Here is a 62,486-nt window from a genome sequence, read left to right as displayed (position 1 = left end):
TTCTAAGCATGTTAGTAGACCTCTCTTCTGGAATCATTGACCTTCAATGAATAGGTCATAGGCCCAACTGTAAATCAAACCCTGCCAAAAGAAATAGATCTAGTTTTGAAAAGTTGTTCTTAAATAATCAATTCTTATCTCTGGCCATGTGAGGACTCAATTCCTATAAGCCCCTTCACCAGAAACTAACTATTCTGGCACCCTGATCTTGGAATCCCAGTATCTAAAATTTTAGAAAACGTTACTTAAGTCACCCGATTTAAAAAAAAAAAAAATTGTGTTACTGGGAAATGAAACACCCCCAGCTCTTTTGACGAGTGAGGCAGGTCTCACTTAGTTTCCCTAGCTGGCCTTAAACTTGGGATCCTTGTCTCAGTGTCCTCCCCACAATCTATGATATTTTGTTATGTCAGAATGAAAAGACTAATATCCAAAACACAATAAAAACCATAATCTCCAGCCTTCGGATTATTAACTCAAATGACTTTAGCGACTGTCTCCTGAAGGCAGAGAAAAAGTTTTACATGTGTAAGTTGCAAAGTTATGCTACATAGGTTTAAAAAATGTCAGCCTTTAATGAGTGATGCACTGTAGATTAATTTATAATAGTCTACACCTCCAAATTCATGAATTCAATCCCCACAGGAGACTGGTATCATTTTATGACTGCAAAAACTGAAATTCAGACAATGACTTATTTGGAGCTGTGGTGAAAAATGATGCTATATATAGAATATTCTTACCTATCTCACTGTAGATAATATACAAATAACCCATATTAATAATACTGTTGGAATCTACAGTATTAAAAGCCATGCAATAGATACATGGCCAAAAGGAACTTAAATTTTACAAATCGAATAGCTTTACTAGAATTACTCAATTAAAAAAAAAAAATTGGGCTGGGGTTGTGGCTCAATGGTAGAGTGCTCACCTCACATGTCCGAGATCCTGGGTTCGATCCTCAGCACCACATAAAAATAAATAAGCAAATAAAGGTATTGTGTCCAACTACAACTAAAAAAAAAATAAATTTAAAAAAATTGGGGAAGGGGCATTGGGAATTGCACCCAGAGGTCCCCTGATTCTGAGCCACACCCCTAGCACAGGGTCTGGCTAAATTACTAAGGCTGGCCTCAAACTTGTGACTGTGTTGCTTTAGCCTCCTGAGTTTCTGAGATTACAGGTGTGAACCATCATGTCCTCCCGAGTCATTCAATATTTAAGGGAATCCTACATGAATTAAGAAAAAAAAATGTGTGTGTGTGTATGTGTGTGTGTATACATATATATATATAAAATAATTTCCCCATCTTTACAATTTTTTTTCCTCAGGTGACAGCAATTCTAGAATACTTCGCATTTGCTTTCTCTTAAGTAATTTTTGAGGTCCCTGATAATCCACTAAAATGCAATTAGAAAAAAGGTAATCTTTAGAGATTCTATTAGGTAGTTCAGGGATTCAAATCTGGAGGCTTGGGCTTGGGGCTTCTTGAGGAAAATAGTTAGATGGTCATGATAAGATTAATTTGGATGAAAAATTATCCCTTTGATCTAATGAAAAAATGGTTCTCACTTTAAAGAAAATTAAATGTCCTCACTACGTACAGGGATAATACAATGTTGGAAGACAGAAGGCACACACTTAAGGACAGATGTAAGCAGAACACTTTAATGAGTCTAAATTAGTTAAAATTCAGCATTACCTAAGAGAAATGAGCAGAGGCAGAACAGGAGTTACAATGTCTGTTAACCTAGAATTTCTTTATAGTCTTTTTTTAAAAAAAGTTATAAAACAAAATATTTTAATAAGACTTCTATTTGAAATGTTACAAAGTTTAGGAATTCTGAAAGATCTTAACTAAGAATTAAAAATGAGATGATATTTGAGGCTTAAAACAACAGTTTGGAAAATGTTAAGAATTTGTCATTACTGGAAAAATGGGAAGGGACTGGGGTTATGGCTCAGCGGTAGAGCGCTTGCCTCTCGGTTCAATCCTCAGCACCACATAAAAATAAATAAATAAAGATAGGTGTCCATCTACAACTAAAAAGTGAATTTTTTTTTTTTAATGGGAAGACTATTGGATTGTTTCTACATTATGGGAAAGGACTGTTGTTTCCTTATCGTTTTACTTCTGTGTATGTGGATTTAACTCCAACTAGTAACAAAGTCACAGAAATGCATTTTTTTTTTGTTGTTACTGTGGATTGAACCCAGGAGTTACCACTGTGTTACATTCCCTGCCCTTTCTAAAATTTATATTGGGTCAGGGTCTTGACAAGTTGCCAAGGTTGGCTTTGACCTTGTGATCCTCTTGCTTCAACCTCTTGAGTTGCTGAGATTATAGGTGTGTGCCTCAGTGCCTGGCTGAAACTACCCCCCCCTCAACCCCAAATTATACAGACTTACCTAAAAGTTTCTGATTTGAGGGGGAAAAACTCATAGTAAATGCCAAAGTTAAGCATGATTTAAAAAAAATATTTTAAAAATATTCTTTATTTTTAGTTGTAGATGGACACAATATCTTTATTTTTATGTAGTGCTGAGGAGCGAACCCAGAGCCTGGCACGTGCTAGGCGACCGCTCTACCACTAAGCCACAACCCCAGCCCTTAAGCATGACTTTTTACTGTAGAATATAGGTTAAATATCAGGGATTGAACCTAGGGAAGCTTAATCACTGAGCCATACCCCCAGGCCTCTTTATTTTGAGACAGGATCTCAGTAAGTTGCTGAGGCTGGCTTTGAATTTCAATCCTGCCTCAGTCTCCCGAGCTGCTGGGGTTGCAGGAGTATGTCACCTTGCCCAGCTAAAAAAATTTAAACTTTTGAAATACTAAATTTTGTGCACAAAGTGTATATATAGTCTTATTATTACAGCATATTAATTTAAGAGAACAAGAAATAGCTGTATTTTTAGCAACTCTGTAGAATTAGATTTGCTTCCCATTTCTAGAAAGGAAAAAAAAAAAGAGACCACCAACCCATTTGTCTTTTGAGATTTTAGAACAAAGTATTATATATCAATTCTTGACTTTCCTTAAATGATTTTATTTACTTTCTAGAGTCCCCTTGAAAACCTAGAGTCTTTTCCTTTCACTACTTTGGCAAGTCCTAGGCTCCCAGAGACAGAGCCAGGGAATAATTAGATCAAGGTATGATGTTGGGTAAGTTTGTTTCCCAGTGTGTATATATATATATATATATATATATATATATATATATATATATATATATATATGCCAAAAATAATTTTTGAACTGTTTTACACCATCCATTTAAAAATTCTTTACCCCACCATTAGTGAAAACAAGGCTTGGTGAGTATTAGAACTTTAACTGTTGTACATATGTATGTATATATTTTTTTAAATTTTTGTGGTACTCAGTATTGAACACAGGGGCACTCGACCTTGATCACATCCCCAGCCCTTCTTATTTTGAGACAGGGTCTCACTAAGTTGCTGAGGCTACACCCAAACTTGGGATCCTCCTGCTGTAGCATAATGAGTAGCCAGGAAGCTATTTGCCACGCCTTACTCTCTATATTATATATTCCAAATTCTGTTATTTTGAAGTTATTCTATGTAGCTTATAAAAATACGAACACAGTAAACAGGTTTTTTCCTTAACTCAGTTTAAAGTGAAAATTTTTGTTATCAAGAGGTGTCTGGAAATTCTTTTCCTTAATATAAAGTATGAATTAAGCACCTAAAACACATAATGACTTGTGATGCCCTAAGCCTACACTTATAAAATGGCATATTTCTCACTGTAAAACTGATAATGAACAATACACAACAATGCACTGCCTTTACACTATATCTAATTTGGTACTTGCTAATTTTCTTTGTCCCCAAATCAATGCTTTGTATTTTTTATATCCAGTTGTTACAAAAGCAAAGATAAATACATTACTACTCAAAGTACACAGATTACAGGAGAAAGCAAGATATTTAAAGAATCAGAGGCTGAAGCTTTTTCATGGAGATCAATTCAAGCTAAATTATGAGAAAAATATCAGAAAAATAGTCTGGAAACTATGGTTGCATCTGGGGAAGTTCAAAGAAGGGCATGTTTTTAGATGAAGGAGGAAAAGCCATCTTATATTTAACATTTAATTAAAATAGTAACAAATGTACATAAATTTGTGAAGTTAATTTTAAAAGGCAAAGGTTAGTCAGTATTCTAGCCAGTATTCTTCTTATTTAATACTTAGAGATGGAGACTGAATATACTTTTGGAAGTAAAGCCATTAGACTTCAAGATGATTTTCCATTCAGACTAAAGAAACTTTTAATGAGGATATCACACAGTTTACAAATCTCTTTCCATAAAATACATGATCTCAAATTAACTCAACAATCCTGAGGCAGACATTTTAACACAGTGAGAGGTAGTATATATCTCTAGAATACCATACCACATAGTAATTGTGTGAACTTGGGGATATTACTTAAATGCTTCATATCTTGGTTTCTCCATATGAAACGTGAGGATGATGACTGTCCCTACCACATATCTGTTGTAGTATTGAGATAATGCATGTAAGCACTTTACTAAAATGCCTGGTCCATAGTAAATAATTACTAACTGGCAAGGCTAGAAGAATTCTAACCTAGATATATTTGTACTACCCTGTATTACCTATGGATATCTAATTAATGTTATATTATTATCCTTTTGCACAATTTTAAAGTTATTTTTTGCAGCTAAAAATGACATTTGAGTTTGACATATTCAATGGTGTTATTAATTATTATTAATGACAGGCATAAAAAAAGGAAGTGGTCTCTATGGAGAATTAGGGTAAAGACTAAATCTGGGTCTTGAAAAAGTTCACTTGGACCTTTTCTAAACTTAAAAAAAAAATAATACAATCTATTATTTAGTGGAGGGCAGAAAGAATGTAAGCTCTGTGAGGGCAGAGATTATTTGTTTACTCTCTATCTCCAGACTCCAGGACAGTGATTGGCAAGTACACAAACATTTTTTTTTTTAATGAATGAATTTTTTAGTTAAAAAAAGCTACTTTAAAACATGTTTTAATAGTAGGATTCACTTTGTTCTGACATGCTTTCCTGTCTAATATTAACTATATAATTAAAAAGTCTAGCATACAGTCATCTACTCATACAAAAATTTTATCAAAATATTTAGAGTAAGAAATAAAAGACTAAATAAGGCCTTGAATAGCTTTATTGAAATCTGTATAAATAAACATGCACATTTCAAATGTAAACTCAAGTGAACCCAAGCGCAGACAAAATTTTAACCTCTGTCATGCAGGAGGTTAGTTTGCATTAAAAAAAAAAAAAAGAAAGAAAGAAAAAAGAAAAAAAAAACCCAAAGCAGCTTTTAAAATACCAGGATGAAAAACCAGCTTTAATATCAAGGTATAAAGCAAAGCCATGATTAACATACCTCATTTATCCTGGTCAAATGCAATTTTTTTCCTTTACTTTAAAATGCTAACATAAATAAATAATTTACCAAAATGTGCACTCACAGAGTGAACTTTTATTTACAATACACAATTTATAATCTATTGTATTTGATTAGTTCAAGTGAAGAACATTATACTTTTTGCTTTATTAACAGTGGGACACAAAGCAATTTCTCAGGTAGTCGATATGTGAAATGTGCCCCAGCATTTAGATTTTCTATTAAAAGGCAGTTTTGTATGCCAATCGACAATACATTCTTTCAACTGGATCAAAGGGAAAAAAGCAGCAAATGAAAATGCTTCAAATGTTCACACATATATTTGGCATCCTGGATCCTTGAATGTGGTGAACTAAAATCAAATTCAAGGTTTGTATGCTTTATATACTGTATAGGTTCTGACTCTGGAACATGCAAATGCCATTGCTCTTATAACAAGTTACCTTCTGAGAAAAGCTGTAAGGCTATGGTGAATTCCATCAGGAACACACAAAGAAAGTTAACAGACCTACCTTTATAGCCAATTGTCAATTAATGATTTAAAGGCTAGCATATGAAAAAAAAACTCTCATCTAAGCTTGATGCAGTTATTACTATGGATACAGAATACTACTAAGTATGTCCTTATATTACAATAATTGGGAGAGCTAAAACTTGCCAAATTACCAAAAAATGGGGTAGAGAAAAACAGGCAGCAAAAATTTAGTTTTGGAACAACACCAGATTAAAGACAGCATCTTACAGCATGTAAAGAAAACTTTGCATATCTAAGATTCCAATATCAGTAAAAAATACTTACATGTAACTGAAAAATGATTTTAGAATGTAGTGTGAAATCTAGAACCTGTTTCCATAGTGGCAGTAAGATGAACATAATAGACTGGATATTTAATGATACTAAAAAAGGAAATGACTTATCAAGATTGTTTCTTGTATCATGATTTGGTTTTTTAATAGGCCTATATTGATTACCAGGGATAGATTTGAAAATTTGGTTTTCCAGCACTACTGCAGTATTTACGCCATATTGATACTGCAGCTAAAACATTATAGTAGTATATATGGCAGCCTAATGCACATGAACTAGATTATCCAAAAACTAAGTTCATAGTTTCCTTGCAGTATAATCAGAGCAAAATAAATGACCAACATCCACAAATTTAACATTTGTCATCAACTCACATCCAAAAAATTAAAGAAAACATAATTCATCAAAACAGCAGCAAACTTAAAAGGGATTTATTTGTGATTTCCTATATATATTTAGCTTGTAAATACAAGACTGTAAATGTATTATGAGACAATTTCTGTTAAAGTTTTCATTGTGTTTCACTTCAAGTACTGCACAAGTTAAAATCTGATAAAGGACTTACATTCGGTTATCTGAAACTCCCCATCTCAGACTTGTTTTAATGTGGTGGGTAACTTCGTTTCCATAGATACCACCAGCAGGAAGTCTCTCTTTTATGGCTTCTAGGACTTTCATTAATTAGTGTGCATACAGTTTTCATTTTCTATATCATTGTCATTATCATTGCTATCTTCATCACTTTCTAATGGGATGCCTGTGGCAGCTGAAGCACCTTTAGTTTCTCGGTCAAGAGGAAAAAAGCCAGTTCCACTGAAAGTGTCTTGTCTCTGGTAGAAGAGTACATATGCTGCCTTGGACTGTCAAAACAAATAAAGGGTGTTAAAATGGTCACAATTCTTAAAGAACACATTAACTATAGTATGAGTATTTTACCTGGTATCAATTTTGTTAACGAGGCCCAAATCAAATAGAAAAAAACCACACATGGTTCAAATGGAAGTTACTAAAATTAAGTAAATATAAGATGATTTCTACATGTAAAGGAAAAATGCTTAGATTAACATTTTTTTCTGTTATTTGGATTAAGAAATAAACACAACTATAGATTAGATTAACCTAGTTACTCTAACATGAAATAGAATTCTATGTCTTCCTTCCTTTTTTCTCTAAGGAAAAGGTGAGCTTTTTATCTAATAGTTGTTTCATCCCATGTTTGCTCTATAGTCCAACTTCTTCTACTGTATTAAGGACATTTTCCACCAATTACCACTGTGTCTTTCTGTGTGTGTGTATGGTGGGGGTATGCTTGTGGTGCTGCTGGGGATTCAACCCAGGGCCTCCTCATGAGTACTAGGTAAGCACTCTATTGCTGAGCATCCCCTCCACCCAATCACTATGTATCTTTTTGTTTTATTTGGTACCGGGATTTAACCCTGAGGTACTTAACCACTGAGTCACATTCCTAGCCCACTTTATTTATTTTTTTTTTGAGACAGGGTCTTGTTAAATTGCTGAGGCTGGCTTTGAACTGGTGATTCTCCTGCCTCAACCTCCCAAGCTACTGGGATTACAGGTGTGTGCCACCACGCCCCACTCATTGTATATTTTAATGAGTCTTTATCTTCTAGACTTTTTCTCTTTGGCATTAAAGAATACTTAAGTTTTTTTTTCATCATAAATCCCCTACCATTCTACCTCCCTTCTAGATGCCACATACTTCTTTCTTCCTTACAACTAGGCTGATAGGGTAGTCTATACCCGTAACTCACTCTCACACAAACTCAATTCAATGTAATCTAACTTTTGCCCAAACCATTTTAATAAATTGACTTTCAACTGGGTCAATAACCTCTGAACAACAACGTAAATGGCGAATTTCTCTATAGTATTTAATGTCCTACCTACTACTTTTCCCTTCATCAATTTTTGGCTTCTGTGACACCAGTTCTCTTTAGATCTTCTACTATCTCTTCAGGTTTCTTCTCAGACTATTCTGTGGCTTCATTAAATCCTAACCTTTATGTTTTGCACTCAGCTCAACTCTCTTTCTCAATTTGTATCCTCTCACTAGATAACTAATTCAAGCTTTTGGCTTCAATTTCTACCTAAGGCTGACAACTCAAATTTATAATTTAAACCAGCTATCAACTCTGAACTCCTCAAATTTATAATTTAAACCAGTTATCACCCTCTGAACTCATCTTATTAATACAACTACCTAGTAGAAATTTCTACAAGATAACTATCATATAGGTACTTCAAACTACACAGCAAATTTTCTTCCTAAATTCCCAATCTCGGTTAATGTTAAAGTAAGAGACACCTTCAACTTTCCCCTCCTGCATCTCTACATCATTATTTATAAAATTTTATTTATTTTATACTGGAAATCTCTCTCAGATTCACTCTCCCCTTGTCTGTACTGGCACTACCACTAATTTGATTAAGTTAATTGTGACAGCCTTCTGTATGGACTTTCTACTTTCTCTACTCAGTGCTTTAAATCTAAATGTTCTTGTAGAGAAGTTAAGATACAAATTTAATAATGTCACTCTACTGCTTAACAATCATCTAATGGTTTCAGTCTTTTTTCTTTTTTTTTTGGTACCAGGGATTGTGAGCTCAGGGGTATATAACCAAGGAGCCACATCCCCTGCCCTTTTCAGTTTTTATTTTGAGACAGGGTGTTGCTAATTGAGACAAGCCTTGCTAATTTCAGAGGCTGGCTTTGAACTCATGATCCTCTTGCTTCAGCCTCCCAAGCCACTGGGATAACAGATGTGTACCACACCACACCTGGCTGGTTTTTCAGTCTTTTTTTTTTTTTTTTTTAAAGAAAGAGTGGGGAATAGAGAGAGAGAGAGAGAGAGAGAGAGAGAGACAGAGAGAGAATTTTTTTAATATTTATTTTTTAGTTCTCGGCTGACACAACATCTTTGTTTGTATGTGGTGCTGAGGATCGAACCCGGGCTGCAAGCATGGCAGGCGAGTGCGCTACCGCTTGAGCCACATCCCCAGCCCCTGGTTTTTCAGTCTTTAAAGAAACATTTAAACAACTGGGATGCTGATTTTCTTTAAGACTTAAATTTATCTCTAGCCTAATTACTTCCCCATATTCCTACAAGAACATTTTGTGCCCTTAGAACATCCTGCCCTCAAGTCTCCTTTCTTTTGCAGTATTGTTCTTTTTGCTTAGAACCCCTTTGCTTCCTTAATTTACTCATTTGTATTAGTAGACTCAGGTCAAACAGCACTTTCACTATGAGGATTTCCTTAGTCTTATTTGTTTAAACTCCAAATCTGAGTTGAGACATCTGTCTCAGGTGTAACCATAGTAAAATATTTAATGGAACTTATAACACAATTATTAACTTGGATAGTTGTCTTATTTTTTTATTTTTATTTTTTTTAAGGTACTGGGGATTGTACACTGGGGTGCTTTACCACTGAGCTCCAACCCCAGCACATTTTAAATTTTTTATTCTGAGATAGTGTCTAGCTAAATTGCTAGGCCTGGCCTTGAACTTTCGATCCTACTGCCTCAGACTCCTGAATAGTTGGTGTTACAGGTGTGCACTACCCAGAAGAGAAATAGCTGTCTTTTAATGCTGCTTGTAATAGAGTCCCTCATATAAAAGACACCACATCCATCAGTAAGGTATTCAAATACTGGTGATGTTTGCACAACAAATCACCTAGAGATGCATTTCTTAGAATGTATCCCTGTTAAGTGACCCACGATTGTGTGTATGTACACACACACACAAAGAACCATCATTATTAAATGCATGGCAAAATCAAATTCATGTAGTGTATATAAATAAGATAAATTACTTGAAAGGGAGATTAGGGCAATAATGTTAAAGAGACTTTGAAGGATGGGATGTTGGCAATTTTAGGATATTTGGGTTAGGAGATAAAAGAGAACCGAAAAAAAATTGAGGACAAAAGAATGAGGAGTTTAAGTATAAATTGGAAATGTTAACTTAGGCACACACCATAGAATGACATTTTGGTCAATGATGGAAAGCATATATGATGGTTATCACGTAAGATTATAATATAGTCTAAGTGTGTAGTAGGCTATATAATCTATGTTTGTGTAAGAATAATCTATGCTGTTTGTACAACAAATCACCTAACAATGCATTCTCAGGATGTGTTCCTATTTTAAGTGATATATGACTGTACACACACACACACACACACACACACGGGGAAGGAGAGAAAAAGAGAGAAACAAACACTTCAGTGCTATTCATGCAAGGACAGAATAAAACTATGCCAATAATTGGGCTCAGAAATTTATCAATTTGCTTTTATAAACTGAAGACTTTAAAGCATCAAAAACTAAAAAGTTAGTCTTTGCCCTCAGGGAATATACTTTAATCTGGGAAATAAAGTAAGTTAGTTTTTCTCACATCAACAGAAAGCCTTTTGAATAATACTATCATATGAGCAAATACAATATTCTCACTCTTTGTAGTATTCTAACAATGGGTAAAATTTATAGAGCTGCAAAATTTATAGAAAAATAAACCCTTATTAAACAATTTTTAACTTTCTTCTAAAAACACACTAGTCACTTTCCATCTCAACATCTGAAAATAAAAATCTGCTCAGATGTAAAACACAACAAATGTGGATGATAAATGAATGCCAGCGTAAACAGATGTAACATTCTTATTTTTCTACTAGTCACAGAATACCAGAGTAACAAGCATACAAAAGGAGTTAATCTTTTAAAAATTATATTGTTTAAAAGAAGTTAATAATTTTTAAAAGATTATGTCATTTTGAACTTAAATGTCTAATTGTCTTAGGCTTTAAAGATCATAGGTATGGTAAGGCATTTAAAGGATTTTGACTTTTAAGTAGTCAATATCTGAAATGGTAAGAGCTGACCTACTTTTTAGAGGAAAACTAATTTTCATTAGAAACTCCATTGTACAAGTTACATGAAAACTTTTCAGACTGCATTTTGTGCTTTTGTTATGGGCAAATTTGAAGACAAGTGTCCATTTAGGGTACAATTTTATGTTTCTTTAAATCAGAGCAAGTGTCTCTTAGCTACAAGGCATGCTAGAATATATACAATAGTGTTCCATGGGCCCCTTTTATTAATTTGCCTTTTTTCTTGTGGTGGGGCAGTGTACAAGATAGGGATTGAACCCATACATGCTAACTAAGCATGTCCTCTACCAATGAACTACACCATCATCCCTTCCATTTTGCGAATTCTTATTCATAAAAACAGTTGATCCCACAATTTTTGGGAAATACATAATATACTTACCACAATTTGGTCTTCAGATGCAGTGGAGACACTACTGTCATCAAAATAGTACCATTTTCCATCATCTTTATTTTTTGCAAAAGCAGTATCTAATGAGAAAATAAAATCACTTCTATGACTAAAATGATCTAGGGAATTCTCAAAACTCTATAATCATCTACGCAATAGCTTAAACTCGTAACAATATTTACTAAGCACCTACCATGTGAAATAAATGTCTCATATTTTGACTGCTGTTTGTTTCCCCTCCCAAAAATCAACCGTGAAAAAAGCTGTAAGAGGGAAGTGAGAGTCAAACTTAAAACAAAACAAAACAAAAAAACCTGGCCAGAGGCAGCAATAAGAAGACAGATTAAAAGAATGTTTTTAAATTCCACATATGGGACAACCATTGCCTGATTCTTTGTCAGAGATTATCAGTAATACTCAGGTCTCCTGAATCAAAGGCATGATGTTGTTTACAAGACTTGTACAACTTGCTGGATTAAGAAAACATTTGACAACTAGTGTGGCAATACTCATTCATGTACTCTGATAAAAAACTAGTTTTGCAAGGAGTTGAGGAAAACAGCCATGCACTGAATAGCTTCCTTTGAGTACAGCCTCTCCCAATTTTTCCCCTTCCAATTACCTAGGACTTTTGACAAACAACTTCTGTACATGTTATATTCTGTCCTATATCCTTTCTTAAATCTAAGTAAACTCTTTGCTGGATGAAGCATATTGTGTGTTGTGTTTGTTAATCTGAATTCAAGACCACTGTGAAGCAAAACATATTCTCAGGCTGAGTAAAAAGACAAGATTGAACAATCTTGTGAATTATGTAAGAGACAAATCTCCAACAAAAGTTAGCCAATTAGAGGATTGAATCAAAAGAAAGCTAGAGCAGCACTTGTAATATCTGAGATAAAGACAAGAAAGAATGCCAAATCCCAGTAAAAGGAACTACACAGAGAGAAGAGCTAACCATTGTAAAAATGAATATAACTATTAATGCAAAACAACCAATAAAACTATTAGGAGAAACAGACCAAATCAACACTTTAAATAGGAGTCTTGATAAATTTCTCTCAGAATAGAATGAACATAAAAAATAATCATACAGTGTAATGATTTGGGTACAACTGTCAAAACTATTTAGAAATATAAGGGGGCCTGGGGTTGTAGCTCAGTGGTAGAGCCCTTGCCTAGCATATGTGAGGCATTGGGTTTGATCCTCAGCACCACATAAAAATAAATAAAGTAAAGGCATTGTGTCTATATACAACTAAAAAAATATTTTAAAGAAGAAACATACGGATTTATATCTCAATGGGTAACATATGTTTTTTTCAAATGTATGAAAATTTAAAGAAACCATGTATTAGGCTACTGTCAAAGCTTCAAACTCTTAAAGATTAATATAGACAAAGCTCCCAACTGTTACAAAAAAACCCCCATGTACTTGAAAATTAAGCAAATAATTAAATGACCCTGGGCTAGTAGAAAATCAAAAGGAAATTTAAAAAATCACAGTATTAAAAGATAATAAAAATGCTACATTTCAAAATCCATCACCAAGACCTAAAGCAATATTAGTAGGAAGTTTATAGTTTTAATTATAGCTTTCGATATAGTTTCAAAAACAATGGAAAGCAAAAAGTTAAGGGGTCAACCCAAGAAGTTAGAAAAATAGCAACATAAAATGACAACCAATTACCTAGGACCTCTGTTAAACAGTTTTTGTCCATGTTATGTTGTTTCTTTTCCTATATGTGTTCTTTCTTTTTTGTGATGCTGGGGATTGAACTCAGGGCCTTGTGCATGCAAGGCAAGCACTCTACCAACTGAGTTATATCTCCAGCCTCTATATGTGTTCTTAAATTTAAGTAAGCTCTGCCATTGTGCATTTTGAGTTTGTTAATCTGAACCAAAGTAACAAGAAGAAAACAGTCATCAAGGTAAAAATGAAATGAGATAATAAGTACAATTAACAAATTAATAAGATGAAAAGCGAACTTCTGGAAGAATTGATTAAAAAAAAGAAAAGAATGAAAAAAAGGGACAAAAACATAGCATAAAAGTATTATAAACCATTCTGAAGTATATTGGAAAACCTAGATGAAAAGGATACAGAAAAAGAGTATGGCATCCTATCTGTTTTACGGCTATAATTTTGATTTCAAAGTCAAATAACAATATAAAAAAATACAGGACCACTGAACTTATGAAATTTTAACAATCTTAATTAGTTAATGAAATTCTACTGTGTATCAAAAACCACAAAAAGACAAGTAGGATCATCCCAAGAATGCAAAGATCGTTCAATAGAAAAACCTATCAAGTGGAGGAGAGGGTGGATTTGTTAGTTTCAACATGGAAAGAAATCTGGCAGTATTTAAATACTTATTTAAACCTGGCAGTTTCATCTGAGTACACAGTTCAAAGAAATTTTCATGTAACAGACCAGAAACAATAATATTTACCAGTCTCAAAGGCAAGTTGGATATCCACCATATGGTGAATGCAAAGATAAAATATGGTGAATGTAAACCATGAGTAGTGAAGAGCAATGGACAAAATAGATAACAAAAGTATAAAGAAAACAAGCAAGATCTGCTGAGATCTGTAGTACAGTACCAATTACAAAAGTGAGCAAATATGCATGGTTTATAGCACATGCATTAAACATGTTACAAAGAGAAGGGAAAAACAATGGAGAAGAGGAACCCCAAATGGCCCAGTAACACTTCTTCCAGTGCCTTCAACTGACAATGAGGAGTATGATTAACTCAATCCTTTCTTTTCAGATTTAAAAGGGTTCAAAAGCTGATTCATTCATTAATCAATATTGCATAACTATCATATGAAAGACCCATCTCACATTTTACCAGAAGTAATAAATACCTTAAGGAAAAAAAAATCAATAGTTATTCGAACATCATCATCAGGTTAAAATATAAACTGTCAACTTACAGTGTCCACCTCCCATCCCTCCATAATGGTTGGAAACAGCAATCAAATTATAGTGGCAAGGACCTGCATTTGGATTAATTAAGAATTTCTTTTTTTTTTTTTTTTTATTTTATTTTATTTTTTTTTTATTGTTGGTTGTTCAAAACATTACATGGTTCTTGATATATCATCTTTCACACTTTGCTTCAAGTGAGTTATGAACTCCCATTTTTAGCCCATATACAGATTGCAGAATCACATCAATTACACATCCATTGATTTACATATTGCCATACTAGTGTCTGTTGTGTTCTGCTGCCTTTCCTATCCTCTACTATCCCCCCTCCTCCCTCCCCTCCCCTCCCCACCCTTCTTCTCTCTCTACCCCCCCTATTGACCTTCATTTCTCCCCCTTGTATTATTTTTCCCTTTCCCCTCATTCCCTCTTGTATGTTCTTTTGTATAACCCTGAGGGTCTCCTTCCATTTCCATGCAATTTCCCTTTTCTCTCCCTTTCCCTCCCACCTCTCATCTCTGTTTAATGTTAATCTTCTTTTCATGCTCTTCGTCCCTACTCTGTTCTTAGTTACTCTCCTTATATCAAAGGAGACATTTGGCATTTGCTTTTTAGGGATTGGCTAGCTTCACTTAGCATAATCTGCTCTAGTGCCATCCATTTCCCTGCAAATTCTATGATTTTGTCATTTTTTAATGCAGAGTAATACTCCATTGTGTATAAATGCCACAATTTTTTAATCCATTCGTCTATTGAAGGGCATCTGGGTTGGTTCCAAAGTCTTGCTATTGTGAATTGAGCTGCTATGAACATCGATGTAGCAATGTCCCTGTAGCATGCTCTTTTTAGGTCTTTAGGGAATAGACCAAGAAGGGGAATAGCTGGGTCAAATGGTGGCTCCATTCCCAGCTTTCCAAGAAATCTCCATACTGCTTTCCAAATTGGCTGCACCAATTTGCAGTCCCACCAGCAATGTACAAGTGTACCCTTTTCCCCACATCCTCGCCAGCACTTGTTGTTGTTTGACTTCATGATGGCTGCCAATCTTACTGGAGTGAGATGGTATCTTAGGGTGGTTTTGATTTGCATTTCTCTGACTGCTAGAGATGGTGAGCATTTTTTCATGTACTTGTTGATTGATTGTATGTCCTCCTCTGAGAAGTGTCTGTTCAGGTCCTTGGCCCATTTGTTGATTGGGTTGTTTGTTCTCTTATTGTCTAATTTTTGGAGTTCTTTGTATACTCTGGATATTAGGGCTCTGTCTGAAGTGTGAGGAGTAAAGATTTGTTCCCAGGATGTAGGCTCTCTATTTACCTCTCTTATTGTTTCTTTAGCTGAGAAAAAACTTTTTAGTTTGAGTAAGTCCCATTTGTTGATTCTAGTTATTAACTTTTGTGCTATGGGTGTCCTATTGAGGAATTTGGAGCCAGACCCCACAGTATGTAGATCGTAGCCAACTTTTTCTTCTATCAGACGGCGTGTCTCTGATTTGATATCAAGCTCCTTGATCCATTTTGAATTCACTTTTGTGCATGGCGAGAGAAAGGGATTCAGTTTCATTTTGTTGCATATGGATTTCCAGTTTTCCCAGCACCATTTGTTGAAGATGCTATCCTTCCTCCATTGCATGCTTTTAGCCCCTTTATCAAATATAAGATAGTTGTAGTTTTGTGGATTGGTTTCTGTGTCCTCTATTCTGTACCATTGGTCCACCCGCCTGTTTTGGTACCAGTACCATGCTGTTTTTGTTACTATTGCTCTGTAGTATAGTTTGAAGTCTGGTATCGCTATACCGCCTGATTCACACTTCCTGCTTAGCATTGTTTTTGCTATTCTAGGTCTTTTATTTTTCCATATGAATTTCATGATTGCTTTCTCTATTTCTACAAGAAATGCTGTTGGGATTTTGATTGGCATTGCATTAAACCTATAGAGAACTTTTGGTAATATCGCCATTTTGATGATGTTAGTTCTGCCTATCCATGAACAGGGTATATTTTTCCATCTTCTAAGATCTTCTTCTATTTCTCTCTTTAGGGTTCTGTAGTTTTCATTGTATAAGTCTTTCACCTCTTTTGTTAGGTTGATTCCCAAGTATTTTATTTTTTTTGAAGATATTTTGAATGGAGTGGTTGTCCTCACTTCCATTTCAGAGGATTTGTCGCTGATATACAGGAATGCCTTTGATTTATGCGTGTTGATTTTATATCCTGCCACTTTGCTGAATTCATTTATTAGCTCTAATAGTTTCTTTGTAGACCCTTTTGGGTCTGCTAGGTATAGAATCATATCATCTGCAAATAGTGATAATTTAAGTTCTTCTTTTCCTATTTTTATGCCTTTAATTTCTTTCGTCTAATTGCTGTGGCCAGTGTTTCGAGAACTATGTTGAACAGAAGTGGTGAGAGAGGGCATCCCTGTCTTGTTCCAGATTTTAGAGGGAATGCCTTCAATTTTTCTCCATTCAGAGTGATGCTAGCCTGAGGCTTAGCATAGATTGCTTTTACAATATTGAGGTATGTTCCTGTTATCCCTAGTTTTTCTAGAGTTTTGAACATAAAGGGATGCTGTACTTTGTCGAATGCTTTTTCCGCATCTATCGAGATGATCATATGGTTCTTATTTTTAAGTCTATTGATGTGGTGAATAACATTTATTGATTTCCGTATATTGAACCAGCCTTGCATCCCAGGGATGAATCCTACTTGATCATGGTGCACAATTTTTTTGATATGTTTTTGTATCCGATTCGCCAGAATTTTATTGAGGATTTTTGCATCTAGGTTCATTAGAGATATTGGTCTGAAGTTTTCTTTCTTTGAAGTGTCTTTGTCTGGTTTAGGTATCAGGGTGATGTTGGCCTCGTAGAATGAATTTGGAAGTTCTCCCTCTTTTTCTATTTCCTGAAGTAGCTTGAAAAGTATTGGTATTAGTTCCTCTTTAAAGGTTTTGTAAAATTCTGCTGTATACCCATCCGGTCCTGGGCTTTTCTTAGTTGGTAGTCTTTTGATGGTTTCTTCTATTTCCTTGATTGATATTGGTCTGTTTAGGTTGTCTATATCCTCCTGACTCAATCTGGGCAGATCATATGACTTCAGAAATTTATCGATGCCTTCACTATCTTCTAATTTATTGGAGTATAAGGATTCAAAATAATTTTTGATTATCTTCTGTATTTCTGAAGTGTCTGTTGTGATATTGCCTTTTTCATCCCGTATGCTAGTAATTTGAGTTCTCTCTCTTCTTCTCTTCGCTAGCATCGCTAAGGGTCTGTCGATTTTGTTTATTTTTTCAAAGAACCAACTTTTAGTTTTGTCAATTTTTTCAATTGTTTCTTTTGTTTCGATTTCATTAATTTCAGCTCTGATTTTAATTATTTCTTGCCTTCTACTTCTTTTGCTGTTGTTTTGCTCTTCTTTTTCTAGGATTTTGAGATGAAGCATGAGATCATTTATTTGTTGGTTTTTTCTTTTTTTAAGGAATGAACTCCAAGCAATGAATTTTCCTCTTAGAACTGCTTTCAATGTGTCCCACAGATTCCGATATGTTGTGTCTGTGTTTTCATTAATCTCTAAGAATTTTTTAATTTCCTCCTTGATGTCTTCTATAACCCATTGATCATTCAGTAACCTATTGTTCATTCTCCAAGTGATGTATGCTTTTTCCTTCCTTCTTTTATCGTTGATTTTCAGTTTCATTCCATTATGGTCAGATAGGATGCATGGTATTATCTCTACTCCTTTATATTGTCTAAGAGTTGCCCTGTGACATAATATATGATCTATTTTTGAGAAGGATCCATGTGCTGCTGAGAAAAAAGTGTAACTGCTTGATGTTGGGTGGTATATTCTATATATGTCAATTAAGTCTAGGTTATTAATTGTGTTATTGAGTTCTATAGTTTCCTTATTCAACTTTTGTTTGGAAGATCTGTCCAGTGGCGAGAGAGGTGTGTTGAAGTCTCCCATGATTATTGTATGGTGGTCTATTAGACTCTTGAACTTGAGAAGAGTTTGTTTGATGAACATAGCTGCGCCATTGTTTGGGGCATATATATTTATGATTGTTATGTCTTGTTGGTGTATGGTTCCCTTAAGCAGTATGTAGTGTCCCTCTTTATCCCTTTTGATTAACTTTGGCTTGAAATCTATTTTATTTGATATGAGTATGGACACTCCTGCTTTTTTCCGAAGTCCATATGAGTGATATGATTTTTCCCAACCTTTCACCTTCAGCCTATGTATGTCTTTTCCTATCAAATGCGTCTCCTGTAGGCAGCATATTGTTGGGTCTTGTTTTGAGATCCATTCTACTAGCCTGTGTCTCTTAATTGGTGAGTTTAAGCCATTAACATTTAGGGTTATTATTGAGATATGGGTTGTTGTTCCAGCCATATTTGTTTATTTATGTTACTAAACATGGTTTGTTTTCCTCTTTGATTATTCCCCCCCCTTTACTGTCCTACCTCCCACTGTTGGTTTTCATTGTTATTTTCCATTTCCTCTTCCTGTAATGTTTTGCTGAGGATGTTTTGAAGAGATGGTTTTCTAGCTGCATATTCTTTTAACTTTTGTTTGTCGTGGAAGGTTTTAATTTCATCTTCCATCCTGAAGCTTAATTTCGCTGGATACACAATTCTTGGTTGGAACCCATTTTCTTTCAGTGTTTGAAATATGTTATTCCAGGATCTTCTAGCTTTCAGAGTCTGTGTTGAAAGATCAGCTGTTATCCTGATTGGCTTGCCCCTAAATGTAATCTGCTTCCTTTCTCTTGTAGCTTTTAAAATTCTCTCCTTATTCTGTATGTTGGGCATCTTCATTATAATGTGTCTAGGTGTGGATCTCTTATAATTTTGCACATTCGGCGTCCTGTAGGCTTCTAGAATTTGGGATTCTGTCTCATTCTTCAAGTCTGGGAAGTTTTCTCGTATTATTTCATTAAATAAATTGCTCATTCCTTTGGTATGGAGTTCTATACCTTCCTGTATCCCAATGACTCTTAAGTTTGGTCTCTTAATGTTATCCCATATTTCTTGGATGTTCTGCTCATGGTTTCTTAACAGTCTTGCTGAGCTGTCTATGTTCTTTTCAAGTTGAAATACTTTGTCTTCATTGTCTGATGTTCTATCTTCTAAGTGTTCTACTCTGCTGGTAGTACTCTCAATTGAGTTTTTAAGTTGGTTTATTGCTTCCTGCATTTCTAGGATTTCTGTTTGTTTGTTTTTTATAACCTCTATCTCCCTGTATAGTTGATCCTTTGCTTCCTGGATTTGTTTGTGTAATTCCTTGTCGAAGTGATCTTTCATTGTCTGATTTTGCTGTCTAATTTCTTCCTTGATACTCCAGATCATCTGAAGCATACATATCCTGAATTCTGTATCTGACATTCCATCTGCTGCAGCTGTTACCTCTTCTAAAGTTGAGCTGACCTGCATTGCTTGTAATCCTTTCTTTCCTTGTCTTTTCATACTGCTTGCGTTTCTTTCTTCTTGGTGAAACTGTTGTGTTTTTGAAATTTTCCGCCCCCCCTATATATTTATGTTGCTCTTGTATAGTTGAAAATTCTCCCTTGCAGGTGCGGGCAGGGGCTCTGCTCTGCCCCTCCTCCAATTGGTGTGAGGTGTCTACCACGCCCGCGGACCCCTGGGCCTGATCCGCTGTTCTGTCGCAGGTCTGCCTACCTTGCAGGTGGGGGCGAAGGCTCTGCCCTGCCCCTCCTACCATGCCCGGGGACCGCTAGGCCTGATCTGCAGGTTGGTCGCAGGTCTGCCCACCTTGTGGGCAAGGGTGTCAGTTCCGCTCCGCCCCCACTCCAATTGGGGTCACTTGACCACCACACAGGCGAGCCGCTGGGCCTGATCTGGGCGCGGGCTAAGGCTCTGCTCTGCCCCTACTCCAGTTGGGGTGGAGTGTGTACCACGCTGGCAGGCCGCTGGGCCTGATCCACAGGTCTGTCGCAGGTCTGCTTACCTTGCCAGCGCGGGCGGTGGCTCTGCCCTGCCCCTCTTACCACGCCTGCAGACCGCTGGGCCTGATCTGCAGGTTGGTCGCAGGTCTTCCTACCTTGCGGGAGTGGGCGGCGGCCCCTCTCCTCGCCTCTGGCTCAACGACAAAGCGAGAGAGACTCGGGTATCTGTGACTCACCCTCCCTACCCGGGGACCAACTGTTTCCGTCGCCGCTGGCACCGATGAAGTTTTCTCCTCGGCCGCTCTCCGATGACATCAGATCTCTGCCATGCTGGCATCCCCTGCTCTATGGCTGAATCCCATTTTCTTCTCTTCCAATAGGCGGAGCTGTGCCCTCTGAGCTGAGCTTCTGCCCTCTATGTGCTGACAGAAATCCCTGTACGGTGGCTCCTGGGAGTCTCTCAATCCTGTTAGTCCAGAGCCCTTTCACTTATCCGGCCCCTCCCCCTGTTCCTCCTCCCAGCCAGCCAGCCAGGTCCTGTTCACCAGAGGCGGTTCCCCAAGGATCTGATTACACTTGCAGCCCCACCGCGTGTCCTATATCCCGAACGATGAACACCCTCTCTGTCATTCAATTAAGCCCCAGTGCTGTGGTGGGGTGATCTGGGAACCAACAGTTAAATTTTTCAGGACCCCTTTGGTGGGCACGCCCCCAGAAACTGGCGGCTAAGATCTTGGGTGTCGCCGCTGGTGTTAAGGGGAGGTGGGGATCTGGAGTCCCCTCTGCTTCCCTACAGACACGCCCCCGGTGGTTTCCTGGCTGCTTGTATCTGGAGGGGGTGGGAGTCACACACCTGCTAATGTGGATTCCGCTGGGAAGGAATTCTGTCGGCGGAACTCTGGTGATGTCACCACTCTGCTATGGCAGGCCCCAGGCTCCTTGCCAGAGTGTCCGAAGGGAGGGGTGGGACTGGTCTGTCTCTGGTTGGTTTCAGCTCCCGGTTTGCTATTTCATGAAGGCTTGGCGAGAGACCTCTTCCTAGAGTCCCTGCACCACTCCTGCTGCGCTGCGCCTCGGAGGCTATCCGCCCTGACGCAGGGGCGGCGTGCAGGCAGCCGACAGTCGCCGAGTCGCGCGGGCAGCGGCTGGCGGGTCTGGACCTCTGCGCTGCGTGGCGGGGAGGCTATCCGCCCCGACGCAGGGGCGGCGTGCAGGCAGCCGACAGTCGCCGAGTCGCGCGGGCAGCGGCTGGCGGGTCTGGACCTCTGCGCTGCGTGGCGGAGATTCACTCGTCTAGCGCAGACTGTCACCTCCAAAAATCCTTCCAATTCCCGGCCGGTCTCTCTTTAGTGGAATTTTGCTAGGAGTTTCTCAGCAGGTCATATCTAAGCGTATCCATGCGTCTCTCTGACCCCTTTGTTGAGGAGGTACTGAAAGCGCTGCCTCCCCTCTCGCCGCCATGTTGGATCCCCTAATTAAGAATTTCGACATATCCAAGACACTGTTTTTTTAAAGAGAAATGAAGTTAGTGTTATGTTTTCCCTAAATATAATAAATTCATGTTTTTTCTTTGAAATGCAATGAATTCTATTCCCTTCTGCCAGTGTTGCCTCTCTCCATATTTTTCACCAAAGAAATTATCAAGATTCAAGTAACTCATTATCATTTCGATCCAATGAATTGTTTTTATTTAATCAACTAATTTATTTATTTTGGTACTGGGGATTGAGCATCAGGGACACTCACTCAACCACTGAGCCACATCCCCAGCCCTATTTTGTATTTTATTTAGAGACAGGGTCTCACTGAGTTGCCTAGTGCCTCACCATTGCTGAGGTTGACTTTGAACTCGTGATTCTCTTGCCTCAGCCTCCCGAGCCACTGGGATTACAGGCATGTGCCACCATGTCCAGTTTTTATTTTAAAATAATTTTTAGGAATGATTTATACAGCAAAAAATAAAGGGAGAGTGAAAAACAACTTTCTTATGAGTTTTTAAAAGTTAAGCTAGACACTAGAACATCAAGAATGTCTGTAATCCCAGCTACTCAGATGCTGAGGCGGGATTGCAAATTTGAGGTCTGCCTCAGCAACTGAGTGAGATTCTGACTCAAAATAAAAAATAACAAGGACTGAGGATGTAGCTCACCTAAGTTCAATTCCCAGTATCTATCAATCAAGTCAATTGAAGATCATTTTTATTCCACCTTTTCCTGATTTTGATAACCTATAGACCAGAAATGGGCAGCACTCTTTGAATGCAATTGACTGTTCATAATCATATATGCATGAACTTGGAACACACCATCTTATAAATAGTTTATTATTGTTGTTCTTACATTTGCATCATTTCTGGTTGTTGTTCTTATACTCACATCATTAAAAAGCAACAATTCTACTGGGAGTGTAGCTCAGTTGGTAGAGCACTCCCCTAGCATGTGTAAGACCCTGGGTTCTAACCCCAGCACCCCCGCCCTGCAAAAGCAATAATTCTAACTTCCAAATATACCTATATTAGAATCTAGTTTTCTTGCATTTACATTGTCAAAATGCTATATTCTTGAAAATTTTAATGGCTCACAATTTTGATAAATAACCTTTTTCTTCCTGCTCAATAAATGGAATGAATAATATTTTCAGTTTTTTAAAATCACCTATATCCTTTCCAGTCCCTTTTGTATACATACCTGCCTTCAGCATTTGTCCACTTACTAACTGATTCAAGTAAGTTTTGGTGCACAAATATCATAAAATATGAAAGAATACTGTCACATGTTCTTTTTTGCAATACAGGATAATGCCAAGCTCTTTATTACAAAATATTGTGTGATGAAGTCCTTCCTGCTGCATGACTAAGTGAATGAGAATACAACGTTCCCTTTTTTGTCCTGAATTCTTAACTGTGTTTAGTAAAAGCTAAAAAACAAACAAACAAAAAGAGACTATGAAGATGGTTTCCAGACTTTGTTATACCATTTTACAAGTATGATGTCATACCATGCAACAAGAAAAACTGAAGAATAAATGCATATAGGGATAATTTATTTCATTATTAAATCAACATTCTAAGCAGTTCCATTTTTCTATTTTTATAATATTTTAGTCATTTAAAAAATTTAGGAATAATTGATGAATAATGATAAAATGAATCCTAGAAAAAACAAAATTGCTAAGTCCATAAAAAATCTTATAATTATAAATGGGGTCAGTGAACACATAAGGTAATGCAAGACACAGTGAGTTATATTTATTTAAAAAGAAAATATTCACTTTTGTTTTTGGAAAAATCTCTAGGAATAAAAATTGTGAAATATCAACCCTTAAAATGGTTATATCTACTCAAAAATAAATTCAAATCTTTTACTAAGAGACAATGACAAAAAGCATCAAAATAAGTTTGAAAAAAGTTAGAATGCTCAATGTTTATTAAGTACAATTTAACTTACTTGATAGGAAAATCAACTAAAGTATCCAATTTATCTCTCATATAACGACTGTATGAAAATCGCTTGAGATGTACCACAAGTACTGGAGGAAGGGACCATAAATCCAATTTCTTTGTGGCTTGCTGATGTTCTTTACAATTTGGACAATACCTAAAATCAAAAAGAAATATTTAAAAGTTTGACAGAGGTATAAATGGCTAGGCTCCATTAACAAAAATAACAAGCCAAAACCCAAGGGTGGGGGGGGGGAAACCCTATATTTTCAGTGAGCAATTATTTTAAGAGTAATATATACCAGTCTAACAGCAACTCCTCTTTATTTTCAATACATTTTTTAAATAAGTCTAACCATTATAAACTAATATGCAAATAAATATTCAAATAAATGATGAGGGCTAGGTTACTTACATTTCAGTATGCTAAAAAAGATATGAACCATGTATCATAATATTACAAATGTGTGTTGAGACATAGGTATCAGAAAAATCTCAAAACTTTGGACTTTAATGGAATGATATCACAAAATAATTTCCCTAAAAAGCTTTTTCCAACACAGTTGAAACTTCTTAGGAAAAAGGTAATTATAAATAGTAAAATGACTATTAGGGAAAATATAGTAATGAGATTAAAGCTAATGATGGGATAATACTTTTGAAGATATTCCCATCCCTTTTAATAGACTATTACATTACAGAAATTTATAGCAATAAGAATATTTAGTAATCATTTTTTCAACTTGATGTAGCACATACTTCAGAATAAAGCCTTAAAGAAAATAATTAGAAACAATTATTTAACTTTGTCTCTTACCAGGGATCTTCAGCACCTAGCTTTTCTTTTGTTGTGAAAAGTTCAATACAGTCTTTTAATTTCACAAAGGGTTTTTTAGGAGGTTTATATTCCACGCTTTCATGTTTTTCAAAATCCTAAAGAGAAGTATTTCTTGAGTTAAGAGAACAAATGAAACAAAACTCATTTTAGTGATACCATCTTACTATGAATAATAATGAAAACTCCTAAACTTTCAAGAGAATCATAAAACTTGTTTCAGCTGAGATTTTTATCATACTTTTTAATAACTCCTAAATGACCTTCTATAATTAAAACATGTCAACAAAAAGCATGTTCAAAACCCCTCTAGTTGAAAAAAAGTTTGTGACCAAATTTTTAATGGCAAAATATAAACTAATTTCAAGGAAGCAGAAAGTGTACAAAAGAGTGTGATTAACTCTAGCAATTAGAATAAAGTAAGCCAAGAAAAGGTAAAGAAGCAGTGTTTGAGTGATAACTTACCTTGGCAGCATTTTCATCAAAATATCTTTTTTTCAATTCAGGATCCCAATCCAAAGCAAGAAAAGATCTTTCTAAGGTGAAAAACATTTTTTTTTTCTTTAAAATTCAATGTGTTTTACAACTAAAATTTGTATATTTTAACATTAGGGTATATATAAAAATAAAAAAGGAGCAATTTTTTCTACTTGCACAGATGATTAGGACAAATAACTGTTTCCAAGCTTTTAACAATGTGAGATCAAAAGACAAAAAGATACAAAGCTGAAGCATGAAGTTAAACCCTGCTTTAGTAAACACTTGCATGTTTTAGTGTACCTGGATATTAAGGCCTTTTATTTAATATTTTAAAATAGATAAATGGTATTTTTCATGGTTGGGCTGAATTTCATGGTTTTTATATTTTAAAAACCCCACTTACTGAAATTTGATGCTCAAGTCATTTTTCACAAAAAATACTTACCATCTAGCCTAAGCTGCCTATCATCAAATCTTATATGCCTTGTATCGTCTTTGATGTAGTTGATATCGGTATTGCCTAAGTTGTTGAACTGGAATGTAAACAATCGTTTTTTTTGTCCCATGAGTTGACCTTTGCAAGTTTCCTCAGTACATAATCCATTTTCAGAATCATTATCTCCTCCAACTGAATCTTCTGACTATTTTCATTCTCTGAGGGAAGTTCTTGATCCTGGCTGGATTCATCATCTGGTTCATCTGTTTCCATTTCACCTAGTTTTAGATATTAGAGATCTTTAAATAAATCCAGTGTTAACATTTCTGAAATAATTATTTTACCTAGATTTACAGATGGTTTGTTTTTAGTTCCTTAATATCCATTTTTTAAACTTTTTCTCTGAGGCAATAATCCAAGTGAAACATTTTAATAATTTAACAGGAAAGTCTTACTTGGTGAACCTTCTTCATGTATGCCATTTGGGCCATTCCCATTAATATTTTGATCTTTACAGCAATGCAGGGATCCTTCAGTTTCTTCAGTTTCAGTAGATATTTTGACATATCGGCTTAATAAAATCAGAAATCAAACAAGTTCAATTCTATGGAGATCTAAAAACTATTTTCCACTCTACCAATAAAATGGAGCTTTTTCAATGCAATAACAGTGGTTATTTGGTAGATTTAAAAATAAATTAAAACTCAAAGCTTACAATTCCATAAGTAGAATTAATTGTGTTTTATTTGTCTTTATAAAAAGAATATTTTCTTACTTCTAGAGTGTTATATCTGTCTTTTATACATTAAAGTTTGTGGCAAATAATTTCTCAACTTTAAAGTATTATAAGATTCCCATTTAAATGATATATATGTTATTGCTAAGAAAGCTTGCTTTTATATAATGTGAACATTTTTAATAATATTTTTTGTGGCACTAGTGATCAAAATGAGGATAATATGATCTTTATGTATGAGTCATGAAACTACAATAATTAGGTATACAAGAAATAATACTGAACATGTCAACTATAAAAAAATTAAAAAGGATCAAATGGTGTTTTTGATTACCTTATATAATTCAAATCAAGATTTTTAGGAAGGCAAAAAATGGACTATACATTGTGAATATTTATTCTTTTAAGACAATTAGTACGAGTTCTTGAGCTAGTAGTATGCATAAAGATATGAGACTTTGCCATTTGTTATGATTCCAGAGTGCACATGTATCACAGTTATTGATAATACTGGGTTTAAAATAACCTCAGTAATGCATTTTTTCATGATCATGAAAGTAGATGACTGTAACCTGATTTTTAAATTGCTACCTGTCTAAACAAAGTTGAGATAATGTTCAGTTACATTCTGGTAGTTCCTTGCATGTTTACTTTTTTACCTGTATTTCATTCCCATGCTTATTTTATTGAAGTAGAATTGTCTGGCACTTACCACATTCTCAAAAGGAGAAGATTATAGAGTTTATCTTCAGTATTGTTTCGTGGGACAGCCATAAGAAAAGGTTAACCAAAAAGTGAAGAACCAGTATGGTGGGTATAACTTGAGTGTCTGAATTTTTCTCTTAGGCAAACAGGAATAATCACATGTTCTGTATCTTCTGTCCTATTGATGTTAATTTCAAACCTATAAGAACACAATGGACCATAAACTCTCAAAATCTTGTTATTTCTTTTGATTATTTTCAAGTAATACTCTGCACAATAAATTTCATACTTACACATAAATATCATCCCGTTCCATAATACTACTAAGGTTTTCATCCATAGGGAATATTCTGTGAAATCTATGATTGTATATATCAGTAACTATCATCTAAAAGGAAATAAATTTCTATTAAGCTGGTTTTTTAACACCGAGAAACTAATCACCAATTTAAATTCTTCAATCCCAGAAACATCTTACCTTATCTGCCGATACTCCTGACAAAGTAGACAATGCTGTGCAAAGATCTAGTATATTTCCAATTTTGGGGACAACCACTTTGTACTAAAAAACAAAAACAAAAAATTGTAATGAACTTATTATACTGGGAAAAAAAACACTGAGTAGATGAGACTGACCTCATGATTGCTTTCTTATATTCATTTGGTATTCAGCATTTGGCTTATAATGTCTACCTCCAATCTTGCCATTACCCTAGGAGATAATGTCCATATAGATGATTCATCCCACCCCTTATTTTTCCTCAGTTTCTCAATTCAAAGATCTATCCTTGCATTCAAGTATAGTCAACTTCCTGGACCTTGTCGCCACCTGAATCTGCTTTGCTTCTGATACCTTAAACTCTGCAGGTTATTGTCTAACTACCACTACCTGCTTCACCTGGAAACATATTCTTACCTATTCTTATCTTTTATAGAGATTTCTAGTCCTTATGACACTCAGTTTTTCTCCCTACTGTCTTCATGCACTTCCATCCCCACCCCATATTCTTCATCAATTCAATCATTCCATTATAAAACCTTTAACCTCTATTACTCAGTTCCACTCTTGCTGAACTTTCTCAAAGCAGTTCAGAGAAGCTGCAGAAAACTCCCCAACTTCAGATGCCAGTGAACTTCAAATCCACAGTCTCAACTGATCCTTAACACTGCCCAGAAACTATTCTCTGAGTCTTATTTGCTGTTTTTCTCATTTCAATTACTATTTAAAATATTCACCATTACTTAGGCCTCCTATTTCACTGTATCTCCCTTCAGAAGAACATCTACTTTACTAAGAAAATGGAAGCTGCCAAGTGGTAAAAATCTGTAACTTCTAGTTCCCTTAAAAAATTACTTGAGGACACATAGGTTTTTTTTTTTCTTTCCTGTCTCTTGTAATACAAGTTAAGTGTTTTTCTTCCCATTAAGGGAGAACCCTAGTTTATATGCTCTGAATTTATCCTCTGCTAAGACCTAAATCTAGCAACTAGACTTTCTTATTATCTTGACTTTTTTGCATAAGCACTGGAATACAATAAACATCTCAAAAAACAAAACAAAAATAAAAATAGTCCTTCATTGCTTTCCCTTATTTCCCCTGCTTTATAAATGACTTTATTAACAATATTCTACACTGACTATTATAACTTCCTTATATCCCATTCACTTCTCAACCCATTTTCTGGCTTTTGTCTTCACCCCTTTATTTAACCTATTGCCAACATTACCAAAACTACTACACAACTCACTCTTTATCAGACTCTATTTTATTGATCTCTCTGTAGAATGACTGCTGACCACGCCAATCTTTAAAAATGTTTCTTTCCTTATATAACACTACTTCTTAATTCTTTTCTATTGCTGTGATAATATTGTCTTAGAAGCTCTTCCATATTCTTTTTTTTGATTAAATTTTTTTTGTAGTTGTAGATAGACAGAATGCCTTTATTTTTATATGGTGCTGAGGATTGAACCCAGTGCCTCATGCATGCTAGGCAAGCGTTCTGCCACTAAGCTACAGTCTAGCCCCTCCATATTTTTCTTTAAAATTTTGTTCTTCGACCTCTCCTTGATTCTATATACACTTTTTAGACTAATGACAATATATCTCCATTTGCTTTGGCCAGTCCTGGATTAGACTCTCATCCTAGTATAATTATTAACAAAGGCCCTTTTTATTTTCAGGAGAGTTCTAGTTTAGATGATAAGTCAGAGTCACTCTAGTCTTAAGTGATCTCATCCTTTTAAACCACTGACTACCATTCTCAAAGAGCTCACTACTCAATTTAAATCTTAATCACAGTCTTTCTCCTCCAGTGTGAATACATAAATTTAATGCCTATCAGATTACCACCATCTAAATATTCCTTCTGCATCTTGAAGTCAATGTATCCAACACTAATAGGTTATGTTATTATGTTTAATACTAAAAAGGTTTCTTCTTAGACTTATTATTCTTATACATCCCATTAAAACAAAGAGCACCATTAAGCTCTCAATTCTCTAGTCCAGGAAACGTGAAATCATCTTTGAATACATCTACACATTTTCACTTCCTACATTCAAACTAGTTTTACAATCAAACTGACATACTGACACAACTTCAAGCCCTTGTCAACTGAACACTGCAAAAGCCTCTTATCTGTGGTCTTCATAGTTCTGATCTAAGTCTTTCCTATCTAATCTATGCGCTAGCCAGATTCTTATTTCTCAAACACAAATATAGCCATATAATCTCTATGCTTTTAAAGGTTTTTTTAATAACCTTTAAAAGCTTTCCTAGCTTTAGGAAGAAGTCCAAATTTCCTATCATGGTATCAAACATCTTTGTGATACTCATTGGTAAAGTTCCTGCTTACCATATTTTTAGCTACTTACAAATTTTAAAAGTAGGGCCATGACTTCTTTTGTCTTCAGGCCTTGTACATGCCAATTTCTTGGCCTATAATATCTTCATTTCCAGCTGCTACCTACTTAAAATCTAATCATTCTTCATGATTCATCACACGTATATCAGTTTGTGCAGATTATTCTTTCCGTGAGCTCCTGTGGTACTGTCATACTACTTCTCACACTCTATGACAAACTTCTTAAGAAGTAGGATTAGAAACACTTTCATATTTCCAACCCTTTACAGAGTATGAGAGCAACATATAATACATCCTCAATATGATTACTAATATAACCTAAATCAACTTCAGTAACAGGATGTTAGCTAATTTCACTTCCTTACCAGCTGATTAGACCATAGTGTTAATGAGGATATCGCTTTGTATGGAAGCTGTGTTTAAGAGGAAAAAAATGACAACAACAACAAAACAACAACAAAAATACCACCCCCATCCCTCTAAAAAAGAACATAAACAACACCCAAATCCAATTCCTGTGTTGATCGTGGACCTAACTCCCACAATTAATATTCTTGGTCACCAAGTGAGTAAAGAAGTAACTCAATGAAATTCACAATGCTGGAAAAATGATTTAAAGCCAAATTACAGAAGAACATTCACCATATACCTTAAGGGCTAATGTGTAGCTTTAATGTAACCTGTCACTATATAACAGATTATTTTATAATATTAGCCTGGAAAAGTATTTTCTTTAACAAATGTGCTGAACATAAATAAAACATCTACTTTTTTGTTGTTGTTTTAATACATTTTTACTAATTTTTCATATTCTTTTGCTCCATTGGCATGTATTTGCAAAGTTACAAGCTAGTGAGGTAAGGGTATAGTTTAACACTGATAGAACTGAAAATAATGTAGACAATTCTGCATTTACAAACAAATGAATAAGAGAGTACCTAAAGAATATATATTATTATCAAGTATGAACAGAAAAAAAAGTGTAAAAAGTAAAAGCAGTTCTTTGTTGGTCCTGCTTATAGATAAGGGTAAGTTCTCAGCACTACTTGACAAAATACTGATATAAAGCCACTAGATTTGATTAGTTCATGAAGGAAACATAAAGAAGCAGAAAAAAAGGTGAAATTTATATATGGGATTGCATTATTTGTTACAACTAGACTTCAGTTACCTTGAATGAAAGAATTATTTTTCAGAATGTTGTAAATATCCTTTTCTTGTTAAGAGTAAACTCAATTTCCTGCCTGAGTGGTAAAATCATAATTTTGTTCAGAGCATAACTTTCATATAGATTTTGTGACTATTAGGCACCAAACAAAGTTGAGCTATCTGGCTGGAACTCTAAGGATTTAGAGAAAACAATATTCTGAAGTAGGACCATATCTGCCTTGTTTAGTGAACAAAAACTTTATACTGTTTGTGCCTAATACAGCATTGTGAATACTTTTTTTGGTGGGGAGGGGTTCTGAGGACTGAACTCAGGGGTACTTTAACACTGAGCTACATTATCAGCCTTTAAAATTTTTTTCTAAGTTGTTCAGGGCCTTGCTAAACTGCTAAAAAGCTGGCCTTGAACTTGAGTCCTCCTATCTCAGCCTCCTAGAGTTGCTGGAATTACAGGTGTGTATCACCATGCCTGGCTTGTATACTGTTGCATTAACATACACAAATTAAGCATCGAAAACAAGATTTGTAAGTCTCCTATCTTCAAATAACTTATGGTCTAGGGAAGAAAAACAAGAGCAAATAAAGGTCAAAATAAAATTTGCTAAGTGCTGTTAACAGAATTTAGGGGAGGTAGGAAGAGAAAGGAGATACTTTCGATGGGAGGGGTCAAGTCTCTGAAAAGCACTGATAAAAAAGGGAGAAAATATAGGATTTTATTCACAAAATAGAAAATAGTCCAATTATAACACTGCACTATGCAATCAAGCAAACATGATCATTAATGCCTACTACCAGTGATTTTGCATAGGATAAACAATATGTGATAAAACAAAGTATTAAAGATTAGAACATTACTGAATCAAATATTTTAATCTAACTAAATTTCCATTTCTCATTTTTGTAAGCTAATATTCTTTAACACTGTAAAACAATGTCTGTTTTCTTTGATGAGATAAAGTCTTTGAGAATACTTTTCACATGACATCCTTCATCCTTTCAAGATTCTAAAAATTATACTAATTTCCAAAGTATTAAGCTTATAGTACATTTACACTACACAAACATTATTACTAAACTGTGCTTTAAGATTCAACACTAATTTTTAATTTATATACAGTACTAGAGATTAAATCCAGGGCCTTGCACATGTTCGTCAAGTGCTTTACCACTGAGCTACATCCCCAGTCCTTTTCAAAACTTTATTTTGAGACAGGGTCTTCCAAGTTGCCCAGGCTGACCTTGAACTTATAATCCTCTTGCCTCAGCTTCCTAAATTGCACACACCACCAGGCCCAGCTTCAAAACTAATTTTATATAGTACTCAACACTATAATATTTGATAAAAAGTAACAAATGTAAAGAAAATAATCACTACTTACCTGCATAGGTTTGGTAAGTGGATCCATTCTAACTAAATAAACTTCCAAGTTATGTTCTTTTTTCATGGGCAATGGAAGTGTCAAGTAACAAAAAGGATCAAATGTTACTGAAATCTTAGCACATTCAGGACAAACCAAAGTTCATTTGAAAAGGCCATGAAATATATCTACTATGATAGAATCGTTTCTTTTTAAATGGTTTTCCCAGGCTTCTTCAGCAACCACCTATAAAGAAAATAAGATCAAGTTATGGAGGTATTATAGAACTGCAACAATGCAGACAATAATATCATGAAACTTACTTTACCATGCCTTCCGTCAGCATTTTTCAATTGTATATATGGTTTTTTCCTAATTCTATTCAAATCTTCATGTAGTCCATCTAATAGGAAAGCTAAAAGTTCTTGACAGTCTTGCTGTTGATATCCAGAGAACTGGGGTGCAAAACGTCCTACCTGTGTCTGTGAGAAAAACAAAACCATGAACTCAGCAGAGTCAGGATTCCTTTAAAATTCTACAGTTGATTCTTATTATTCATGGACTCCATATCCATGAGTTGCCTACTTGCTAAAATTTATTTGTAACCCTCAAATAAAATTAAAACACTTTAGCAGTCATTGTGGATATCCTCAGAGAGGTGAAAAATTTGAGTCATCTAACATGCACATTCTCAGCTGGGGAACAAAGTGATCCTCTCCCCTTTTTGTTTTAGCTCTCATACTATATAAACAAATGTCTTTTTGTAGTTGATTTAGTGCTATTTTTTTTCAAACTTCTGTGCTGTCTTCTGGTTATTTCAGTGTTTAAAGAGCCCCCCATACATAGTGCTGAAGTGTTGGCTAGAAGGAGGCTGTGATGTACCTTTTGGAGAAAACATAGTTAGATAAGCTTCCTTCAGACATAAGTTACAGTGCTGTTGGCTATGAATTCAATGCTAATGAATCAACAACACATATTAAACAAGTTTTTTATTTCCTTTTTTTCTTTTTAGTTCCAGTGATTGAACCCAGTGGCGCTCAACCACTGTGAACATCCCTAGTCCTTTTTATATTTTATTTAGAGACAGGGTCTTGCTGAATTGCTTAGGGCCTAAATTGCTGAGGCTGGCTTTGAATTCACAATCCTCCTGCCTCAGCCTCCTGAGCCATAGGAATTACAGGTATGCACCACCACACATGGTAAATAAGGGTCTTTAAACTAAAATACACATAAAACAAAATGACACACTGATTGGTTGGTGAAAATGTGAAAATGTTACAACTAGAAGGTTTGATAGAATCAAAACCTATATTTTCCTTAGTAGCAACAGTTTAGTATGGTTATTCAGTGTTTGCAATAAATTTAAGGAATATAACTATTGTGAATAATGAAAATGTATATATACAAAATAGGAACATATATTTTGTTCTGCATTCCAGTATACATTCAATGAAGCTTGCTTATTTATTTTTTTTAGAATTTAACCTTTATTTTATTCACTTTTTTTTAAAATGTGGTGCTGAGGATTGAACCCAGTCTTACCTATGCTAGGCAAGCACTCTATTCCTGAGCTACAATCCCAGTCATCAATGAAGCTTATTTAGGCCAAAACAGAACAGAACATGGACTCCTTAAAAAAATATATAGATGAAAAACAAACAAAACCCCCCAAAATGTGTATTGATCATTATGGGTCCTATATTTATTTGTTACTAATTGCCATTTCACTGTTTGTCAAAGGAGTTTTCAGCACTCTTAATTTTTAGCTCTTGGTTTTCCTATTGCCTCTTCCTGTAAATGTTTGTCAGGCAGACAATAAAAGACAAGTTTTTATTCTGGCTATTATTATCATACAGATAATCATACATCTAAAAGAATTTTGAAAATAACTACTCTCTAAAATAGAGAAATGTTGACATGAGAAAAGAACAAGGAGAACATATAATAAAATATTGTACAAAAAATTGGGAAACACTGAAGACTTAAAAAATCTAGTAACATATTGCTTTGGGTCCACTGGGGAAAAAACTACAAATCTTTTAGTTTCTGTGTGTAAAAAGAGGAAGAATCTCACAAAGATAACAATAATATTTATGTTCAATTTTCCTAGTTTTGTAATACTATTTTTTGATTGGACTACAAAGAAATGTAATAATATAAATCATAATATGAGGGGCTGGCGTTGTGGCTCAGTGGTAAAGCCCTCGCCTAGCATGCACAAGGCACTGAGTTTGATCCTCAGCACCACATAAAAATAAAATAAAGATACTGTGTCCACCTAAAACTAAAAAAAAAATAAAAAAAATAAATCATAATATGAAAGAAGTCAAATATCAAGAGCCTGCATTTTTACATAAAATTTAAAGAGGAAAAAAAATCTAACAAAACTAATTGGAATGAGGGTTGTGTTGAGATGGTTTGTCTAGACTAGTCTGTCCAAATGTAGGGGTACATGATTTGTTAGTCGCTTCTTACTTTTTAGGAAGTAGTATACGGTTACTTAGTACATGTCCTACATGAATACCATTTAAGTTGATTGTAAAAATTATGGCTTATTATAATTGCTTATTCTTCAAAAATACATACTTTCTCATCCTACTCCTATTACAATTAATTAGGAAAACTTTTTAACACATAAAGCCAAATTTTAATTTAATTCTTGTTTGAATGAAAAATCATTTGTAATTTTATTGACTCTAAAAAGCAATCTATTCACAAATTTGAATAAACTTTGACTTTAAGAATTACATTGGAAGCACATTCATATTTAGTGACTGTTTTGCAGACTAGTTTTAATTTTTCAAACTCTCAATGACTATTGAAATACTCTTGAGTTTCTTAGACTTTAATGAAATGTTCAAATTTATTTTTTTAAGGTTGTATAATATGAAATAGTCATGTAGATTTTTCAGAGATGTATTCTAAAATAACTATGCAAATAAATGCTCACTGCTATTTCTCTGTAGTAATTCTATCATACCAGTGTTTTTCTCAGTCTTTTTAAATTATTCCCCACTCCTAAATCCTTTTTAGACTTTCTGAAAACTAATCACCCACTCCGTCATCTGAAATTTTATACCACAGATGATCTATCCATCCATCCATCCAATCATCCATCCATCCATACTGTACTCCTTTGAAGGGCTTGTAAATCATTGTGATAGCTACTATTTTTCATCCTTCTCTTCTAGGAACTAGTTTTTGCCCTCTTGGGGATGATATCACTCTTGTTAAGAATGTATTTATCATACTAACCTTAAATGCTCTTGGGGTGACGTAGCTAAACTTTCCAGACCACATTTGCTTGATCAGTTCAGCATATGATTTAGCTATTTCGCCTCTCATTCCTAAGGGATTGTCAAAATTCAGTTCTTCTTGATACTTATCATTGAGGAAATACTCAGTAAGTGGAGGTGTGTTGCTCAAACACTGCAAAGAATAAAATATATTTTCAAGTAAAAGTAACCATACACACACTTTTTTAAAAACATGCTAAAATTAAAGGGAAACAAATTGTTTGCCACAGCAATCAGAAAAAAATAAGATGGTCTCTGGCACTAAGAAGTTACTGTTCAAATAAACACTGAAATGATGCACTCAACTATTCATTTCCCAAATTTCAAATAAATTATTTATAATAAATGAAATGTTAATATTTGTTGCTGTGAAATCTGCATTAATTTTAAACACAGCAAACTACCTGTTAACTGGGAGAGAAGCTCAGAGTTTTCTTTCCTTCTTTTACTTGATTGGTAGAAATTATGGATTGTCTACTCATCCCAGGAACCTATAAATTAGCCTGAGTAGGTAAAAACTAAGATAGAGTGCAAGCAAGAAATTAACTTAAAAAAGAGGTTTAGCTGGCTCTCTGTATCTGTAGATTCAACCAACATAGATAGAAAAATACTTGGGGAAAAAATTGTGTCTACAATGAATATAGAGACTATTTTCTTTTCAGTATTCCCTAAACATTACAATATAGCAGAAATTTATACAGCATTTATATCAGGAATTTATGTAATCTAGAGATAATTTAAGACATATGAAAGGATGTGCATGGGTTATACGCAAATAATACATCATTTTATATCAAGGACTTGAGCATTCATGGATTTGGGTACCAATTACCATTGATACTGAGGGATGACTAAATTTACTGCTTCCACTATTAGTTACTTATCATTAAAGAGCAGCCTTTAAGCCTTCCATCTGGCCAACTACCTTTATAAGGAATAGTATAAACTAGCTGAAACTGAGAAAATAAATTTCAGTTATGTAGACTCTGGGTAAGTGTATTCTCACTTTTTTCAGTTCTTGTTTTAATACAATCCAGTTTTCTTCTATGGCAAAATAAAAACTATTGAGTAATTTAATTCTTCAACTCTCTTCCATTCTAAATAAAACAATATATGTTCTTTAAAAATAGATGAAAATTCAGTTTCCACAATATTTTATTTCAAGATGGAATAATTTTAAGCTGATGATACCATATAATTTGATTTTAATATAAATATTACTACTTAATTAATGAGATGCCTAAAAAATGCAGTGTCTGCTATAGACATATAGCCATATAGGTAATTAGTTTTTTTTTTCCTTTTTCCCCTGCTGCAGGGAAAATATTTGTCTTGGAGTCAAATGACAAATTGCTACATAAGGAGCTAGTTGCTTGCATGTAAAATAGTAAAGGCCCAGTTTGATGAGAACCTGGATTTACATTCATGGAAATTCAGTGTAAAACATTTAGTGTAAAACATTTTATTTTCAAAGTTTTTCAAAGAGTGCTTGCTATTAAATTAAATATACTTAGGGTGAAAGATTCAGTCTGCTGGGTTTTTTGATAACTCAGATGTTGTGAATTATAACTATCTTTTTGAGCTAAAACTGTAAAATAAACTTATTCAACTTATACTCAGGTCTTTCAAGTAAATTATGGAGCTTAATTTTGTGGTTTCAATTATAAATCAATTTATGTTTACTCAAGTAATCATAGTATCTATTTAGGAATTTTCTATATAATAAGAATAATATTGTCTAAATTAGTAGTCTAGCCCCTAATCTCAAGGCAAAAGGGAGAACTATTTATAGTGCCATGAAATTTGTATTATCAGATTTTTATACAGTTAAAAATATCTAGGATGGGCTATACAGTTTAAGATCATTTACATATCACTTTCAGTGTAAAAATTTTTATTTATATTAGCAAGAGGAAGAGAGAAGTAGGCTACAGTGTAGGAGGCAACTAAGGGAAAGGATATTATCCTTTCTCATTTCTTTTTTATCTCAACACCTCTCCTTATCTCATACTCCTCTGGAGTTTAATTTTCTCTTCCTTTTTATTATATATCCTCTTTTAATTATAAACCCAAATTCAGTATAAAACTTTTAGTGTAAAACATTTTGGGAGAGGGAGGTCCAGGCAATCTAGAATACAGCTATAAAGAGCATAAATGCCATCTTATATCACCGAATTAGCACAGATAGGATCAATGTTAAAAGACAATTAAGTGAAGGGAGATTGAATAGCAATTTCCAACAATTATCAATTAGTTTCAAGTCTTTATATTTGATCAGCTCAGAGTTATGATAAGAATATAACATATTCCACTACCATCTATTAATGCAATCATAACAACATAATTTACGTTTTACCAAATATCTCAAAGAACCAATTGTGTAAATATAAATAATTCCTGAGTTATTTTTACTTAATTATTCACATATATCCTTATCTTGCAAAGATAAAAAGTTATTTTAGCTTTCATATATCATCAAGGGTGATTTGTTTTAATAATTTTGTTTATTTTTTTATGTGGTGCTGAGGATCGAACCCAGCACCTCACGTGTGCAAGGCAAGTGCTCTACCACTGAGCTACAACCTCAGCCCAAGGATGATCTTTTACCAAGTTACTTCCTTGCTACAAATTGTTTAATGGCTTTCCTTGATTTCAGATTAGAATACCAAATCCTTAAATGGGTCTGTTGCCCACCTATGTACCCTCAATCTTTTGCCAATATCTTTTCTGTTCCACTTTATTGAGCCTTATTTTAGTTTACTTGTGGTTCCTTGACCTCTAAGCATCCTAAGTTTGCAACTTTAGCTATCTGAAAATGTACCTTTTTTTGCCTTACTTCATGTTTACCAATCCATCAAGATTCTGATATTGTGTCTGGGAAGCCTTCGTAATACTTGTTTCTTCCTGTATGTTTCCGCACTGATTTTATAATAAACTATAGCTTTAATTTTTAGTTTGTCTGTCTTGTCAAATGATCTGACAAGGAAAGACAAACAAAATGGTCTGACAAATGGTCTGCCTCCAGGAAAGCAGGTACCAAAATAACTTTTATATTTACACCTCTAGCACTGAGCACTACTTCATTTGGCCCTTAGAATGTGTATAGTAAATATGTGCTTAATAAAAATGTTTTGGCCTATTTTTACTAATGCATTTATTTTCTCAGATTTACTCTTTTCTTTTAATGTTAGGTTCAGTTGCTCAATAATTTATTTTCAAATAAAATATTACTAGATGCAGCAAAAATATGTTTACTTGTAATGAGTAATCTCAAAAAGAATCTCCAAGTACTTGAATATGAAACCAAAAGAAGGGCAATGCATGTTAAAAACATCCACTCTTTATTTGATCTTTAGTTAATCTATGATCTGTTTTGCAATGAACTTCTGTATTTGGACTTTTTAGACTAGCATTTATTTTCTCAGTGACACATGTTAGTTTGAAACTGATTATGATTCACTGTTAACACACTATTTAAGAAACACAAATTATTTTTTTATTTTTTAGTTGTAGGTGGACACAATACTGTATTTTATTTTTATGTGGTGCTAAGTATCGAACCCAGTGCCTCACGTGTGCTAGGTGAGTGCTCTACCATGGAGCCACAACCCCAGCCAAAAATAATTTTAATGAGAAGTAATTATACAAATTATCTATGAAGATACCATAACTAGTATCTACGTTTTAGCTATTTAGTCCTAAATGGGCCAAAACAAGCCTCTTATTTCTGGAATTTAATGTTTTAAGAAACTCTCAAGCTACAATTCTCTAACAATTTGCAAAAACACACATAAATATGGAAATTCAATAGTCAGTATAAATATATATATATACATACATACATACTAACACATAATTATTTATTTAAAAACTAAGGTGATGTCAGGCTTTCCTCCCTCATTTTGAAAATACCACTAAATGAGGAATAAATTCTTGAAATAGCATAAGATGAAGTTAAAATATTAAAAGTTTCATTATAATTTTTGGTACAAATTTCAAGCCATAATTGGAAAAAAGATCAAACAACTAAAATATTTACATGCCCTGGGTGATGTTCTACTAGTATTCAGTACCACCATTCTGGAAGAAGAAAGTCAGTTTCTTAAAATATTTTTATAATATAATTTGATTTGTAATACTTCATGTAACTCATTATTCAATTCTTTTTATGCAAGCTATCTTGAAAAGATGAAAATCTTTGACTACTGCAAGAAAACTGTACAATTGGACTGGCTGCCATAAAACACAGTGCTTTACAGAATAGTAATTTCTATACAGTTCAATAATAAAAACCATAATCAGAGTTAAGCTTTTCTACTATACAAGTATCATTTTCTATTAGATGAGACTGTCCTAAAACAATTTCCTTTCTTAAAGACACATATTTTAAAAGTCCTTTGTATGCAGGACATTTTCCTTTTAGTTTGTAAGATACTTTAAATAATATGATATAAAAGTCATCTAACATGTGTTGTGTCTATGTGAATATCTCTCTTATTCTCAATGCTTCTTGGACTGTAAAATAACAAAACTCACCCTTTCTTAACAACACAATTGTTCTTAGCAAAAACTGAGAATATGTATAAATATGTCATAAAAAATAAATATATAAACAGTATGATTTAGTTTGTGGATACACTGTAAGTATGCTATGTTTGTAAATACTTCCGAGTTTTAAACATGTCTACTAGTCTCATGTTATTTGGAGCTATGTCTCTTGTTAATTTACTGAAGTCAACTCTCTGACAAAGATGAATGTCAAAATCTCAGTGCTTTGGGAGAACTAAATCTTGTACTTCAACTCTAATAAAATGAGTTTTACCTATAAAGCAATGTGACTGATCATAAAATGCTTTTATGTTTAAGCCATATTTTGTTTCTATCATTATTTGTGCCTAGAGTTGGTCTTAAAATTTCAACTCATTTTGTCAAACAGCATGTTATAATTAAAGCAGTAACCAGACAGAATAAAAAGGTTCTGTACCTACATTCCAACTCAATGCAAAAGTTAAAAAGTAAAAAATTTCTATTAATGAATAGGTACTATTAACCAGGTAAAGTATTTTTAATGCAAGTTTATTGTGTACAAAACTGGCAAGAGCACTTGCAGATTTAGAGATTAAAAAACGAAATTTCATGTTTAGTAGATGGTAGGCTTTTGGAATTTACTAATTTAGCATTTGTGATAGAATGACTAAAGGTAAGGTTCAGGAAATAAGCTACTATGAATGAAAGGCTGTTGATCTACGTAGAATGGTAAGAATGGTTGGTGTATGCGCAAGCTAATCATTTAGTGAGAAGAGACTGCTACGTATCTGTTCTTTGAAGTGGCTATGGGGTTCTTCTCTACATGCATTTTATAATATATATGTATTTCACATTATAAATTTCAATTTTAAGATTATCCTTGTATTTGAATTATGAATCTTAAGATATATGCCTTAGCTTAATGTATTAAGACTGCACCTTCACATGTATTCAGTCCTCTCCTTAGAAATTTCTTCCCCTGTAAGAAATTCACACTTAAAATTCTTTAAATTTACTTTAGCATCTTCTCAAAGTTACAAGTTCCTCAGCACCTCAAAAAACAAAAAACCAGCAACCAAACAAACAAAAACTAATATTCCATCATCAGGGCTAAAACTATACCACCTTCAACTTACTTATACGGCAGAGTCCATGTCTTATAATTTACACCTCAGAATTTAGCACAGTACCTGACATATAGCTCAATTAAAGTGTGTGAGTAAATGAAAACTTGTACAGTAGAGAGACTAAGAAACATTCCTCAAGTAAGAAAGCAATGGGAAAACAACAGACTAAAAAGGACATCTAAATTGACCCATTATAACTCTACACCAAAATTCTATAAGTTCAAAAATAACTATAGTCCAAATAATACCTGAGAGATTTCCCTAGTAGAAGAAAATAACTACTGTATATACCCCATATGTGTGTGTGTGTGTGTGTGTGTGTATATATATATATATATATATATATACATATATATACATATATATAAAACTATAAGATAACTCTCTATAAGTAAAAGATAAGTAAAAAATATATATTTTGAAATGCAGTTTTTTTTTCTTTTCCCTAAAATCTTCACCCTGGAACTAGACATGAAAATTCTAAAGAGAATTCTCTTAAATAATCAGATGTCTCATAAAAAGACATTCTGCTGCTATGGTTCAAATGTATACACACCTTCATCCACTGCAACCCTGAAGAACTATGTTAAAAAATAATAAACATTCAAATTGTTCATAAAGTATTAATTCTTCATAAAAACTATCTAGTTACAAACTTCCTTCCTTAACCCAACATCCTAAAACTTTAATATATATGGGAAATATAATTTTCTTTCATTGTTTAATTGCTTTGAAGATGCAAAGCATCTTACATATTTTCTTCACATACACATGCACAAATCTTACTGTTCTTACTTTTTGAAAGTAAAAGACTTAGTCTTTTACTACATATGTTCTGATCACTAAGATTGATATTTCTAAAAAAATATAAGTAACAAGTAAGAGTCTCAATTTTGTATTTCACTAGAAACTTCAATGTAGGTTTTGTTGTTGTTGTTGTTGTTTTAAACTGATGAAGACAAAGTCCTACTATATAACCAAATCTCAAGTCTGTAATCAACATATTTTAGGAAATGAATAATTAATAGCCATCCCATAACTTGTAACGAACTGGAATTTCCCCAGTACCTGGAAAATAGCCAAAGTAATCCCCTTCAAAAAGAGAAAGTTGTCTTTTGTAATGCTGAATATGAACCACTCCCTTTCTGTTCAGGTGCGCCAGAAGCCCAATTCTCAAGTGATCATGTATGCTCACTATTTAGTAAACCGGTAACTAGAACAGGAAAGAAAACAAACTTAATTTTTGATTACCTAAAGTTTTTGAGTTGTGCAACTCATTCTGTAACTGATAAAAATGTAATGCCACTCACAACCCTTTAAAAAATAGCTACACCTTCAAACTGACCAAACATAAAAATAAAAACCGAATCTAAAATAAGGGATTCATTCTTATTTTTATGACTTAAAAAATAAAAACTAAAGTAATTCACAGTAAATGTCATTTTAGAATACCCTCAAATATGTTTTTCCACCCTGAATTTTAAGGTTAGACGGATAAAGAATTTTTAAATTTGCCTGTTGTTTTCCAATTTGTCATGAGAACAGTATCAGTATTTTGAAAAGGTACTGCCATAATTTAAAAGCATTCTATTAATATTGGGATACTGGCATTAGTTTTGTAAAATTCAAAAAAACAATCAAACCAAAACAAACCAAAACAAAACAGTGGATGATACTAGAAAGTCTGATGTAAGATTTCACAATGGAACTAAAATATAGGCCTGTGCCATCATCAAATAGATTAAAAAATAAGCTTTCTGGTAATTTAATGATCTTATTTTTTGTTATTTTTTTTCTAGAAAAGTCAAATCTCATATGAGATTTGAGATTAATTCGGAAGATCTCCAAATATTTTGTGAGAGTAAACAAAATTATAGCTCTATCTTGATTTACATTTCTATTCTTTGAGCTTTTTAAAAAGATGGATATAATTTTCCTCTTATCTATTTTTAAAAACTTTTGCTGTGTTTTCTTCTCTATATAACTGGTAAAATCAAGAACTACATACTCTAGATGCTGTTCTATCATTTTTATTTAATTACTCATTCCCTAGGTTTAACAACATGAATAAAATTAAAAGTCCCACTGTTTCCCCTTCCTTCAAATTCTATGATATATCTTCTTTATATGTTACTTGAATTCAATGAAGAATTATTATCAAAGTTCTGGGAAATACGAAAAATGAAGGGATACACTTTGTTGGTTAGCAAAGAAATGTCAATCCTTTCCCCCTCATCTATAGGATTGAGGAAAACTAATTCTAAGTTTGTCAAAAAGATTACCTTGTAATCCTGTAACTATAGATGTCCCTGTTAAAAACGTCATGATTATGTAAAGATCACTGATTTTCATATTGAAAGCTGAAAGAAATTGGATAGAAGATCCTTTGTGATAAAGATAAATTTGAAAGTTTTGGCTATAAATTATTATTATACCAACAAAGCTATAAGCTTCAGGTAAGGTGTATTTAAATCACGCTTTAGACCACTAGACTATGACAGCAATTCTGATTTTTAAACTATTTTTTTTACTTTTTAGCAACAGACTATGAGAGATTTTATGTTAAGGTATTCACTTTATGGAAAGCATGCTAAAACCAAATGGTTCTATAATAACATTACGAAACAATGTTAAGTTACATCTATATTTAAAAACTAAAGTTTATAAATAATTTTAATATTTTAGAAACCATCTCTTAGCCCATTAATAATTCAAAACAGGCTCACAATGAAATAAATGCCAATATTAACTTTTTGGCAGGCAAGATAGAAGTTTTAAGGGAAAAAGATTCTTTATGTGTCCATACATACAGTCACATGCACACACACATGCGCACGTGCACACACACGTACGTAATATTGGTATTCAATCCCTTGCAGATAATATTCAATAAAATATGTTTTCAAGTAACTGAATATTAAGAATTATATGATTTATTAATCTTTAATTTTCTTGCAAGGGCATATAAGAAGGGGCAGCAGAATTTTTTTAAGTTTTACTGACTTATTACACTCTAAATAACCAAGCCATATATTTCTTTGTCATTTCATTACACTAGGCCCATAACTGATAATAATTAAGCTGAAGTGAAATAGAAATTTAAACATCATATGATAGCATGAACTACGAAGATGTCTATTTTCATAATCTAAAAACTTCAAATTTACCTAATCACTCAACAAGTATTTATTAAGAAAAGATCATTATTTCAAAAGCCTCTGAAAGCATATAAAATATGTTCTAAAAGGATTTTCTCATATGATTCACTGTAAAATTATTCAAGGAACTATTTTTATTGCAGTGCTGGTATGACCTGTCAAATTATGACTAACATGGTGACCCAATCCAAGTATTATCAGATTTCTTGGACTCTCTATGTTGGTATTTTTTTCAGTTGCAAGAAGTTTCAGTTTTTAGTTGTTTATTACATACTTTAATTCTTTTTTAAATGATTGAGTTCTTTTGGAGTTTAGGCAGCTCTAAAAATATCATAAATCTGGTACAGGTTGAATTCCAAACATTTCTGGTAATAATTTTTCTAATTAGTGTTTCTCAAAACATTTGTGTTGGAAGGACTAATTTTTTTTTTAATTACTTAATCAAAGATTGGTACTTTTGTGTACAAACCAGTAGGAAAATAAAACTAAAAAACAATATACAAAAGCCAAGTCTGATTTTTATTATTAGATTTAATAGCTATAAAATTGCTCTATCAGATTGCTATAGAAAAATTTTAACCATTTTCAATTTCTATAGTTATTTCATTTGATCAACACTGGGAAATCCACAGGCAAATCATGAGAAACAATGTCCTAATATACATCAGGCATTATACTAAATATAGGGGATATAAAAGAAAACCAAAGACAGCTTTTGCTTTCATGATTCTGTGTAATGGATATTTTGCCTAGGAGGAAGGGATAGAAGAAAAGGGGGAAGTATATGAAAGACAACTAAGGAAGAGGTAATAATATGTGCAAAGAGTTTTGAAACTTAATGAGTTCTAAGAATTGAAAGCAATTTTGGGTAAAAAAAGTAATCAGGATCTGGTATGAATTTTATCCTTCAGAGGATGGTAAACAAACTTTAAATATATTATAATCATATTTTCTTTTCAAAACAATGTATTTGGAAGCAGTGTACTAAATGGGCTGGAAGAGGAGAAATAATGCAACAGGAATGACTTGGCATATATTTTTATAGTTCACCTTAAAAATGCTGAGTATTGGAATAATGTCCTGTTGGAGGAAACAATGGATATAACTGCTATTTAAGAGTGAAAAGAACTTTGGATAAATCTCATGTTTTAACGTGGGTTACTGGGTAGACAATTGTAGTTACAAGAGTAAGTATAAGAAATAAAGAGGACTGGGACTAGTCTTAGTAAACATGTTGAGTTATTTGTAGGTTATATCTGTATCAATGTCCATTTAAAAGATTCATACTGGAGGGAAACTGAGGAGGGAGAATTATGGATGAGACAGCTTCAGGATTTGCCAGTGTAAAAATGGACGTCATATTCTCAAAGGTAAAGGGGCTACAGAAAACCTAGCAAACAAGGAGGTCAAGAGTGACCTTTTCAAAATTTCTATGGAGTGGTATAATATCACAATGACAACATGAGTTGATATTTATATACTGTTTACTATGCATCAAGCACTTCTTAAACAATTAAATTTTCACTTTACCGATGAAGAAACTAGGAAATTTCTTATTCGATGTCATACAATTTGCCAATGACAGAGCTAAGATTTGAATCCAAGCAGTCTGATTTCAAATCCATGCTTTTACCTATCCTGCTAGGCACTTGATAGATTTAAATAAGATGTGGATTGAAGAAAAATAAGAAAGCACAGACTATTCTTCACAAGGTCATGGATCCCCCTTGCACCCCTCCTCATTTATTAAAAAAGACATGTATATAAGCTGAAAGGAGCAGTAAAAACGTGGATTTAAAGGAACAAAGAATGAACAACAACGGAACAAGTTTTGGGGAAGGTAATGGAGCTTCCAGAAAGACAGTGATATAAATGTGGCAACAGAAATTTTTTGTGCAATACTCAATATACTGTATACTATTAAGCATAAGAGGAATCTCAAAGTATTTTTTAAACTTAATTACTAGTAATATTTTTGTCAGAAATTTATTTTAAAAAGATTGATTTCTCCTGGTAAAGCATATTATACTTTAAAAAGCCCTAGGCATTATTCATAATGCATCAATTATATATCAAATCTAGTATGCAAGTGAGGCAGTATTGTCTGGTATATACCAAACCTGGTAAGCGAAGCATTATGAATAAGCATTACATATAGCTCAAAATATTTTAGGTACACCTCTTTTTAGAGCTTGCATACATGAAAAAGCATCAACAGTTAACATGTAGGAAATTTAAGTATGTATTTATTGAATGTATGAACAATGTTTTTACTTTGATAAAACAGATTTCTTATGTATAGATTTCTATGGTGAAAACATATGTAGAAACATACATAAGCTATAACGATATAGTTTGTATTTCTGGTAATTCTCTGCTATTTTATGATCAGATGAATAAAATATAAGTCATAATGGATAGTTACATACTCCACCAAATAAAATTAAAACTCAATTCAAATGTCACTTTGGTGAAGCCTCACTTATTTCCGAATGGCTCTCTTTGCTTCCATAACATTTTGCTACTCATGCTATCATATCTTGTTTGTTTTTATGTCTATTTCATTCACTAGTTTATGAACTTCTAAAGGATGGCCACTCTCTTTTTATCATTGTCTAAAACAATGTTGGGTACATAGTAGAGATTCAGTGGATATTTGTTGGGTCAGCTAAATATATAAAACAAGAATATTAGTTGATTTAAGAGCAATCCTTTTCCCCTTTTCTCTGTCCAACCCTAGATGAACTCAGTTGTCTATTTTATGCACCATGTAAACAGTGCTGGAGAAAATCTTAAGCGAATAAATCTGTATCATTCTAAACTGATATTTCCCAAACTCAAATGAGATCTCAATATTGTTGAGCAATCTTCCCCTTTCAATTCTTAGCTGATGATCTGGTCTCATATTTTGGAGATAATGGAAGTCACTGCAGAATCTAGAAATGACATCCATAATCTTTCTTTTCTCCTACTTCAGCATTCAATGTCTTCTCTCGGTTAAAATGTTGCATTACAGGGCTTAGTTCTAGAACCTCTATTTCACAGACCTCCTCGTTTAGATACATTCATTTCCATGATTTCAAATACCACCTATAATAACATATTTCTTTTTTTCCAGCCTAGGCTCTGATCTATATTCCATACAAGAATATTCACCTACTTCTGATCTAGCTACTTAGATGGTTCATAGGCGACACAAAACAGACATGCCAAAAATCAATTCATATCTTCTCCCCACCCTGAATCTAGTCCTCCTACCATGTCTCCTTTCCCACTACCCTGATTTTGCTAAATGGTTATATCCATCATCATGACGTATAAGACAGAAACTAGAAACTTCACCTTCCATTAATTTTTTTTTTTAATGCCAAGTGTTATTCCAGGTAATGAAGCTATAGTAGTAACTAACACAAAATCCCTGTACCCACGGAGCTTTTGTGTGTGTGTGTGTGTGTGTGTGTGTGTGTGTGTGTTGGGAGTAGAGGGAGACAGAAAGAAAAAAGACAAATATAAGAAAAGCATGTCAGTAGGTGATGAGTGCTGAATGGAATGTGGAAAGGGCAGTTACCCGTTTTTCTTTCTTTCTTTCTTTTTTTTTTTTTTTTGATAGGGTGAATGGAGAAGAATCTGACTGGTAATAAATATCTAACAAAAATAAGAAAGTAAAGCTATAATAAATATTTAGAGAAATACCATCACAGGTATAGGAAATTGCAAGATCAGAGACCTTGAGGCAGGAATATTTTTGGCATGTAGAAGAAGCTAGTAAAGATAGAATGAAGTGAGCTTGGTGGAAAATAATAGAATATAAGACACATCAGGGGCCAGATCCTATAAGGCCTTCCACTATTTTAAGGCTTCCGCTTTTAGTGTTGTCAGCAATAACAACAGAAAAGGATCTCTCTGGCTGTTCTTTTAAGGGACAAACTACAGGAATTAAAAGTAAAAGCAAATAAAACAAAACAAAAATCCCCCAAACAACCCAGCTAAGATAACTGCAGTAATCTAGGTAAGATAATGGTACCCTGAAATATTCAATACCCTTATAATGCATTAAAATCTAAATTCTCCTTGTGTGCTCTGGCTTTGGCTTAATATCTTCAAATTTAATTTGTCCTATTCTCCTTTTGTCATTTTATACGTTACTCAAACTGGCCCTTCCTAGAGCATTTTTTATATCATTTTTAATTCTCACCTGCCAAATTTACCTATTCCTTGGTCATAGCTCAGATGAACCCCAGGGGTACTTAACTACTGAGCCATATCCCCAGCCCACCTTTTTTTTTCAGTTGTAGTTGGACACAATACCTTTATATTGTTTATTTATTTATTTTTTATTTGGTGCTGAGGATTAAACCCAGCACCTCGCACGTGCTAGGTGAGCGCTCTACCGCTGAGCCACAACCCACCCCAGCCCTCCCCATCCCTTTTTACTTTTTATTTTGAGATAGGGCCTTGCTAAGTTGTTCAGGCTGGCTTTGAACTTGCAAGTCTCCTGTTTCAGTGTCCCAAGTTGCTGGCATTATAGGTGTGTGCCACTATGCCCAACTCAAATGTTACTTCAGCTGAGTAAGATGCCCAGTGTAAATTAGGTGTTTTCTGGGCTCTTGTCATTCACTCACAGCATTCCATTGTTTCCTCTTCTTGATGCCTAATGCAATTATGATTAATTTAATGCTCATCTCTCCTGCTAGACTGTAAACTCTGTGGAAATAGAAACTGCTTTGTTCATGATGTTGTAATTTGTGCTCAGAGTGAAAAAGACACTTAGTAGGGCCTCAAGAAATATTTGCTGAGTAAATGAACAACATCATAAGTGTATCTTAGTGGAAAAATTATTTAGCTTGATTACCTACAATATTCCAAATATAATATTCTCAATAATTTCTAGTTTTGAAAACCAACTTATTCAAGAAGGAAAAATACCTACCAGTGATGTTCAGAAGAATGAAACAATTTCAAAAAGGAATACTTGAACTATTTTGAACATTATTACCATTAAATAAATAAGTGTTTGTATAACTTCTTAAGGGAATTGATGAGCTGTAACCAAACAATAACGCTATTTTATGGGAGTATCATGAAATATAGAGACCATTCTCTTGGCATAAATATAAAAACTTTTTTGGGGGGTGGTTTTAAAAATTATTTGGTGGTCCTAGGTATTGAACCCAGGGTCTCATGTAAGTCAGGCAAACACTATTCTATTGGGTTTAATCCTCACCTCAAAAGCTTTTTTTTTTTTTTGGTGGCAGAGGGTGGCCAGGGATTGAACTCAGGGGTCGTTAATCACTGAGCCACAACCCCAGCCCTATTTTGTATTTTATTTAGAGACAGGGTCTCACTGAGTTGCTTAGTGCCTCACCCTTGCTGAGACTGGCTTTGAATTTGCAATCTTCCTGCCTCAGCCTCCAGAGCCACTGGGATTATAGGTGTGTGCCACCATGCCCGGCCTCAAAAGCATTTTTAACAAGTGCTGGGGATATAACTTAGCAGTAGAGCACTTGCCTACCATGCACAAGGCTCTGGGTTCAATTCCTAGCACAACAAAAACAACTAAAAAACTTATTTTTAATGGTTGTATAACAATGTGAATATACTAAACTATACATTTAAAATGGTTCAAATGGTAATTTTTTTGTATATTTTACCACCATAAAATAAAATGTATTTAAAGCAGTTCTTAACAGTTGATTAGCATAATTTGAAAAAAATACATTATCTCAGAATGTTCTGAATAACAACTCAATTTCAATTTATTAAGTTATCTTAGTAACTGGAAAGTCACTTGAACATTCCTTGCTTCAATTTCTTTATTAGTGAAATAGGCATGCTTAGGCCCTAAATCACAGACCTCTGAAAAGAGAAAGTTGAAAAACTAAAAATGATATGAAAAACAGCTTGTACTATGCAAAAAAGGATACTGCTGTTATCAGAGACTACAACTTCAACACTGGGCTACATGTTTTAATAAGGGTATTATAGCTAGTAATTTAGATATTACCATTTACAATGGTTTCAGCAACCATTAACCCTTTCCTGTCCCAAATAGTTTTGTTTATAAATCACTGTAAAAAAAGTGATTAATAAAAATATTTTGCAATGTTTCTTAACTAACAGAATACTAAACTTAAAAAACCATTTACTATGAAAGTGACAATGACACCTAGAAAGTTGATCATGTTAAAAAAAGCATAATCATAAAACTATTTCTACTTATAAACTAAAACAGAAAGATGATCTCAAGATCAACTGTCTTAAAAGAAACAAAATTCAGGAGAAAAGAGCCTTTAATAAGCACAGTTTTGACTGGCTACAATTTAAAAGTATACTTTTAAAAGAAATAGGCAATGGACATCAAAACAAGCTCCAAGAGAGATCTGGCATAACTTTCATTCTTTCAAGAATAGTTCAGTCCAATCTCCTAAATTTTCTAGTGACCATTCAATCATACCAATTTATAATTTAGAATATAAAACCGAAACACTTTAGAATCTTCCAATCAAAAAAGTGCTGAATGATATTAATATACTTTTAGTAAATGAGGATGTATTATTTTAATTAAGAAAATGAGCTGTGTGATTTAAGTAACAGAAGTAAAACTGGAACCAGTTTTCCTTTCTTTTCTTGTGGTGGGGAGGTAAATACTGAGCTCTCACTATACATCACTGACTGACATTTCTTGGGTTTTTCCTTATGTTTTACTAAAATAATAATTATCACAATCAATACAAGATGTGTATTGTAAGATGTGATCACTATAATACTATCTAATAAGTATATACTCATCTCTTGATATTTATGGATATCAAAATTGCAGATGCTAAAGTCTCATAAAATGGTGCTGTATTTGCATATAACCTATGCACATTCTCTTATATATTCTAAATCATGTCTAGATTACTTATAATACTTAATATAACATAAATGCCATATAAATAGTTGTTATACTATATTTAGGGAATAGTGAAAGGAAAAAAAGTCTATATAAGTTAGGTATAGATGTGTTAAAATTTTTTTTTTCTATTTGCAGTTGATTGAATCCAGGGAAGGCCAGCTATATTATTATTTGGTGTTGGCTTTTCTTTTTTTTTTTTAGCCAGAGTAATATAAAACCATTTTGTATGTTAGAAGCGGATGCAATTATTTATAAATCCTTAAAACAACTTATTTCTCTGTGATCTACACTCATGTCATTTTCCTGTCATAGAATGAGGGACAGAAAAAATACTTAAAAGTCTGTATTAACTGAAAAATAAAAGCATTAGTCCTAGAGAGATCTACTTATTAAATGAGAAGGTGAAGAGCAGATGAATCTGATTTCCTTCCCCCATTTAAGAAAGGCACGTTTTCATGAGAAGAAATCCCTAATAACCAAGTTACGTAACTACAAAGGCATTCTTTTAGAGTTACCATTTCTCTCCCAGTTGTAAATATTAAATTCCTACAGATCTATACTATACAAATTCTTTCCTAAAATAATCTGCCTGAGAATACAGGTCCTCCTTCATCACCCACTTCTTTCTTTCTAAATGGAAGGGATACTTCTTTGGTGTCCATGTTGAGAAAGCGAATGGCTCTAATGCAAGATTGTCCCTCCACTTTTTTTTTTTTTTTGGCTTTTTTAAAAATGGAAAGAAGACTTGATTTTTCATCTGATAGATGACTGAATAGATTTTTTAATATATCTGTGCGTGTGTATATACACACAGAGACACTTTTTGGTTTTGTTTTTGGTAGCGCTGGGGAAAGAACTCAGGGATTGGTGCATGTAGGCAAGTGCTTTACCAGTATATTCTTAGCCTCATTAACATTTTTTAAAATGATAGTTTGCTATGCAAGATTTGGCACATAACTTGGAAGAAATTCAAACAATATCCTGGATTAGACTAAACACTTGGCCTGGAAAGAAATAGTTTGAAGTTGTAGTTAGCCACATTCTCAGTTTATCAAAAGAAATTATTCTCTAGAAGATCCTTAACTTAAAAAAAAAAAAAAACTGTCATATAACTCAGGGGGCAAAGTTTTTTTTTTTGATGGAAACTATATATATGTATTTTAACATAAGGTTGCTAATTTGTGTAAGTAGACTTCTGAGAATTTGTGTTCCAATAAATGCAAAAAGAAGTTCTCAAGGTAAGAGTAGGGTAGTGTTATATTTAATCATATTCAAGCTATGAAGTAGTATAACATAGAAATGACAGTTGTAGTAAGGACTTTTTAAGTTTTACTATGTAATAAAGACCTAGTGTTGTTTTTTTTTTTTTAAGAATGCTATTTCTGTGTAGTATTACTCATTTTCTTAAATTTAAGTGTTTCAAAGAACTTCAAATTTTCTACTTAACATTCTCTAAACTTAATAAATTTTTTTCTAACTCAACAAATCACAGAAAAAAAGATAACTTTTAAAATGCTTGGAATCTCGATTCATTTTCTATTTTATGACAAGAATAATAAACAAGTCCTGATTAGTTTCACTTTTCTCAATGACTTCCTACAATCTATTTAAGGGGCCCTGTCAAGTAAAGAGTTTTAAAACAATCATCTTACGCTGTGCTGCTTTCCAGTGGAAAAGACCATATCATTCCCTTGCTTCAAATCCATCTGAAGAGCTGCTTCTTCCAGGAAGCCAATCATGAGCCTCCTAGGTAGGCCTTGACAATGAAAAAGACAAGGGTTGGAGTGCTCCTGAATCTACCGAACTAACGCTAATTCAAATTACCTCCAAAAATGCAAACTGTAAAACTGGACATTTTTTAGATGAAGTAATAGATTTGGGGCACTAGAAAACTATTTTTTAAATATATTATTTGTACCTGCAGGACATGGTGGTAACTACTCAAGAGGCTGAGTTCTGGGATAACCGGAACTGAAGAATTTTGAATTTTGATACTTTATTATATTCTTTGTCTATCAGTTTGCCTATGGAAACCTAAACTATCACAGCTCAGAAATGGAGCAGATGATAAATAACCATGAATGCAGCAACACTAAGTGGGAAAAAAAAGTACATCAAATTCCTTTTTCTCATTCACAAGGTCTAGTCAAAATGGAATAAGAGATTATTAAGAAAGGAAAACAAATGTTGGGGCCATGGAAGACAGAATATTTAAGGAGTCATTCTGGTTAACTCTTTTAATTAAAAAAAAAAAGACTAACACAAAAATAGTATCAACCTAATCACTATTCTATGAGTTTTATATTTAATAACTCACTTAAACACTTGCAAAACTCCTAAAATATGGATACTATTATTTTCTTATCATTTGAAGACAAAAATGAGTTGGGGAATAACTTGTCTAGGGCAACACAGTTAATAAGCAGGACATCCATGTTTTCAATCCCGGTATATAACTCCTTAGGACTGCTCTAACTTGTAATTTTTTTATGTGGTTTTTCTGTTCATTTTTTAAAGCTAGACTTTGGTTTTCAAACTGTCCCTCAGAGTCCTAGGATTCCATGAGAATGTTTCTGGGGCCGTTAAATTAAGGAAAATAAAGATAAGCAGATGGGCTTCTGGGAACTCCACCCAACCAAAGCAATTTCACTACTACCACTGCTTAAATATTGGGGATACAATTAAACTTTAAGTTAAAGAAAGGTTTTGATGCTATAAAGCAAAAAGTTTAAAAGTCACAATGTCTAGATAATAACGTTCATAAAGGTCAGGATACAAGTCCAAAAATATTTCACATATTTGATGTTAAATAAATGTTAATTTAATAAACTGAAACTACATGGCAATACGTTATCCACTAAAAAAAGTTAATATTCATACCATTATTACATCAGAGAAATACTGAGTACTGATATAATTAAATAATAACAATTATGTTACATGACATTTAGCTTAGTTTTCAGTCATGGGTGACTAAACGATTTCACTATCTCAAAGCTACTAATGGACTAAGCATCACTCATTCTCAAACACATACAAAATTGGTATGCTATTCACACATACCATTTTTTGTAGATATATCAGACCAGCTGATGTACTAAAGTGACAACTCACACTTTTTAGGTTCACTGAATTATTTTAAGTGGTTATATTAAAATACACTATCAGTAGAAATGTTATTTTATACTATTTTTAGAAGCTCATGAATGTATTCAATTTTAAAGAAATTACAAGAAAACTTGGAAAAAGCATAATTGAGTAACAGTATTTGAAAACAATTATTGATAAAATCTATTTTATTAGTTATCTCTTAGTCTTCTCATCTATGGACCTATGAACATGGATGTTTGTGAAGCAGAGGAATATCATTATTTTGTATTTCCTTTTACAATGAATTTTCAGCTTGAGAGCTGATGTCTAAATCAATTTAAAACCATAGCGTTTTAAAGAAAACAAAACTAAAGTCCTAGCTTTCCTAATTCTCAATTTGTATTAAAAGTCAAAAGCAGCAAAACAAAAGTCACTTTTTTCTTCTCTGACTTGTCTGCAGAATTTTATTTTAGAGAAAGTACAGTTTCCAAAATATACAGACATGAAATAATATCCACTGCTTAAAATAATGAGTGCTTAAGTTTTCATAAAAAATCTTTATGATTACTATCATAAAAATTACAAACATCACTTTTGTGTCTATGTCTCAATTAAAATGGAAGATAGGATGGTGAAAAATATTGACAGGGTAAGTGGTAGATCTGCAAATTTATTGTAATAAAATAGCTTTGAACAGAAGCAAAAATGAATAAAATGAAGTTTCTTACACCTTAAACACAGCATATAAGAAAGCTATTCAAATGCTAAATCTAGCTCACTTGCTTGGTTAGATGATTTAATTTTAATACCCATTTTGAAAAACTGCAGTTAATCATATGGAAATTAACTAAACAGACTATGTTAAAGGCACAGGAAACTAGAGAGCATTATTGCCTTATAAGGAATTTAATTTGAAGGTTGGCCAGAGCCTCCCATGAATGATTAGCTTGAACACTCTGGTTCTCTTCTGATAGACTCAAATTTCTATTGTCTATGTTGTAAAAATATTTTCTTAATCTTAATGAAAAAGCACTGAGATCGATTTTCTATACCAGATTATCAAAACAAAACATCAAGCTAATATCAAGCCTCAGGAGTCAAAGTAATTTTGCTATTGTGAGAGTAAAGAGTTACATAAAAATTACATGACTTTGGGACCCTAAAAGAAGGTTTTCTGGTACTGGTGCAACCACATTTTGTATAAAGTATTTTCCAGAGATTATATGAAAGGATTTTTATGGCCACAGAGGGTAGTCCAAACACAAACCAAATTATAATAAGCCTGTTCTGTCCCTTTTTCTGAAAGTTTAGTACTCAGTTGCTGGGAGCCATTAGCCAAGTAGGTATGACAATTTCCTTGCCAGCGTACCCCATGTTGCAGTGACATTGAATCTACAAGCTGTGTGGTGGCTCGTGATTGTGTGCCCAGCCAGACTGCGGCATTTGTGCCCAGCCAGACTGTGGCACTCAGTATTTTACTTTTGTTATCTAAAGAGCTATCAGGATAATAATAATTTTAGCTTTATGGTCTTCTCAGATGAGTTCCCCCTTCTTAACTTCCAGAAAAAACAAACAAAAAAACTTATTTTGTTTAGCTAGAACAGGAATACTAGAAAAATAATTTTAAATAAACTAATTCACATTAAGGAATGAACAGTATTACTCATTCAAAGAAGATTTAAAGAAGAGTTTATTAATCTATATTATATCCACTTAAACAGATATGCTATTTTGTGAGTGGCTCAATTCTATACAATGAAATCAGAAATTTACTAATTAGGTCTCCCCCTTCTCCCAAGTTTCTAAAAGGTCACTCCTGGCCTACAGTTACCCCAGTTAAATTTTAATTTTCCAAGAATGCTATAAAGACAATGGTTAATTTAGGAGACAACTGGATTAATGACAATGTACAAAATAATTCACTTAAAGATATGTTATAATGTCATCAATTCTTGATCTACATGTTATCTACATATTTGAAGGTTGATTCCTATGCAGAGGAGATTCAATATTAAAATGTGAGTAGAATAAAATATTCAGACTTAAAACTAAAAATTCAGAATTCACCAAAAAGATTTACAAGAAAAGGTTAAAATTCAAATATCAAGAATAGTCAGTTTACCATTATCCTAGGCTTTTTTAAACATAGAATTTTATCTGTAAAAGGGGAATGGAATAACTATCCCTAATTTTACACACAGTGACAGTGATATTAAAATACATCTTTTATTACTTTAGAATCAAAGTACAAATTTAACAAATTAAGTCAGAAGGGGGTATAGAATAGAAAGAAAAGGGAAGAGACATGAAAATGGGGTGGGGTGGGGATAAAGGCAGTAATTTCATACATCCCCAAATTAAAAGATATTGAAGGCAAAGTGATTTGTTAAAATATGTATAGAAAAGGTCCAGAAAAATTTCCCATTTTAAAAATTTCCCATTAAGGTTAAGGGCAGGGACAGGAGGTGACAAGGGAAAAAAAAAAAAAGCATTAGACTTCTACTGAAGAGAGAGATCTCACTAGTTTACTTTTTTCCTTAGAGAGCCTAAGCTTTCTGTTAAGAACCACATTTTTGCATGAAGTACTATTTAATCTACTCTACAAAATGGTCATCAATCATATGCTACCTAATTGAGGAACAATAAAATAATATTCTACCACTAGTAGTATAATGAATGAGTCAATGTGTGTACATAAATTCCCCAAATACATCTAATACTCATGTTCTGATATAAAAAACCTATCTATTATTTTTATATCAATAAATTCCATGAGACATGAGTTTCACATTGTTTGACAAGACCTACCTGAATAGCTGAGTTCATGAAACATGTATTTCCCAAGTTACTTAGGCCACAAAGGCCCGGCTGTTCATTGTTTCTTCCAGGTTCTGAATAATCATAGTTCTTATAAGCAGTATATGATGGGAGACAATAATTTGCGTTTTTCACACTGGAAGAAAGAAAAAAATTTAAAATGCAGCCAATTACATTACAATATAGTTGTAATGAACAGAATACTTCATTTTATTTTTGAGATGGTTAATCATTACATTTCTTTTAAGAAACACAATTCAGGTACTTTTAAAGACATGATTCTCAAATCAATTAACCCCTCTAAATTAATGTACTCTTTATCCAATCAACAAAAGTACTGCAATCAAATACCACACCAACCAATATAAACCACTATTATATCTTTCTACCATTGATTAACAGGACCAGCATCACAGCTTGCTCCATTCTTCATTGCGCCATCAAATTTAAAACATTCAGATTTTAAACACCACCTGCAGCAATAAATCATCTCATTTATGTTCCTTTTGCATCCTTTTGCATCCAGTAGAGTGAGAACAGTAGAAATAGGAAGAGTTGTGCTTTAGTTACAGGTGAGAGCAGAGATTTCCAAGGCCACTGTGACATCACTGTTCTGATGCACTGAAGATTCTATTTATAAATTCTATGCTAGACCAGCAAAATCTAGTATTCAAATGCAGAAAAAAGTCTAGGTGATCAGGAATGCAAAAAGTGATTCTAAGCAAGTACATTCCTATATTATTTACCTTGCGTTTTTCTTAGCTTGGTAGAATAATACAGGTTATTTAACTAGATAAATATTAACTCAGAATAATTTGTACTCTCAGTGTAATAAATGTTAATCTTAAAAAAGCTATTATCTAAAATTTAGAAAAATCAGGATAATTTTTGAAAGAATTAAGAAGTCCATATATAAGTTAAATGGTTCCTTTTTTCTACATGTAATAAAAAATAAATTTTGTGGAAAAGAATGAATTCTCCCTTAATTTTTAATAGCCTACCTATTTATAAAATATTTATGATGGATAGTTTGGACATAATTCAGAAAAGCATACTTTCAATCATTCCTTTTTACTCATTAGAACAAACCTGAATGAGAATCAAGGTCATGTGCTAAAAGCAAATAATGATGTAAATAAAATACAGTTTACAAATAAATGTGATGAATCAGTAACTCCACTTATCTCCTCTGGCTATAATTTATTCCTGGTATTATTTTAAAACAATATAATTTTTTATAATTTAAAATAATTCATTTTATTATTTTATACACTATACTATCCCTAGATTATTATAATTTAAGTGAACTATACTATTGCATATTTAACAAAGGCTTTAGTAAATGTAAACATACCCCTCCAAACTGAACTAGTAAAACACAATATAAAACCAAATCAATCCCAAATCACACACATTAATATTATGCATTTTTTCAGAAAAAGCTCCCTTCTCTAAACAAAAAGACCCAACTCTCAAAACAATCCACCTTACAAAAGAGCAGTGCCCAAAGAAATGCAACCTTGATCAATTCAAATTCAGATTAGTAGAAATTTGTTTTAAACTTAAAAAATCAAGTCTTTTGTATACTTAAAAAGTCGAAGAACTGCATTTTCTGTACATTGTACACATCATAGAGAAGAAAAAAATAATATGTATCTATATGGGTCTGATGGTAAAATTATAGTAAGATGTAGGTAGGCAGAGCACATAGGGAAGAATGCCCTAACACAGGCTCATGCCTACCCGCCTTCCCATGTAAACATTAAAAACACATTTACATGCTCATTCCAAAAGTATATATTCAGATTTCTGACTCTTTAAAGGGTATCTATGCCTTTGTTTTAAATGACAGGGTAAGTATAAAACTTGCCCAAAGACTGCAATAGTTTAGATACTCAATGATAATAATAAAAATCAATCAATTTAAAATACTTAAATATTATTGATTCATCACTTGTATTTCATATGTTATGTGCACTTTAAATTATATATTAAAGTTCATCATGGAAAATACCAAAACTAGCAGTTGTCTACAATACTTCAAAAAAATACATGGAACCTAGGTCCTAAAGAAAGCCTCAATGGAAGTCTTTTATGACCACATCTGCTAATTATTTCATTAAAAAAAATCTAGTTATCATCTTTTAAGCTTATGATACTTTGCAAAAATAAATTTACAGAAGTATATGGGAATTTTAATACAATGCTAGATTAATTCTATATTATAAATCTATCCTCTTTAATGAAGATAAATTAAAAATGCAACAGATTTTTATAAAATCAAAACTTATCTTTGTATAAAAATTTCAATCAGTACTGACTCTTGACATCATATATATTTTAATATTAATAACCATATTTATGCTCACTTTGTAGTTAATGAAACAATTGTCTCAGTTAAGAAACTTGTCAAGAGTCATATGGCTAACTCTTCTGTCTCCAAATCCACAGTTCCTGTTTATGCATTAATGTTATACAGGGAATCATTTCCATTTCAAATGAGAGATTTAAATAAATTTAGAAAAACAGAAATGTGTTCTCATGTGGAATGCCATAGTCCAGAAAACAAATACATTAAAACATTTTTAAGAAAGTGTTAGTAATATATCAGCTCAAATATAGCAGGAGAGAACTATGCAGGTGATAAACCTATAACCAGAGAAACAATTTGACAGACATTAAAAAATGCACATAAATTATAATTGAGACAACTATGGACCTACAGATAAAATTACATACAGTAAACAAACTGTACTTCATCAATGGACTCTTCACAGTATTAGTTTTAATAAAAACTTTTTTAACTTTAAATAATTCCAAGCATATGGTATTCTCTTTATAATATTCTTATTTCTGGAAATGAAAGTTTTATATCTTAATAATGTATAAGTACAGGATAGTTCAAGTCTTGAACTTGTAAATATATTTCATATAAGCTTATGTACTATAACTACTGATTTTACTATATAATTTATACTTACAGAATATTTCCACATACATGAATTTTCAAGAATGCACTTAATTTAAAAAGGCCATTCATTATCTATTAACATACTTTCAGAGAAACTATGCTATTTCCATTTGAAGCTTTAAACTTCTAAAAGTAGAATGGAAATATAAGAAATAGACTTTCACATAAAATAACTTTTTGTTCAGAGTTTTAAAGGTAAAAACAACAAAACCTCCCTTCCATTCTATGAATGCTTAAGTTCTATGCCTAAGAAAGGTAATACATAAATAAAATTTACTTTTAAATTCAAAAATAACCACAGCATGTGGATTCTCAGTAGGTTTTCACTATTAAAATTTCCTAATACAAAAGATTGTTTTATTGTCTTGAATTTAGTTAGCTAAAAATAAAATCTAGTCATAGGAATAAAATCATTAACCTGGTTTAAAATTCCTGTAGTCAGAGGTTTTGACATAAGATTGTACTACCATTTTTATTATGTTGGGGAGGAAATGGATAAAAACAGAAACACACAGATTCCAATCAAAACAGTCTATATTCAATACAGCATACAAACAATGTTAAGAAGCTCTCCAAAGAATGACCATAAATACATGTTATACCTGTAAATAAATTCTTTTACAACAAATGTGGGAGTGATTTACAATTGGTAGGAACACAAGTAAGACTTTATCTCATACAGGAAAGCTTTTGATGAATTAAAAGATATTACATAAAATACAAACAATTACAGGATAATACTGTTTCATCCTTTTTGCCTGTGGATATATAATTTTAAATGGAAAAAAAGTGTTATACTTTAACTTTGGATATTCATGGTGTTTTCAGTATTGTAGTGTAATGCTAATACACAAAATACATGTATCTTTATGAATTACTGATATAAAGATGTAAATACTATTTTCTAGAAAAGCTGTACTAATATTCCAACCATGAAAGAAAATCTTATAAGAATGAATATGACTGTGTTTAAGTTTCTCAATGTGACTGAGGCAGGAGAAAGTAAACAAAGTTTTTTTTTATGGTTTTAATTTACAAAACTCTAATTGGTGATAATATGACATTTAAAATGTTTATCTTACGTTTAATTCCTTTATTTTATTACACATTTATATCATTTGTCCATTTCTCTTATTTTCTAGAGCTTGATATTTATTCTTTTAAAAAATTCACTTTTAGTAAGTATTTTTTTTCCATTTACTTCCCCCTTTTTATATGCCTGGTAATTATCTAATCTGACCCATTCTCCATTAGTCTAGAATGCTTTCTGATCACATTAACTTCTTTTATATAAGAAGGTATGCTTCTGGATTGTCTGAATCCATCAATCTGCATGTGTATTTTTGGTCAGTACTAAATTTTTATATCATTATAACATGTTGTTGTGATATGTAAAATTAATCCTTTGTCATTTTTTCTTTCTAAAATTATTTTAATTATTGTCATCTATTTATAATCCAGATACCAAGTCCCCCACTAAAGATATTAATCTTAAGGGAAAATTAAATTTATGAATTTAATTACTGGTGTTATTTCAAAGATTATTTCACAAGTTAGTCTTTTTGAATTTATTGATAAGAATTATCAGATGCCATTTATGACCTGGACAAATAGTCAAAATATTTATCTAAACTGTTAACCTAATATGTAAACCACAACGCACACACACAGATCCATGAAATAAAAGGAAAATATTCATCTCTGGATCAAAGTTCTTTTAGTAAATTGATTGGGCTAACTACAAATGATAAGGTTTTCTTTTTACTTTTTCTAATAAAATAGATATGACAATTTTCAAGGTAATACACCCATAGTCAGGTATTATATTTAAAGCTCAGATGACTTTCAACCTTTTTTATTATAGCAATATAGCACATACTTTCACATAACTTCTCTAAATTCCAAATTTCCACATTGTACCAATTTGGGGGGGGGGGAGGGAATTGTTTTTCTAAACCTCTTTTGAAGAAAATGTAATTGTCTTTTTCATAAACATAAAAATTTGTGTGTGCTTTCCAGCTGAGAAGCACTGATAAACACTTTAAAAATATTATTCTAGGTGATTATACATCTAGTTCCAAAATGACACCTGAAGTTTATATCTGTCTTACAAAAAATGAGTTATAACAAATTTCTATATATTTCAATAATATTTAGAATATAAAATT

The 62,486-nt window shown here is 33.1% G+C and overlaps 1 pseudogene; it reads right to left on the bottom strand.

Moving 5' to 3' along the window:
* Positions 1 to 6,654: 6,654 nt before the first annotated feature.
* LOC124081561 (ubiquitin carboxyl-terminal hydrolase 15-like) lies at positions 6,655 to 57,550 on the bottom strand (annotated as a pseudogene).
* Positions 57,551 to 62,486: the final 4,936 nt, after the last annotated feature.

This window comes from Marmota monax, unplaced genomic scaffold, assembly GCF_021218885.2.
Source record: "Marmota monax isolate L192 unplaced genomic scaffold, Marmota_monax_Labrador192_F-V1.1 WCK01_AAM20220418_F8-fsc01495, whole genome shotgun sequence".
In the NCBI taxonomy this organism is placed as follows: Eukaryota; Metazoa; Chordata; class Mammalia; order Rodentia; family Sciuridae; genus Marmota; species Marmota monax.
Note: the sequence above shows the minus strand (reverse complement) of the source record. Positions and strands in the feature narration are given on the sequence as shown.